Raw genomic sequence first — 70,778 nt, 5'->3', positions numbered from 1 at the left:
GGTAGCTGCTGGCACGTCCATGTGGAGGGACAGTGCCCAGCAGTGAAAATGAATGAAGAATGATTGCATAAAAAAACCAGAATGGTCTATTTATATAAAGTTCAAAAGCCGTGCTCGGCTACACACTAGGTGGTTTCAGGCTATCGCTTTGTGATAAAACCGTGAAGAAACGAGGCAACGATACGCAGAACGTACAGGATGGCGGTTACCTTGTGCAGACCGGGAGGCGGAGGGTCTGGGCAGGAAGTGGGCAGAGGAAAATGCTGGGCGCTTGGTGTAGAGCCCGCAGATGTTTCCAGGCTCCGTAATCTGCACAGCCTCTACCTTACGTTCTTTTGTCCCTACCAACTCTTCCATCATTTGAAGACTAGAAACTTAAGGTGGGAAGGATTAAGACGGAGAAGTGAGGTGGAAATGATTCACCAGGTATGCTGTGGAATATTAATGAGGGAGAGCACTTCGCAGAGTGGACCGCGGGAGGTGACACCCCCGGACGGAGGAGCTGGCGCTGTGCTGACCCCAGGGAGCCAGGGGCAGGTGAGCAGCGTGGAGCGGCCAGCTCATTCACTCGTGCAGCAGATGCCTGTTGAGCCCCATGAGCTCCCAGGCTGTGCAAAGGCCCAGGGGCGGGGGGAACACAGGGTGGCTCAAACAGCCAGCCACAGGGAGAGGGTCTCTTCCCTGAGCCTTCTTTGAGTTTTCCCCATCACCCCTCTCCAACCTCAGAGGGACCTCCTCATGGTTCTTGGTGGGGCTGGTGTTGAAAGTGTCGCTGAATCTGGATCCTGTAACACGGCTCATCTTTTAGATGACAATCTCGCTTTGTCTCTATCTGTCTCTTTCTCTATCTCTCCGTCCCTGCCTCTGTCTCTGTCTCTTTCTGAAAGCCATCTCAATGACAGCTGGGGTTGCAGTCATCTGAGGGATCCAAGCCCTCTTTTAAGCGCGAATCTTTAACCATAAATGACTCAGCGATCCGCATGCTGATGCCCTGCTCTCTCCCTGTTGCCTCGTGCCCGGGATGCTGCTCTCTGATTCCGATGCATCAGCCCAGCTGCTGCCATCGACGGAGCCATTGCCAACTGGGCCTTGGAGCTACGGGCGAGGGGCCGGAATCTGGGCCCCGAGCCATCGGGCACGCACTGACAGACACCCTCAGGGTCACCAGGACCCGCTCTTGGGATGGGCAATGCCAGGTCAGCTGGGGTGCCCCCAGGAGAATCCCTCAGAGTACCTACAGGAATCACACGGGTGATATATCAGCGCCATTAACCGTCATGACGCTTTGATTCATTCGTTCCCTCAGGAGGTGGCTGTCCGCTGCACCGGGCTAGCCTCCCGAGACAGAAGCTATGGGGGAGAGATCCGTGGTCCTGGCCATCGTGAGGGAGATTGGTCCCTGGCCCATTTCACAGATTAGGAAGCTGAGGCTCAGGGCATCCCAGGGGGCTGTGGAGTCGCTCCTCCCTCCACACTGCCCCTCCCCCCCCCCCCCCCCGTCTGCTCCTCGAGGCTAATGCCAGCCTCCAGTGTGGCTGCGGCACGTCTGGTCCAGGTGCTCCCGAGGCGGGTTCCATCAGGTGGGCCACTGGGACTTCTTTGTCTGGTTGGTCCCGGTCCCCAGCCCGGGGCTGGCACATAGAGGGGGTCGGAAATCACTTCTCGGATGACTAAATGAGGAACTGGAATTGGGGAAGTTTGGGCTGGAGAAGAGGCGGCTGGGGTCCGTCTCTGTCCTCGCTGGTCTGCCGGGCGGCCGGAGCACTAGGAACGAGCAGCGTGGGGTGGGGTGGATTCTGCGGCTGAGGACAGATGAGAGAACGGGCGTCTTTACACGTAGGGGTGAACACTGCTTCTGTAGAGCTTCTCAGTGCTGGAACGAGCGAGCCACGGGCAAGCCTGAGCCTAAAACCCGAAGCCCGCGGTGCCACCTGTATGGGAGGAAGTCCCCTAGGAAATGAGTTGAAAGGAAACAGCACATCCGTGCTCTGTGGGCACCGCGGGGCCGCAGGGAGGAGCGCTCACCGCCTCGGGATCTGAAGGAGGCTGACGGGGAAGCTCGGCCTGGGAAGGTCAGGCCCTGTCTCCCCCTCCTGCCTCCTGTTCTCCGGCTCCCCCCCCCCACTCCTCCCTTCTTCCCTTCTTCCTTCCCTCTCAGCTACTTCCTTCCACCTTCCATGCTTCCTTCCTGTCACTCCAGGACAATTTTGTGTTCCTGTACACCTGCCAGAACCTGCCCTGGGGCCTGGAGCTTCTGCCAGTCGGGGACAGAGACAGGAATGGAGCAAATCAGACATTCAATGATTACGAGACGCTCTGGGGAAGCGTAGGCAGGGAGCAGGATAGGTAGAGTGACTGACTTAGACTCTCCCTGTCCCCAACCTTCAACCAGGGCCTATCGCCACTTTGCTGGGTCAACAATTTAATTCGACGACACTCAACGCTTCCAGTCACTCAGGCTGGAAACCCCTGGAGTGGTCCCGGACGCCTCTCTGTCCCACACCCACATCTCCTCTGCCCTGGAAATGCTGCTGTTTCCACCTGCAAAATACACCCTGAGGCCGGCCGCGTGGGCCACCTTGTCCGCTATCACTGCGCCCGCACCAACCTTGCCTGGGTGTCCCGGGGGCATCCTCGCTGGCGCCCCACGTCTCTGTCCTTCCCACGACTGTCTCTTCACAGCATGTGGCCTGACACCTCACAGCTTCCCGTCCGTCTGGAGAAACCCAAGATGCTTACAATGGCCCTGAGCCCTGTGCCACCTGCCCGTGATCAGCCCCGGTACTTCCCACACCTTGGCACTGCCTCCCTGGGCCACTCCAGCCAGCCAGAACCTCAGGGCCTTCGCGGCTGCTGTTCCCTCTCTGGGGATGCTTTTCCCCAGATCTCCACACAGCTGGGGTTGTACTCATCTGAAGGTCCGACCGGGCTGGAAGCCCAAGAAGGCTCTATCACACGGCTGGTGGTTGACGCCTGTTGTCAGCTGGGAGTTCAGCTGGGCGGGTGACAAGGGTGCCTACACATGGCCTCTCCATGTGGCTTGGATTCTCCCATCAGGGCAGCTGGCTTCTCCCAGTCTGATCGACTCAAGACTGAACTCAATAGACCTGGACAGAAATCCATGGTTCTTGTGATGCTGCTTCAGGAACCCTAGACGTCACTTCCACTGCCTCCTGCTGATTAAGCCAGATGCTCAGGCAGCCCAGGTTCCAGGAGAGGGGAGCAGTCTCCACCCTGGGACACGAGGAACCACGCTACATCCAGGGTGAGAAGCAGCTGACAGTGGCCACCATGGAGACTCTGCCACAGGCAGGAAAGAGCTGGAAGTCGAGGACAGGGTGGGGGCCGGGTTCCCGGCAGGCAGTGAATGGGGTGACAGTGGAGGCAGCGAGCCTGGGGGAAGGATGACGAGGCAGGATGGGTAAGACTGGAAGGCCAACGTGCCTGACACACAATCGGACCCGCACATTCACAGATCGTGTTGGCGTCTGTGGGGACTGGGTGCTGTGGAGGACAGGGATGGGAGCAGAGCTTAGGAGGCACTGATTTGTCAGACAAGAGATCCTGATGACAGGTGGGAGGAGTGAGGGGCTCCGAGCACGTTCTGGCGGCAGGACTGATGAACTTCGGGCCAGCCGGACGGGGCTGCAGAAAGGAGAGGAGCCAGATTTGCATTTTCCCAATGACAGCTGATGTCGAACATCTTGTGTTGTTGACCGTTTGTGGGTTTTCCTTGGAGGGATGTCTATTCAAGTCCTTTGTCCATTTTTAAATTGTGTTGTTTATCTTCTGTTCTTATCATGCACTTTTATACACGAGGAAAATGAGGATGGGAGGGGGTGCTTACCTCGGGCCACGCAGGGAGGAGAAATGCAGTGACAGAAGCCCAGTGGCCTGATGGTGGTCCTGTATGCTTCCTCTCTAATACAGGGGGCCAGCGAGGGCCCTGGCCTGGGGTTCCTTTCCCAGGAGGGACGCCAGCTGCCCAGGGGTGTACCTGTGACCTCTACAGCGGCTGAACCCCTGAGGACAGCCCGTGGGTACCAGGCATCTCTGGGGAAGGTAGCTGGGAGGTTTTTGGACCACATTCCCAGAAATACCAGTGTCAGTTTGCTGCAAAGATACAACTCTTGACCCAAGAACACATGGCCAAGTACACTCGGGGCTTGGGTACAGACGCACCTGGGCCCATCCTGCTAGGTTGCTTCGTGACCATGGCTGTCCCCTCGCTGGGCCTCAGTTTCCTCGTCTGTATAGGAACAGAATATCGCGTTGCTTAGAAAAGCCAGTAGGAATTGTCAAGAGACATTCCCTGTTTTCACGTCTCTGTCTCCTTCCGGGATGGAGATTTACAAGACAGCAGAGCTGGCTCAGCTGATGTTAGCCAAGAGGCACTGGGCCAGGGGCGCCTGGGGGGCTCAGTCGGCCAAGCATCTGACTTCAGCTCGGGTCATGATCTCACAGTCCATGGGTTCGAGCCCCGCGTCAGGTTCTACGCTGACAGCTCGAAGCCTGAAGCCTGCTTTGAATTCTGTGTCTCAATCTCTCTCTGCCCCTTCCAGGCTCATGCTCTGTATGTCTGTCTGTCTGTCTGTCTCTCTCTCTAAAAAATAAATAAACATTTAAAAATTTAGAAAAAATAATAAAGGACCAAAAGAAATCATTAAGTGGTCCAAAGTCCCTCTATTAAAAAGAAAGAAAGAGAGAGAGGCACTGGGCCACGTAGAGAAGAGTGGGGGGGGGAGGAGGAGGAGGTGATGAAACCCCAAGATGGCCAACCCATCAGTGACCACCCTATGGCATCAGAAGCAGGTGCACCCAGCGGCCACCTGGTCCCTCCATCCACCATGAGGTCATGGCTGAGAGCTCCCACCACTGGCCGCTGGGCCTACACTTGTGCAGAGCTCGATGTTCTGTCCACACCCATAAACCAGCTTGTGCACACCCAGTGCCCACCTCTACCCAGGAATTTAAGAGCAGGAGGGGCTCACAGGGGTGGGGGGACAGCGTGGGGACAGCATCCTGGAGGAGCTGGACCCAGATGCAATGGGAGGTATGAGGGCTTTGGAGTCTCAGACGTGGGTTCTCTTGCACCTGCTCTGAATGTCGGCCACAGGGTCTGTGTCAGCTGCCCCCTCCCCAGTTCAGTGTCTGGTCTCCAGAGTGAGGATCAGCAGGGATGGAGAGGGCTCCAACTGTGGCTGGGGCTGTGTTCACTATGGACAGCCATAGAAGGACTCTGACCTTCCTGGGCACTTCCGTTTTGGGTTTCTTCCCCAGACTGAGGGACCAGGTGGCCTTAGCACCGGGACCCAGTGGGAGGACCGTGGAGCAAGAGGGAGCTTTAAATGGGGCCGGGGAGTGACAGGCTGGAACCGAGCACTGTGGAGACACTGGGGAAGGCTCGGAAATAATATGTCTTTGTTCTCAGGGCTCACTAGCCCCGCTTGTCCTGAGTCCTCCACTGGTTGGCTCAGCGACCTCGTCGCCTTGTGGGGAGGGAGGGCAGAACCAGCGAGAGCAAAGCAGTCAGCCCTGTACGCGGTGACAGCTGGCTGGCTCTGGAGGCAGACGGACCTGGATGCATCCCGGCTCTTCTGTAACTGTGCCTCAGTTTCCTCATTCGTAATAGAGCGGTAGCAGTAATTCCTACGCAGAGGATAGCTGTCGGTGGATGGTGGTGCCCAGCAGGTGTTGGCTGTCGTGGGGTACAGGGCACGGCTGGAGAACAGAGCTCTGGCACAGGAGAAGGACCGATAATGGCAGGCACTGGTCCGTTTTCAGAGCTTCATGCCTGCTGAGTCATATCAACCCAGGCAGAAGGGTAGAGTCTCAGAGGGCCAAGAAGTGGTTGGGGTTCCAAAGGTAGAACCAAGGCAGCTCCCCTCACCTCCACAGGGCATACAGGGAGAGGAAGGGAAGCCTGATGGGCAGGCTCGTACATGGACCCCGGGACGGCCATCTTGCAGGGTGTCCCTTGTCGGGGCTTTGAGGGGGGCTCAACATACGGTACCAGCTTCTAACCCACCCAAGTGATCACACTAAAGAAAGGCAGATGGCTGTGTTCGTTCACTAGGGCCACCACAGGAAAACACCGCAGGTGGGGGCTTCAACAGCAGACATTTATTCTTTCACGTTCTGGAGGCTGGGAGTTCAAGACCCAGGCGTGGGCACGTGGCTTCTCCTGAGGCCTCTCTCCTTGGCCTGTAGACGGCCGTCTTCTCCCTGTGCCTTCACGTGGTCGTCCCTCTGTGTGTCTGTGTCCTAATCCCCTCTTATAAGAAAACCGGTCAGATTGGATCAGGACACACCCTACGAATCTCATTTTACCTTGATCACCTTTACAAAGGCCCCGTCTCTAAATACAGTCACATTCTGAGGTGCTGGGGTTAAGAGTTCCACATACGGGCTGAGGGAGGGCACCCTTCAGCCCATCACCGTGGGGAACTGAACAGCACCCCCTCAGTAATGTGACACCGGACAGCACGGCTTAGGTGCGTGGCCGCAATGGGACCAGCTGTCCCTGAGCCCCGGAATCACACCTACACCCTGGTCACGCACAGGGCCTCCGCTGAGGGCAAGGCAGGCCTCTGCCGTCTGTCTTGTGCCCAGAGGAGGGGAACTAAACACAGGCTTCCTCTGGGCCCACTGTTGCCCAGAGAGATGGTCAAGGGCAGAGGCTGTTTTTTAATGTCGTCCCTCCTGGGGAGGGGAGGCGGGGCAGGGAGAGGCCGGGACTTCACTAGGGAGCTCCCTTCGTGTGGACAGAAACCTCAGGAGTCAGGGATAAGCATGACTCCTCACCACATGGTCAGTAGGACCCAGAAGTTTCTATGCACCTCGACGCAGGGCATGCTGAGTGGGCCAGTGAGCCGCAAGAGACCTGGGGTTAGAAACCCGTGGGGGGGGACAGCAGCGCAGGGGACCACCGCAAGGTCGCCGGCCCGCAAGACGCCCTGAAAGATGAGGAAAGGTCTGGCACACAACAGACACCAGAGCAGGGCGTCTTGGGTTAAGCGACCTCGGAGGGGACAAGAATGACGCCACAGAAGGACCCCTTTCGGCGAAGACCTTCCTTCCTCAACCCACCAACCATGGCTTCGCCGTGAAGAGGTTTGTTCGTTCCAGCACCACGAGGCCCAGGGGTCATCCAGGGCTGGTGAGAAGGAAGCTCGGCCACGTCGCCAGGGACCCTCACTCTCGCCACTCGGCCTCGCTTAGCGGGCAGCCATTGTCCTCATAGTCGTTGCCTCACGTGACAGAATCGCTGCTGTACCTCTGTGCTCCCGTCTGTGTTACAGGCAGGAAAGAGGAAGACACAAAGGGCCTGAAGTTGGTCCATTTTAAAAAAACCCTTCTGGAAAACTCCTCCCCATCCCCCCAACAGTCTTCACCTTGGTCTCGTCCTAGCTGCAAAGGCTTCTGGGAAGTTTTTTTAGGTTCCCCAAACAAACCCGGGGCTCTTCGAGTAACGAAGAACGGGAGGAGGGACCTGGGTAAAAAATGAAATTGTGCCACAGGTTTTATGATGATGTTGCATGTGTTAAAGCAAGTGAAGGGGCCGCTACCGATCAGACCGCGTAGGCGACTCGGGGGTGGCTAACGGGAATGATAGTCTGCCGCCAGCTGAGCACAATCCACTGTGTGTGAGGCGACAGCTGATCAGTGTGTGAGAACCTACTGTGTGTGAGGTGACACAGACGTCAGACAGACCCCTCAGGAGCCGTGCAGCGAAGCCTCCTGTGCCGCGCGTGTTTGGAACGGGGTGTCCCGTCAGCATTAGAAGCACTTGGGCGCTAGGCGCTGAGTCAGGCCGACTTGGGGCCAACACAGCTCTACTACGGACGCTGTGTGGCCTGCAGCAAGTTACTTAACCTTTCTGAACTCTACTTTCTAAGCTGTGTGCATCGCAGCCTCCGCTCATTGAGGGAGCTGGATTTGCTCCTCATTTGAGTCTTGCCGCATCAGCACAAAGAGGTTTCTGAACCCCGGTGGTCCCCATGGTGATGAGAATAAAGACGTTCCCGGAGGACCGGTTAGGAGCCGGGTGCATCCTAAAACCTGTGTGTTTTCTCAGCCAGTCCTCACAAAAGTCCCCGCAAGGCAGGCGCTGTGATGACGCCTGTTTCACAGACGAGGAAACGGAAACCCAGGGAGAGCTGGTAACTCGGCTGGGTCCTCAGCCGGTATGTGGTAAAGGTGGGATTTTGACCACAGTCCACCATCTCCCGCTATCTTCTGCCTCCCATGAGACACGGCAATGGCATTTCGTATTTGAGTAAAGATTTCGGGCTTCCGAGTTGATCCTGTGGGCTCTGTCTCATTTAAACTGGTGCTTCTCCAAACAACCTTCTAACATGGGCTCCTTCTCCCCATTTCACAGATGAAGAAACTGAGTCTGGGTGAAACCAACACGGTGGCCAGACGAAGGCAACAGAGCGGCGTCCAGAGGGTGTCGAAGCGGGGTATACTCGGATTTCTCTTGCCAGCCATGGGTCATTAAGAAACGAACCTCGCCCCTCTCATGCCTCAGTTTCTCTGTGCGTGCGACGCGGCTAATACACCAGCCTTGAGGGTTGCTGGGAGGAATATGTGACCCAATGGCGGGGAGGCTCTGAACCTACCTGGGCACGTCACGGGTTTCCCCAAGCGGCGGTGGCACCCCCTAGTCTGCAGGCTCCGAGTCCAATGCCCTCTCCTGCCCCCACCCTGCTTCCTGCCGCGACCCCAAAGTGGGGGCGAGGGGCCCAGTGGCAGAGGAGGGTGTGTGCCGTCAGACCTGAATCTGAAGCTCAGCCAAGTGTCCGGCTGGAGTCTCACCGCCGAGTTTCACTCGTCAGGGGCTGTGCTCGGCACTCGGGATGGCCCTGTCGCCGTCTGTCCCGGGCACACCTCACCTGCACGCGACTGTGTTTCTCACCGTGACTCTACCGGCCTGGCTGCCGCCGACGTGAGACAGAAATCACTCTACTCAACACGGCGCCCGAGAGACCCCGTCCAGAGGCGGGCGGACGGCGAGACCCTCGAGGACGGAACTCGTCTTCCGCCGGGATGGAGAGGAGGCCAGCCCCCACGGTGATGTCGGCCATTGTCGTCAGGGGGCGCTGCCATGACCCCGTCAGTCCCCAGAACGGTCTGTGGGACCCACGGGGCACCGCTCTCTGAGGGCGTTGGTGCTGTGGCTGGGAACGTGGCTGCCTCCACCACTTGGGACGAGAGGGGCCGTAGCCGGTAGGATGGACTGGTAACGAGCCGTGAACCAGAACGTCCGCTCAGAGGTGTGGGGGAGGGGGAATGGGAATGAATCCCCACCAGTCAGCATGACTCCGGCGAGGACCCCGCCGTGACCACATCCTAGCCGGGTCCACTTGGCCGAGTCTTCGAGCCTCTCACCTCGGCGAGCTCCTCTGTAGAATGGGCACTCGTGCCTCCTCTGCAGATGGATGCTTGGCACCTGCCGAGTTTGCTGTCTTGCTTCCTGCGGCCGTGATAATGAAGCATCACCACCCGGGGGCCTGGAAACAGCCGAACTCCACGGTCTCACAGTTTGGGGGCCAGAAGCCCGAACACAGGTGTCCCCGGGGCTGGTTCCATCTGGGGCCGTGAGGGAGAATCTGCCCCACGCCTCTCGCCCCGCCTCTGCTGGCAACTCTTGTCCTCCCGGGCCTTGAACCAGCACCACCTTGACCTCTGCCTCTGTCTTCACATGGCGACCCTCCCCGACCTGAAACCCTCCTCTCCTTTCTCTCGTGACGACCTCACCCCAAGGCGTTTCACGCCATCACATCTCACAGACCCGTGTGCACACACGTCCCGCTCACCAGTTTCGGGGCTGACGGCACGGATGCGTCTTTTCAGAGGCGCATCGGTCAGTCTGCTGCAGGCTCTGACCGGTGCCGCCAGCCTTACGATCTGGTCTAGAGTCATGCAGGCGTCCTGCGCCTCAGAGGCTTGGGAGACCAGGCTCTTGGGCACCCCATTTCCTTCCACGGCCCCCTGAGCCCCAGGGCTGCGAGGAGTGTCCACCGAGGTATCTGTGCCCAGCTAAAGCCACAGGTGTGGCGGGACACCCGGAGGTTGGGCCGGGCCGGGGACAGTTAGACGCGACCGGGCCAGCCCTCAGGGGCTAGGGCTGACTGGAGGCCTGAGCAGTGGGGAGGGAGGGGGGCCGAGGTTTGGGGAGGGACGATTCGTTGCTCTGGACAGTGTAAGTCCAGGTTCCTGCCTGACGCTTGCTGGATACAGGGTTGTCTAGCTGGGTGTGGAGTACAAGGAGGCCAGTACGTAACCTCTCCACCCAGATCTGGAGCCGATTAACGGACAGACGAGAGGAAGAAGGGACATCAAAATATCAGTCTTGTTACTGAGCAAGATGATGGTGAAAAATGTGGCCGACATCTGAGGACGAGGGGCCCCCCGAGCTGAGCCCCAGAATCTGCCAGACCCGCCCCGAGCCTAGGCAGCTCTGATCACCATCGGCCTCCCTGTGGGCGGGGACGAGAGGGGGCTCAGGCACCCCGGAAGTGTGGGAGCTGGGGGCAAACCCGACCCGCCTGGCTTCCAAACCCACATAGTTCCCCCTCCCTGCCCCAGGTCCAGTCTGGGCCCCAGTGCAGCACAACGGACACTCGGGGGGCAGATGTGGGAGGACTCCCCGAGAAGCTGGAGAGGTACTTTTTTCTTTCTACTACTTCCTAGTGATGACCAGCCACAGAGCCTCTCAGAACCTCCATCTCCTCATTTGCAGCATGGGGCTGCTGTGCACTCAGAGATCGATCCCAACCGCGCCTACCATAGAGGGAGCGCCTTCTTATCATCCTGGGAAGGCGTCACTCCCATTGTGGCCATTTCACAGAGGAGAGAGCGAGGTTCGGGGCAGCGGAGGGGGTTTCCTGGGCTCCCCTAGCTACCAAGTTACCCAGCCTGGCTTTGCACCCGCGGGCTGACTCTAGGGCCTCCGTGTTGGGCTGAGTTCAGATGAGCGTGTGTCCAGCATAGTGCCCGTCACATAGGGCAGGTACCCGGCAGTGGCCCCTGAGGGTAGGCGTCACCAGAACAGGTCGGTCTTGCCCTTGACCCAGGTGAGCCACCTGCAAATAAGGCTGGTGCTGCTTGCCCCTGCACGGAGCCGAGGCTAGCACCCCAATGACAGGTAGCATTTGCTGAATGCACAAGAAGTCCTTGTCACGGTCCTCTTTGCAAACTGCACAGCCAGATGGTCCCGGAAAGCCCGGAGCACCCTGGGGCAGGGCTCTGGGGGTGCACTAGGGACGGTGGGCAGCCAGGGGCACAGTGAAGCGGGTCCTGAGCACACCTGCCAGGAAAAGAAGTCACCGATGGTGATATGGGTGGCCCCGCCCAGTCCTACCCCCTCGTACCCCGAGCATGACCTCGATTTGAATAGAGTCACTGCAGGCTCAGCCAGTTGTGCTGAAGTCATACTGGAGGAGGGTGAACCCCAACCCAGCGTGACCGGTGTCCTGACGAGAAGGCACAAGCACACGGAGAGAACCTTATGGGACGACAGCGTTGCAGATGCAAGCCGGCGAAGCGGGATCGCCGGCAACACCCGCAGCTCGGGCAGGCGAGGGAGGACTCCCCTGCAGGCTTCAGAGGGAGCCTGGCTCTGCCCACACCCTGATTTCAGACTCCCAGCCTCCAGAGCTCTGTTACAGTCCTTGGTCAGGGAGCCCCCAGGAAAATGAAAGCCACGCCCATCACAGCTCCGGCATACAGGAGGCATCTGATAAATGCTTGCTGAGTGAATGATGTGCATTGAGTGCTTGCCGTATAGCAGGCACCGGGCTGCAGGACGGGACGACGGTTAAAAGTCATTGAACGATTACACTATGCATCTAAGGGGTATTCGCTCGTTCGGTCCACAGGACGACCCTCTGGGGCGAGTGCCTCTACAGTCCTCGCTCTACACAGGAGAAAAAAACCAAGACGCAGAGTGACGAGCCCCTTGTCTGGGGTCACATAAGCAGCTGAGCTAAGATGCAAACCTAAGGCAGCAGCTCTAACCACAGAGCCCTTGTCGGGTGGCATCGCATTATTGCTTCCCAGCCGTCTGGCCAACCCACAGTGGGTGACCGATAAACCCCCTGCCGCCTCATATGAATTCATCGCTTTTCCCCACACGTGCTGACAAAGTCCTGGGATCCTGAGAGTCCTCAGTTTTCAAACAAGGAAGTGTTTCGCCTTCCCACGCCAGTCTGCCACAGCCTCTGGTTTACTGGTTAAGATTTACTGAGTAAGAGCTGGTTTGATTCTGCCTTTAAAATTGTCACTTCTTCCCAGAGGCCCTCCCTGATCAGCCCCCATCTGTATGAGCATCCCGTTGTGGATTGAATTGTTTCCCCCAAAGAGATACGTTGAGGTCTTAACCCACGGTATCTGTTGATATGACCTAATTTCGAACTAAGGTCTTTGCAGACGGAATCAAGTCAAGATGAGGTCATATTAGATTAGGGTGGGTCCTAATGCAAAATAACTGGTGTCCTTATAAGAAGAAACACAGAGACTCACCAGGAAAAATGCCATGGAAGGACGGAGACAGGTTATTGTGGTGCATTGATAAGCCAAGGAATGCTGGGAGAGAGTCCTGGAACAGATTGTCCCCAGGGCCTTCAGAGGGCGCATAGCACTGCCAACACCTTGCTTTCAGGCTTCCGGCCTCCGAAGTATTAGAGAATACATTTCTGCTTTTTGAGCCACCCCCGTCCCCCGCCCCCGCCCCGGTCTGTGGTGCTTTGCCATGGCAACCACGGCAAACAAATATGCACCAGGCTTTGCCACAAGCTGACTTGGGCTCATCCTGTTCTGACTTCATTCCACCTTCTACCAGCACATTCTAGAATCCTGGTATCTGAACTTCCCCAACTTAATAGTTTAGGTGACCTGAACAGTCTCCCTTCAGAGCAAGGTCGATACATTGCATTCCTGTGCATGCAGTTCAGGGAGGTGCAGTTCCGGAAAAATCAGGGCCTCCGGGGTCAGCTAGGAGTGGGTCCGGTGCTCAGCTCTGTCACTTACCAGTACTGAGACCTTGGGCTAAGCAGGTAATATTTTTGATCCCCAGGAAGTTCTTACAAAAGTGGTCATAACCATATTGCCTTGAGAGGTGTGACAGATGTGCACCCCTGTGGGACAGATGTGCAAACCCCAGGGCAGTACCTGATTCTACCTGGGCTCCAATAAATTCTTCTTGAACTGAACAGAATATCAGATCCCCCAGCTGAGTGGTTCATTCAATAAATGAAATTGAATTTCTGTTAGTATCGTAGGTTCACAACATTGAACAGATTAATTACACAATATTTTCACCTGCTGTTTAGATACAGAAGAAAAGGGAGCGCCTGGGTGGCTCAGTCAGTTAAGCGTCTGACTTCAGCTCAGGTCATGATCTCACGGTTTGTGGGTTCGAGCCCCACATCAGGCTCTGTGCTGACAGCTCAGAGCCTGGAGCCTGAAGCCTGCTTTGGATTCTGTGTCTCCCTCTCTCTCTCTGCCCCCCCCCCACTCTCTCTCTCTTTCTCTCTCTCTCTCAAAAATAAATAAACATTTTAAAAATTTTAGATACATAGGAAAAAAATAACTCAATTATACCAGGTTTTGTACTTTCCGAACAGAAAAACAAAGTCAGAGGGAGGAGAGTTATTTTGTCCTTACATGAAATTAATTCGGTGCTCACTAGCACGGTTCTGTTTCTGTATTCTTCCGCTTCGTAAATATAAGAGGCCCGATTTATACATCCCATCTGTATTTGAACATTTTTAGAATGCCTCAAAATTAGTGTTGATTTCATTTATTTTCACCACAAATTTGCAAAATATTTTCCTAAGTTGCTCTGAACCAGAAGGCCGTTCATTAGGGGAGAGGACGGGTAGTGTCGGCAGAGCAAGTGTTCCCCGAGTAGCAAACTCAGTAAAGTAGGGAGGAGGTAGGGGCTTGCAGGGGCCCCTCCCTGGCTTCTCCAGTCCAGATATCCCCTTCCACCCCTTCCAAGGTGTCCTGTGCACAATCTTTCCCTGAGTCCAAGCTGCCCCCCTGGGCTGGGTTTGGAGGCCCTTTGCGAACTGGTCCAGGCCGGTCCATGCTCACACCTGAATCTGTCCCCTTCACACTCACCTGGCTCACACCGAGCCCCGACACAAATAGACACCCATCTGTACGGCCAGGCTGCTTACCATCGTCTCCCTCCAGGTCCCTGTGAAGAAGCCTTTCTTTCCCTCGCTCCTCACCCTCCTTCTCATCCAGGGAGGACCCTTCTCTCTCCGTGCCTGTAGAACAGCTCCTTGGAAAAAATCTGTGTCCCCACTCTTTGGAAAGACTCCATCTAACCCGGGGTCTGTTTGCTACACTGAATTGAAAAAGCCTCCAGTAAGACCTGAGCTCTGCAAAAATGAACATGTTTAGTGAGTAGATGCTTATTAAGTGAACTCGTGAGTGAGTGAGTGAGTGAGTGAGTGAGTAGATCATGTGTTCTTTGGAAATTTTTCTAGCGCTAAGATGTAATCAAATTATACTAACTGCAGTAAATCTTTTTAAAGCCCTCACACTTAGAACAGAATTAATTATTCTATTTACAAAATTCCCTAAGATGCAATAAAACACAACGAAGTCCTTTGTATAATCCTTATATGACCAGCTAACGCTGTTAAATCAGAATTTTAGAGTGTGGTTTTCTTGAATCTGGTTTCACTGGGTTTTATCATAAGAGGACACATTTGCTTTGAACTAAACTAAACTGAAATGGAACCTACAGTTATTAGGCATTTCCCATTTGTCCAGCACCACCTTAAGCCTTTTATATATGTTATATAATTGTACGGAACTAGGGACCCAGTGATGGATGCTTCATCCTCAATCATTTCCTCATCAGGAATCACCCTCACCACCACTGTCCCCCTCACCACCATAACCACCACCATGACCATCAACACCAGAAGAACGAACAGTTATTAGGCACTTCATTTCAGGCATTGCTCTAAGCATTTAATGTGTTTTTCTCACGTAACCCTCACATACCCCCCCATGAAACAATTTAAAACTGAGATTAAGATAAATTCAGGGACTTTCTCAAGTACGCAGCTAGTGAGGGTCAAAGCTGGAAATCAAGGCAGATTCCTGGTCTCATTCATTCATTTGACAGATATTTCAGAGACGGTCTCTTATGGGCCAAGTACCATTCCAGGGTTGGGCAACACAGAGCTAACCGGCCAGGAGCAGGAGGTTTGTATTTGAGAGTACGTGTGTGTGTGGATGTGCATATGTGCTTGTATGTACTCCTGCATGTTGAATCTGTGCTTGTGCATGCAAATGTGTGTGCATCTGTGTGTGTGTGTGTGTGTGTGTGTGTGTGTGTGCATGCCTGAAAGCAAGCACGTGTATGCCTGTGGGTGGAGCAGGGGCACAGACAATGAAGAAATAAACAAATAACAGAGACAATTTCAGAGAGATTTGGGGCTAAGATAAGATTAAAACGGAGTGTTGGGACACAAAGTGAGGGGCCGAGCTTCTTGAGACAGGATAGCCAGGGACTATATGACATCTGATATTTGAAATAGGTGACATTTGAACCAAGACTGGAAGGACAAGAAAAGGTGGTTTTAGGGGTGAAATTCTAGAGGGAGGGGACATCGAGTGCCAAAAACTCACACCAGTCATAACCCAGCCATGGCCGAGGAGTAGAAAGAGGCTGGTGAATGGGGGACAGAGTGGTGGGATGGAGTTCAGACATGGGGCAGAGCCAGGCTGTGTGGGTGTGGGTTGGACTTTGGGTTTATTCTATGTGTGAAGGGAAAAGCTTTAAGCAGATAGGTGACCTGATCTTTCTCACGTATTAAAAGGCCTGAAATTCAGGGGGTGCCCGGGGGGCTCAGTCGGTTAAACATCCGACTTCGGTTCAGGTCATGATCTCGCAGTCCGTAAGTTCGAGCCCCAGGTCAGGCTCTGTGCTGACAGCTCAGAGCCTGGAGCCTGCTTCGGATTCTGTGTCTTTCTCTCTCTGCCCCTCCCCCACTCACACTCTTTCTCTTCTCTCTCAAAAATAAACACTAAAAAAAATTTTTTTTTAATTTAGAAGGCCATTTGGGCTGCAGTGCAGGGAACAGATTGAAGGGAGCAGGGAAGAGCATGGAGACAAGAGTTTAAGGTGCCTGGGATCATCAAGGTGACAGATGGCCACTGTGCAGACCACAGTGGTGGCTGTGGAAAGGAGGAAGTTAGAAGCATTTGAGATCTGTTGTGCCAGTGGAGTCAACAAGAACAACTGGTCAGCTAGACATGAGGAGTACAGGAAAAGATGCTGAGGACCCTGATGAGAGTGAACACTCCCCCCTGCCAGGCACGACTCAAGCCCACTGTGGGGATAGATGGAAAGAGAGGGGCCCATGGAAACCGGAAGAGGGAACTAAGTCACAGAGAGCTAAGGTCATGCAGCTGGAAGGTGTGGGAGCCAGGTTCAAGAGAAGGTGGAAACGTTGGTCTAGGGTGGCATTGCTCACACCAGTGCAGGTGGACACGAGGGCAGGTGTGGGCTCCCAGCAAGAGTGCTTCATTGGATCAGAGGTAGACAGACCCCTTGAATGTGATTAAATAAGAGTGGATTCATCCGGTTGGGTTTCTGGTAGATTTACCCAACATAGCATTTCCTCTGGTGTGAAAGTTTATCATCCCTCTTACTCGGTTTTTTTTTCATTTTTTTTAATGTTTATTCATTTTTTGAGAGACAGAGACAGAGTGTGAATGGGGGAGGGGCAGAGAGAGAGAGAGAGAGAGACAGAATCCGAAGCAGGCTCCAGGCTCTGAACTCACAGTATAGAGCCCGATGTGGGGCTCGAACTCACGGACCGTGAGACCATGACCTGAGCTGGATGCTTAACCAACTGAGCCACCCAAGCACCCCTTACTCATTTTTTTTTTGCCAGAGTCTCAATTGATATTTTTAATTGCACTTGCTAATTTCTAAATGACATTTCAATTCTCCCTCCTGAATATCTCTTGTGCTTTAGCTCACGAATCTTTGACACATGACGCTGGCGCTGTGGATGATTATGGGGAGAACCAACACACAGGTGGGTTCACCATTTTTCAAGAAGGGCTCTGGATTGAAGCCTTTAGATTTTATCCTTTGTTTTCCAGTTAGAGTGTTTTTAACATTGCAATTGTCCTTTCCCAACCACAGGAAAACCAATTTCATATATAATTTCCTGGCTGAGAAGTTCAAGGTGTTTTAAACACTGCAATTAAAATAATAGTCAGATTATCCTTCTTAGGAATCGAACATCATATGTCATTGTCTTATGCCCTAAAGCTAATTCCAACTTGTTTCAGGTCTTTCAATGTTACAGAATCTTCAAAACTAAAAAGTACTTCAGGAGCGCCTGAGTGGCTCAGTCAGTTAAGCATCTGACTTCGGCTCAGGTCATGATCCCACAGTTTGAGAGTTTAAGCCCCACATCAGGCTCTCTGCTGTCAGCACAGAGCCCACTTTGGATCCTCTGTCCCCCCATCTGTCTGCACCTCCCCCACTCATGCACACTCTCTCTGTCAAAAATATAATAAAACATTTTTCAAAAGTACTTCAGTAATCATGTTTAACCATCCCATTTTAAAAAAATTTAAATGTTTATTTTTAGAGAGAGAAAGCATGTGAACAGGGGAGGGTCAGAGAGAGAGGGGGAGAGAGGATCTAAAGTGGGCTCCATGCTGACAGCAGAGGGCCTGATGTGGGGCTTGAACTTGTGAACCCTGAAATCATGATCTGAGCCGAAGTTGGATGCTTAACTGACTGAGCCACCCAGGTGCCCCAACCCTCCCTTTTGATAGACGAGGAGACTGGGTTCTAAGCAAGGAATGATGTGCCCAGAAAGCAAGAGCTGATCTCAAGGGGACAAGCTTAGTGGAGGATATGGAGAGTGGGTAGACAGACCTTACTTAGTATATCAGTTGGCTATTGCTGTGTAACAAACCATCCCCAAGTTCAGTGGTTTAAAGCAGCAGTCACGTATTTGCTCATGATTCTGCAATCTGGGCCAGGCTCAGCTGGGTGGTTCTGTTGGTTAACCTTGGGTTACTCAGGGATCTCCAGAAGTCACCAAGACGCTGGCTGGGCCTAGATGATCCAAGATGCATCAGCCAGATAGTTAGAACAGCTGGAGCCTGGCCGAGTCTCTCCCCTTCTACATGGAGAGACCAGCAAGGTAGCCAGCCTTGTCTGCGGGGTGGCTCAGAGCTGCAAAAGTACCAAATCGGAAGCTTTGAAACCTCTTAGGTTACCCTGCGTTACTTCTGCCTCTTTCTATTGGTCAAGATGAGTTATGCGCTGGCCCTGACTCTAATAGAGGGGAGGTAGATTCCACCTCTCATTGGAAGGAGTGGCAAAGCCACAGTCCAAATGGCCCCTGTGGGTTCCTGTCCCAGCTCTGAACTTGGACACCCTCTACTAGGCACACAACACGTGCGATGGAGCCAGGAGGCCAGGGAGCAGAGTAACCCTTTCTCCATCAAGCTCCCATGGAGAAGGACCATGTGCCAAGCACGGGTCCCAGAGCAGGTAACCGGAGCAAACATGGACACTCATCCCGTCAGGGCCCCGCCCACGTGCACCTGGCACGACTCTGGGGGAGCCCGAGTGCACCTGTGGGGGTACTGCCGGATCTCGGTCCTGAGCTCCCCCGCCACAATCTGCATTCTCACTGGTTTCCGGGGGCGCTTCGCGGTCTCATCGGGTGCAGACGCGTAGTTATTAGAAATGGGCTGCGGATCCATATCATTGTTGATGTGGTACTCCATGAACTCCCGGGTCACCTGCACTGTGCGGTTACTCTCTCTGCAGAGACGGGAAAAGGAAAACAGTATTATGTTTGTGCACACGTGTCCCGAGCACGGTCCTCGCCATCAGGGAGCAGGCTAACAAGCCCTCTCTGCAGACGCCAGCCTCGACCTGTGAACATAAGTGATCTCGGCAGAGTAAGTGACAGGCACGAGGCCGCTCGGTGAAGCTCGTGCACTTGGATCAGATAAAGCCTGTGAGACCCCCCCCCTCCCCGAGCCATAGTGGCCTCAGATTCCTCCCGTGTGCCAGAGGGGACCCAAAGCTGGAGGGCGACAGAGGCTACATAACAGGGCTCTGAGAGCATAAGCCCAGGGGTAGCTTCCCGCGGAGGTGGTGCCTGCTCTCCAGGCGGCCAGCTGGGCCCACCCTACTCCTTTCCGCAGGACCCCAACCGGCGCAAGCAGGGGCCTTTGTCCTGCTGACCCAGATGCCCAGGTGTCAAGAGCCAGCGCCTTCACTCACCTTACCTCATCAAGTTCTCCAGACGCCCGAGGGCAGAGAATATTAACCCATTTCACACTGAGTCACGTAAGGCTGGGTTTCCCGACATCACTGGCTTCAGACTACATGCACTGTAGACATGGTGTAGACACATATATGGTGTAGATGGGTATATGGTGTAGGCAGGTATATGGTATAGACAGGTATGTGGTGTAGATGCATATATGGTGTAGACCAGTATATGGTATAGGCAGGTATATGGTGTAGACAGGTATATGGTGTAGACACGTGTATGGTATAGACGGGTATATGGTGTAGAAGGGTATGTGGTGTAGATGTATATATGGTGTAGACCAGTATATGGTATAGGAAGGTATATGGTGTAGACAGGTATATGGTGTAGACATGTATATGGTGTAGACGGGTATGTGGTGTAGATGCATATATGGTGTAGACAGGTATATGATATTGACAGGTATATGGCGCAGACATGTATAGGGTGTAGGCATGTATATGGTGTAGATGGGTATGTGGTGTAGACACATATATGGTGAAGACACATATATAGTGTAGATGCATGCATGGTATAGACAGGTATATGGTGTAGACGGCTATATGGTACAGACATGTATATGGTATAGACACGTATATGGTGTAGGTATGTATATGGTGTAGACATATATATGGTGCAAATGTGTATATGGTGTTGATGCGTACATGGCGTAGACAGGTATGTGGTGTAGACACATATGGTGCAGATGCATATATGGTGTATATGCGTATATGGTGTAGATGGGTATATGTGTAGATGCGTATATAGTGTAGGCATGTATATAGTGTAGACACGTACATGGTGTAGACACATACTTGGTGTAGATGCATACATGGTGTAGACGTGTATATGGTGTAGACATGTACATAGTGAAGATAGGTATATGGTGTAAATGGGTATATGGGAGGGGAAAGTGGGTGATGGGCATTGAGGAGAGCACCTGTTGGGATAAGCACTGGGTGTTGTATGGAAACCAATTTGTCAATAAATTTCATATTAAACAATTTTTTGCAGGGCTGATTTAGTGGTCACAAACTCCTTCAGTTTTTGTTTGGAAAACTCTTCATCTCTCCTTCTATTCTGAATGACAGCCTTGCTGGATAAAGAATTCTTAGCTGCCTATTTTTCTGATTCAGCACATTGAATATATCCTGCCACTCCTTTCTGGCCTGCCACATTTCTGTGGATAGGTCTGCTGCAAACCTGACCTGTCTTCCCTTATAGGTTAAAGACTTTTTTCCCTTGCTGCTTTCATAATTCTTTCCTTGTCTGTGTATTTTGTGAATTTGACTATGATATGCCTTGGTGATGGTCAGTTTCTGTTGAATCTAATGGGAGTTCGCTGTGCTTCTTGGATTCTGATGTCTATGTGCTTCCCCAGGTTAGAACAGTTTTCCACTATAATCTGCTCGCATAAAACTTTTGTCCCTTTTTCTCTCTCTTCTCTTCTGGGACACCTATGATTCAGATGTTTTTCCTCTTTAATAAGTCACTGAGTTCTCTAACTCTTGTGTCATGATCATTTGCTTTTGTTTCCCTCTTTTTATCTGCTTCATTATTCTCCATAATTTTATCTTCTATATCACTGATTTGCTGTTCTGCTTCATCCATCCTTGCCATCATGGCATCTATTTGAGATTGCATCTTGATTATGGCATTTTAAATTTCATCCTGACTAGATTTTACTTCTTTTATCTCTGCAGAGAGGGATTTGATGTTTTTTTCAACACCAGCTAGTATTCTTATTTTCATAGTTCTAAGTTCTAGTTCATACATCTTACTTATATCTGTGTTAAGTCCGTGGCTGCCATTCCTTCCTCTTCTTTCTTTGGGGGTGAATTCCCTCATTTTGTCGTCTTGGAGGAAAAAAAAAATTAATAAAATAAAAAATAAAAATTAGGGGCCCCTGGCTGGCTTAGTCAGTTAAGCATCCAACTTCGGCTCACGTCATGATCTTGCAGTTCTTGGGGTTGAGCCCAGCATTGGGCTCTGTGGTGACAACTCAGAGCCCGGACCCTGCTTTGGATTCTGTGTGTCTCTCTCTCTCTGTCCCTCTCCTGCTCGTGCTCTGTCTGCCTCTCTCTCTCTCTCAATCTCACTCAAAAATAAATGAATATTAAAACATTTTTTAAAAATTGAAACATTAAAAATGAAACAAAAAATCTGATAAAGAAAGCTAGATCCTAAGAGTCTTTTGGTCTTCTTGTTGAAAGAAGCTTGATAGAATAGAGAAAAAAGGGAAAGGAAAGGGGAAAAAAGGTAAGAAAAAAACAAAAAATTATATATCAATATAGAATAAAATAAAATAAAGAAAATTAAATAGAATAAAAGATTTAAAAATATAGTAAAAATATTTTCCCTCTGTATCCAAGAAAGGGAAAGAAAAAAAAAAGGAAAAAGGAAACAATTTAAGCAAAAACAGAAGCAAAGAAAATGAACAAATAAACAAACCAGCAAACCGAATGAAACTTGAATGAAGTTATATCCAGTTTCCCCTAGAAGTGAAACTATGAAGCCCTCTATAGTCTGTACACTAAGCAGGTGGAGTGACTTGTGCAGGTCTTGTAGGGGATGTGCTTGGAGAGCGCAGTTGGACAGGGCTTGGTGTCATGGCTCTGTTCTCCACTTGGTGGCACTGCTTATCTTACTGGGGTGGATCAGTGGGTGCACATGCATGTGTGCAGGAGGGTGGAAATGGCTTCACCTAGCTCCCTACTCTGGCGCAGGAACTTCACGCTCTCACTGACCCGTGATCAAGCACCCCTCCTTTGTCTCAAGCCTCCATCCACTCCTAGCCTCTACCCTGTCCATGTCCAACCTGTCCACCTGCCAGTCGGCACCCCCTTCCAGAGTTTTATCTCAGATGGGGTTGTGTTTCAAAACCTCACTCTTCAGAGACCAGCTTGGACCCATGTTGACTCCCTGGGGGAGGGTCTCGCCGAGCAATCCCCGGGTGCCGCTTGCCCCAGAAAACGTTGGTGTGATTGCACAGTAGCAGAGTTTCATAGATTATGGCAAATCACAACACACAGCTGGCTCCAATAATCTATCTCCTGATCCTGGGAAGGGGTGGGTGAGCTGCAAACACCAATGTGGCATTGTGGAAACCAGCGTGACACTAGGCAGCAGGAGCTATGAAAACTTTCATCCTCCCTGACACAGCATTTACATATGGGGGAATTTACCCTATGTAAATTATAAAAGAAGGAAAAATAAGCTTGTATGCCTGAAGATACTCACTGCAGAATTATAATCTGGAGTCAACACAAACGCACAACCACAGGGACGTACTTTTCAGGTATGTGTTTCTTTGCTTCTGTTAGTTTGTGTAAACATGTTCTTATCATCACTTAGAAACCACAGGGGAAAGGATGTGGCTGGCCAGTGATGTTTATTGTCAGAGACAGACTCTCACTCACACTTCCTCCTTGTCTGCTTATGAGAGCACACGTGGGAACGTCTATTGCAAATAAATGCACATCTTTCAGGAAAATATTGGGCGGCAAGTAACAGAAAAATTGGCTAGATGGACTGCTGAGAGCTGGAGCCTAAGGAGAGAGGGTTGTAAAGTATCTTGAGCCCAAAATGTTAAAGTCTGCATCCAAAGGTGGTCATGTGACTCCATGGCATCATCACACACTGGGCTCCTGCTGTCTTCCGGGACTTCCATGCTTGGCCCTGGACCAGAACTCCACCACTGAAAGTGGTTCTTTGTCTCAGTAAACCAGTGGGGTGGTTGGGTGGGAGAAGCACCGGGCTTCCTTCTCCCCCTCCATGGGGGCTTATCTACATGGAGACATGGAGGTTTCCTTCCAAGCCAGATCTCCCCAGGTGTCTGTGCTAGGCAGGATGGTGGAGATGAAACTCTATAGGAGGTGAGCCTGTGGGGTGGCACATCCATGTGAAGAGAAATGTGCCCCAGTTGATGTTCCCTAAAACACCAATCAGTATTTTTAGGTGTGGCCTTCTTGTTCACAGCCATGTGGTGGCCAGGTGCACACATGTGAGATGAACCTTCTCCTTGCAAGTCTTTGCCCTTCACTTGAGGCTCTCTGTCACCTGTGCTCGTGTCCATGAGTCAAGCTGGGTCATCTGGGCTGCTTCCTAGGCCCCACAACACCCCATGTGGAGAGGCTGCTGTTTCCCAAGGTTTTGGTGGGCGGTTTCCTGCTCACTGCAGCTGACAGCCAGAGGGAAGGGGCTGCACCACCTTTCCAGCAGCCACAGAACAGTGAAGCTGGACACTTCCTCCAACATGGCAGCATTTATGGGGCCCCTGGGAGGGGCCTTGGGAGCCCAAGAGCGATTCTGTGGCATCTGTCCGTTGGGAAAGCCTGCATCCCTGCAGGAAGAATTAGGTCTTTGGGAAAGGATACGGTCCTCTGGTGCTGAGCTATAGGGGAAAGTTGGGAGCAGAGATGGGTCCTTCCTGTTTGGTTGAAAACAGGGTCTGAATTGTCCCCTGCAGTGTCAAAGTCCTTCTGAAGACCGTGCCTCCTTGAAGCCTCACACCCCTGGGAAGCAGGGGCAGGGGAGGTCACTGCAGACCCAGAAGTGACTTTCACATGGGCAGACATCTGGGTGATAGTATGGCCCTCCATTCCCCACTTTCCCCAGTAAGAAGCTTGACAGACCGCGTGAGCTCTGCCAAATCCTACTGCTTATTCCATTGGTTAAATATTTGCTAAGAAAGAAATATGCCCTTGTCTGTGTTGAGAATCCTGCAGTGTTCTTTTGTATTCAAGTCAAGCTCTTCAGTGAAGCCTCCGTGAGTTAGGTCCCATTCAGGATGGTGGGCAAACCCATCTCAGCAGACAAGCATAGGGAGTTTAACTACAAACATTTTCTAGAACAAGTGTTGCACTAAATGCCACCTCCTTTAACTGAGTCTAGCCTAGAGTTCAACAGTCCTTGGGATTATCACATAATTGTCTCCCCACAAAGGGAAGCTCTGTCTGGCAAACAGACCTGGAGAGAAAAGGATAACTTTATGCAAGATACAAAACAGAGTGTGGGTTTGACTTCAGCTGTGAGGCTCTAAGCTACATGAATACTCCCTAAGCTTTCCTGCAATGGTTTAGCTCAATGTCACAGCACCTCTTTCTCTCGTCTTTGCTGGCACCCTGAGCCACACCCCCACTAGCATCAGGGTCCATGGTGATGCCTTTTCCAGTCAAGGATGAAGGACAGGTGACAGGATGATGCTTTTGTGTTTCCTGGGCACAGATGTCATCCTTCCTTTATTCACTGTCTGGGACTGTTAGATCAGTCCTATACATGCATATAATATGTAACATATACAACAATACATAACATAAATATATCCATATCTCTCTATGCAAAATCCTTATGGACAGTATAGAAAAGTAATGAAATGATTTTCTGTGCAGTCGCCCACCCCCAGGTTAAGAGATAGAATACTCTAGGACATTACAAGCCCCCCAAGACCCTCCCCCTGAAGCAGGAGTTCATCAGTATTTCATCTGCCTCACCTCCTAAGGTAACCACTACACTGGATTCTATATCAGGTTCCATGACTGTCTTTATTGTCAGTGTTTCCAAGGAGTACATTGCTTTGCTTTGCCTGTTTTTGCAGTTTACATGAAATAGAGCAGGTCTTACTTTTGGCCACCTGACACGGTGTTTTTGAAAACTTTTCTGTGATGCTGTGTACCCCTGAAGGTCACTCATTTTCACTGTCCCATGGCATTGTGCCTTTTAACTATATCACACTTCCCTTATCTGTTTCACTGTTGATGAGTATTCAGGAGGCTCCCAATTTGGGGGAGGTTTGGACCTGTAGCCTGGTGCACATGCCGAGAACTTCATACGTTCGGGGACACACTCACTGGCCCATAGAGGATGAGAGAGTTAAGCTTCTCCAGGTAGCTTCAAACTGTTGCTCAAAGCTGGCACACCAGCTCCAGAAAGCAAGAAGCTGCAGTCATTCAAGCCAGGTTCCCAGAGGGGAGGACAGGGCAGAGAGGAGCTGTCCGTGGGGCCTGGGGCAGGTTGCCATGTGGTTGGTCTCTACTTCCTCCGGGAGGGCAGTGGGGCCTGATGGTGAGGACTCAGAGTTGTCCTCCTGGGAAGTTGTGGGACCTTGGGGGGATCTGAGCCCAAGGGGCTACTTGTCAATGGGGACCTACCATCACTACTGCAAGTCGTTGTGGTGAAGTGTGAACAAGCACAGAATGGCAAGTACAGCTCCTGGCCCATCAGATGCTGAAAAACCCCAGTTCTAGTTATTTTTCCCCCATGTATTCTTCATCACTCATCTCCTCTCCCTTTTCCCTCCCTCTCACTACCTCTATTTCTATGTGTGTATTGGGGCATATTTCCATACATGAAGTGTCCCAATTTCTCCCTGAAGAGCATGCCTATTAATAGCCATCCGGTTATAGCACCCTACACGCAGGCCATCATTTTTTAAAAGATTTTCTTTTTAGGTAATCTCTACACTCAACGTAGGGCTTGAACCTGCAACCCCAAGATCAAGAGGTTCATGTTCCAATGACTGAGGCACCCAGACACCCCCCAAGCCAACATGTATTAGTCCCACTTCCTATTGTTAGACATGTAGTCTGGTTCCAGTTGTTCTTAGTTATAAATAATGTGCAACAATTTCATATTTGAAATGTATTTGTGACACAAACAACATCTTTAAAGAATCTTAAAAATCTCCAGTCCTTCATTTGGACACCAATGTCAATCATGGACCATAGTCCCTGGTGGCCATCACTGGCCTTGAACCTTAGGCATTACTGACTTTATAGGTAACCCCCCCCCACCCCATTCCCCTAGTCCTTTTTTTCCCCCTATCATGCTCTCCTAGGCCATGGGAGTGTGTGTGTGTGTGTTTGTGTGTGTGTGTGTGTGTGTATATGTGTGTGTGTGATTTCTTCATGTACATCCAAGGATGCCTCTGAATTCTAGAGCATCACCTTTCAAGCACAGGTGAGGTCATTCCAAAATTCACTTTTGTAAGCCTGTCTGTATTCTGTGTTGTTAACTCATGATCAGGAAATGTCTCCTCATTCTCCCACTGGAGGTGGATATTACCCCACCTTTGTGGGCTGGGCTGAAGCTCTGAGGAGTATGGCTGTTTCACATGCTATGTAAACTGTGAAGCATGGTATGTGGGGAGGCAGTGTGGAGGGCAGCGGGAAGCCAGTGGGTATGACAGCCAGTCAGGATGTGGTACCACCCAGAGGGCCACTGTACCTGACCCAATTAAGGCCCCCACGTGCACTTCCTTGCTGGTTCCTGTAGGAATCCCAGCTGCCCCTGCCTGCTCTCCTCAGTCCACACCAGATTAAGAGGTACGCTCGTATGCCACACAGTGGCAGCTGCTGCATGAGCCTCAGTGTTCACATACTGGCTTCCTGCACAGCAGACAGATGCTGGAGGTGGATTCAGGCAGCCACACCATTTTCTCTCTCCACTTCCCCCTGGACACTGCCCAGCTGGTGTCTGGGCTGTGCTCCCAGGCTTGTGCTTCACCTTCCAGCTAAGGGCCTGCAGCTGCATTGGCTCATTTCGTAATCTGTAAAATGGGACTCATTCCTGCTTCCCAGGATTGCTTCAAGGATTCCATGAGGCCAGGGAATGACAAACACCATCTAATGTCATTTCACAAAGTCTGCTTGCAGCCCCATGGCACCAGCCCTACCTCTTCTGAGGCATCTTGCTTCTATGCCTCCTATAAGCACAAGAGATAGTTGCCACTTTTGGGGATTCCCAGCATCTCAACCCTCTTTGTCTGGGAATCCTCTCCCTTACGAATCTGAGCTCACCTCCCACTATAGGAATGGACTGAAGATGCTAGAGACTGGTTTCCCAGTCCCCCTTGCAGCGAGGGTGCAGGCATGTGACTCGGGCTCTACCTATCCCTTGCACCTGCCTTGGACTTTGGGAAACCAGTGAGGTGACAAACCAGGGACAGGGGTGGATGTACAATATGGGGGACAGGGGAGGGTCCCCAGCAGTGGAGGCAATCATGGCAAACACGGTGGGTTTAGTGGTCCCTTCCCTCAGAGATGCATCCCTCAGAGACGCAAAGGTCTTGGACCACAGTTCCAGAAAGTAAGCGTATCTTCAAAGGAACAGCACAGGTGGCAGCAGCCTCTCATGGACCCATAATGCGCTTAGTCTGTGGGTCCGAATTTCAGCACCAGGGACAGCGACTCTCTTAGACCATGGCGCCCTCTGGTGGCCCTCACGAGAAGGAGCAGGACAAGGCAAGAGCTCTTCTAGCTAATCAGCCCCGGCCTAGAAAAGGGAGGGGGGCCAAGTAGGAAAGGAGAAAGGAAGGCGTCAGAAGGAGAGATAGGAGGACATGAGTGGCAAAGGTCCCAACCACAGACAGGGACGGCCACCCCAAATGTTTCCAACGGCTCACTTCACCTGAGGACATGGGTGGGGGATGAAAGGGCCCAGATTTTGGTTTATGAAAACATTTACATCCAACCATGGCATCACTCAGATCCTACAATTGTCAACATTCTGCTGCATTGGCCCCGTCCCTCCCTTTTCCATCGGGATCATTTTCCTTTCCTGGAGAATTTAAATGACAACCGCCTCCCTTCACTTCAGCATGCTTATTTCTTGTACCAGCACAGAGCCATCATGTGCCTGCCAACATGAGGGTAATTCCTCGGAATCACCCAGCAGAGTCCCTGATCTAATTTCCCTGGCACTCTGCAGCCCTCCCCCCCGCCCCCACCAACCCCCGTCTTATCTCCCAGTGGTCAGGGATGAATGTACGGATCTATGAAGCTCCTCCCAGTGGTCACACGGTCTGGAGCCCTCCTAGTGGTCTCCTGCTTTGCCCCTTGACCCCCAAAGGCCACCCTCCACAGAGCAGGGAGATGGACCTTGCACCACTTCCATCCCCCCCTCCAGCCTCACCCCTGCCCCTGCTGCTCCGTCTCTGCTCCAGCCACACTGGCCTCCTCACTGCTCCAGACCACACCAAGGGCATCTCCTTCCCAGGCTTCACACCTGCTGTGCCCTCTGCCTGGGGGTCCCTTCCTTGCATCTTTCTTATTATCGATGTCCCATCTCCTCCAAGAGGACTTCGATGACCACTCTCCATCTGGAGCTGCCTGTCTCTGGATCCTACTCCTCATTTTATGCTCTTCATCATACGTACCACCATTGGAAACCATCTAATAGGTCGACTTGCTTATCACCTCTCTCAAGAGCAGGTGCCTTGTCTGTCTCGCTCACTGCAACGTCCCCAGGGCTGCGACAGTGCCCTCTTAAGTGAACTCGTGAACACACGGATGGATGAGTAGGTGCAGGAGAACCACAGCTCCTTACTAATTGCTGTCCTTCCTGCATTGACCCAAGCCTGCTTCCCACCAGTGTCGTCATTAGGATGCACACGTGACACCCGAGACACATCTCGGTGAGCGCACAGGTGGTGAAGAGGAGCTCTGGTTCCGGGTTGACGTGAATGATGCCCTGATTTTCACAGCTATGCGCTGTTGAGCCAGTGCTGAACCTCTCTGCAAAATGGGGTAGTCATGGCACCTGCCTCAGAGGATTAGGGAGTGGATGAAGGATTAAGGAGCCCTGGATGGACCAGGGCTGTAGCAAGTATGCATGACTGCACCTCGTGTGCGTATCTCAAATGGATGTGCTGGTCACCACCGCACCCAGGAGGCCAGGGCCCCATCCTCCCACTCACAAGCCCTGCCATCTGGGAAAACCCCTCGGCCGTTTCGTCTGCAAAATGAGACTGGTGATACCTGCATCCTTCCTGCCGTGGGGACAGACCGCCGGTGTTGGAGCCAAGGGCCGTGGGCTCAGGGGCTGGCTCGGCCACCTGCTGGCCACCTCACCTTTCTCTCTGGCCTCTGGCCTCACCTCTAACAGGAGGAGAGCAGAGGAGGCTCACTGCACCGTGACCTGTAATTGGCTAACGTATTAGCTTTAGGGATGACCTACTTTCCCAGCACCCAATCGGCCGCACCGCAGGTGCTTGCTGAGTGGAAGCCATGACTAAGCCCACCCTCACAGTCCTTGTATCACTGCAGCTGTAACACGCCTATTTCACCGGACACAGTTCCCGGGGGGCTGTCCCAGGGAAGGGCCCAATCTGTCACTGATGAGGGGTCGGGTCTTTGAAGGTCTTCTCTAGGCAGGGTGGCTGCCATCTCCAATGACCTTTTCATCACGTGCGGCAGTAGTAAGCGGCACCCCAGTGAGCCCCCTGGGTGCCAGTTTGTATGAAGCTGGCACCCAACTTCCCTTTGGTAATGGGGATCGGTCGCCCACCCCCCGGCGCCCCTTCTCGACCAGGCAGTCCGGCAGCTAGGACACAGACATGCGTACAGGGAGAACGCCATGAGGGCATCTACGAGCCGCAGCGCCCCGAAGACCACCAGCAGAACCCCAGAAGTGGGAGAGGCCCAGGACACATTCTGTTCACAGCCACCAGAGGAACCAAGCCCTCTGACACCTTGATCTTGGACTTCTGGCCCCAGAACAGTGAGACCATTCCCCGTTGTTTAAGCTGTCCAGTCCGCAGACCTTGGTCGAAGCGGCCCGGGAAGCCGCTACCACGACCGGATAGATGTCTTAGATCGCCCTGTGTGATTGCTAAATGTCACCCGTTTTCATCCCACAGAGCACCCCAGGGTGTCTGATGGGAACAGGACACCCCAGCCCCTAGGAACGGGAGGGGGCCCTTCTAACCCCACCCCAGTTCTCCAATCAGGGCACGTCGCTGGAGGTGACGGCACAGCACAGTCACCCCTGCCTTATGGCCCACGTTCTTGCTGTAGGACTGCACCTGCTTTCAGGGTGTGGCCTTGAACCCGGAGCAGCCTGAAAGGCCATCTGCCACTTACTTGTTGTTTGACCTCAGGCCGGTCACCTAACCTCTCAGTGCCTCAGTAAAATGCAGCAGTAACAGCACCTGTCCCGTAGCATGTCGTGGGGGTGGGAGCAGCTAACACGGGGAAAGCCTTCGGAAAGGCCCCGCCCTTCCCCACACTCCCCAGGGTGTCAGACGCTTCCTGCCCCATCACCAGCAAGTTCGCGCTGGAAGGGAAATGGGGGTAGGGCACCGGCAGCTTCGAGCGTGTGTGGCCTGTGTGGTTACACGGGGCCCCGTGCTCAGAAGGAGCCCGTGCTTGGGGTTTCCTGCTCTGTGGTCACAGGCAGAAAACCCCTCATCATTTCACCATTGACTGTGTTTTGTAAGTGAATCCAAAGGAGCAGCTGAGCACGTGCCGGGGGCCCCGGCTCGTGTGTGGTCCCAGCGCAGGTCCTTCCTGCTCCCCTGACCCCGGCATGCAGGACCCCACCCTTCCTGCGCCTCTTTGTCCTTTGCCCCCGTGTCCCTGGCAGGGCCCAGAGTGTGGGGTGGCAGCTGGGGGAGGTGGGCTGGATGCGTGGGCCCACAGCGTCTCACGGTGGGGCTGGCTGAGGCCACCCGCCCTCAGCAGGCCGCACCCCTGCAGGCAGCTCAGCCGGGGGGTGCAGGCACCCACTCTCTCAGCTCAGAGGCTGCGGCAGCCTGCGTGGGGCCCGTCCACTGTGCGCTGGGCCGCTGGGCCGCTTGGGCCCCGGGGAAGGGGCGATGGCTGGCGACTTCCCCAGTCCGGCCCGGACACATCAGCCTGTGGCTGGCGGGAGGGGCACAGAGGCCTGGAGGAGCCCGTGACGGTCCACACTCAGCCGCCAGGATCCCTGTGGCCAACATGACACTAACTAGCAAATGGAAATAGCAGGACAGGGGCGCCTGGGTGGCTCAGTGGGTTCCGCATCCGACTCTTGATTTCAACTCAGGTCACGATCTCAGGGTTCGCGAGTTCAAGTCCCCTATCAGGCTCTGTGCTGGTGGTACTGAACCTGCTTGGGATTGTCTCTCTCCCTCTGTCTCTATCCCTCCCCCACTCACTCATTCTCTCTCTCAATCTCAAAACAAATAAATAACTTGCAAGGAGGGAAAGAAAGGAGGAAGGAAGGAGGGAGGGAGGGAGGGAGGGAAGGAAGGGGGGAAGAAAGAAAAAGAAATAGCAGGACAGGTTAAAGTGAGGCCACGGAAGAAAAGAAAAAGCTTTCTCTTGGCTGCTTTCAACCGCATTCTGCCTACTGTTTGAACACGGGCTCTGCGTTTTACACTGGGCGCCACGGACTATGGGGCTGGTCCTGCGTCGGAAGAAAGCAGAACGGGACCTGGATCTTCTGCTCCAACCTTTTCCCGTATTGCGCAGTGTCTTCCCGACATGGGCGTGTTCAGTATTTGTCACCCGCACAAGCACGTGACACACACACTTGGATTCGGAGCCTAGGGTCTAACTCCTGGGGCGATGGCCTCGCACAACTCCTGGCCGGCCGGGAGCAGGACGAGGGGGCTCAGAGCGAGGAGGACAAGGCTGTAACGCTAGTCGGCTGGCCCTTTTCGGGAAAGCCGCGACAGACCTTGTACCAGTCGTTCATTCGTTCACGCATTCGTCGTCCTGCCCTGGGCTATGGATGCGCCGTCCACAGTTCAGCCGCAAACACTTAGAATCGTCACCATCCCTCCTCCCCTCCCTCCTCTTCTTCCTCCTCCTCCACCTCCCTCCTTTTCTCCCCCCTCCCCCCTCCACTTCCTCTTCCCTCCCATCCCCTCCCTATCTCTCCCCTCCACTCTTCCTCCTCCTGCTACCCTTCGTCCCCCTCCTTCCCAGCCCATCACTCCTGTGGCATGGGGGGGGGGGGGCAGCAGCTCAGAGTCATGGCCTGGAGCCAGAACAAGGAGGGTGGGTTTCGGGTGCATGGTGCAGGCACGGGTGGGTGCACAGGGTGGGGAGTAGGGGATAGGGACCGGATGGCCAGCACGGGATGGCAGCTGAGAGGCCGAGACTGGAGACTCGGGCTCCCTCCCATGCTCCCCATGGCCCCTCCTCCACTCCACAGCTACCTGCTGCCTCGTCAGCCTTATTATGATGCTCATTTCACGGAGAAGACACAGAGGGTGGGGGACAGTAAGGGACTCAAAGAAAGCAGCCGAGGCAGGACTCAAGCTCTAACTTTTGGACTCTGGCCTGAGATCCTTCTGTGCCCTGTCTTTCCCAAACCCGGGCCCTACCTGGGGCAGGGATACTGCTCCCCTACTTACCAGGAGTCTGAACAAGATCAGGGATTGGGCCGGGCCAGAGAAGCCAGTTCCAAGAAGGCTGGACAAACAGTGACCCCAGCAGTGATCCTGAGGGACAAAGAGTACACTGACCCTCTCGGGGTCGCAGCCACCTCACCAGAAATGGGCACAAGAAATAACCCCGAAGATGTCAGTGTGTCTGGATTCAGGGATGTCCGCCCCTCAAACTGGCCCCAGGAAGGGAGGGGAGTGGGGACGGCCAGGAAGAGGGGCCACCCAGGGGTTGCAAGAGGGGGGAGCAGAGGAATGGAAAGGGCCCTGCAGACACCCCACCTTGCCCTGGCTCTCCTTCCACACCCCACCCAATTCTAGGTGGCCTACCAGCCATCTCCCCGGCGCCTGGTCCCTTGGCCACCCACCCCCAGCTCTGGAGATCACTCTGTTTCTTCCCCCTGTGGCTCATCGCCATCCCCCTACCCCCATCTTCCTTCCTGGACTTGGAGACCCAGCTCCCTCACCCCCTCCTCCGAGAAGGCCTCGGGGATCCTCCAGGAACCTCAAAGCACCAGAGCAGCGTCTCCTGTGGGCAGCACCCCACCCAGACCATTGCCTAGCTCCCACCCAAGGGCATCCTGAAGGAGCACATCTGTCCTCTGGCCTCCTGGCACAGAGCCAGCGCAAGTGGATGTTAATGCATGAAAATCGAAAATGACGTCCAAGGAGCAGCCAGCCTCACAACCTGGAGTGGGGGGACCTGCTGCTTGTTAGCTGAGTGCTCACGCTGGGTCAGACACGGGCGGTCACTTTACATTGCCAGATGACGTAATACTTACACCATCCCTAAGGATAGACCTAAAAATTCCCATTTTATAGGTCAGAAGGCTGAGGCTCTCCCTATCCCCGCCCCCTTCGCCATCACCATCCACATTTGTCCTGGAGACACTTCCTCACCACTCACCAAATGCTTTCAAGCAGAGCCTCCCCCTGTCCCGATGGCAGGCTGCTGGGGCTCCTGACTCTCTGTTTCTGTTTGCGGAGGACACGCTTCCCCGGCGGCTCCCCCCTCTGCCCTCTTTCCTGGGGTCCTTGTCGTACCTCTGGTTCTCACGCCTTATTTCTAGACTTCACTCAACACTAGACTTTGCGGCTTCCCTCCAGAAGGTGGTGTTGCCGACAGAACCCTCTCCTCTCAGACCCTCACATCTCTCTCTTGTTCACCATGACTTCCCCTGCCCTGTGCGGGGAGCTTGTCCTGTGGCCCTGGCCCGCGCTCACACCCTAGGAGGGGGGCCTGTTGCCATCGTGGCCACGGTGGCGGCGAGGCTTACAGAGTGAACCTTCCCCGAGAAGGGGGAGCCCGCGCGGCCAGCGTGGCACCTGGATCCCTGCCTCCGAGCCCCCCTCTTCCCTGTTCCCAGCAAGCTTTGAGCGGGCATTCCGCTTGTGACGCCACAGCAAGGTGAGCGGGAATGTGGCCGCCTCTGTGATCCCTTCATGAAAACCTCCCCGTCCCCTTACAGAGGCTTCAGCGCCTCCCCTCCTGGCCCTGCAAGGGTCTCCCCTCGTGTTCCCTGTCCTTTACCGGCTCCAAGGACAACACCTCCCGGGTTTGGGTTTGGGTCATGATGCTCTCAGCAAGAACAAAGAGCCAGCCCGGCCGGGCCCTGCTCTGTGTCTACTTGTACCCGCAGGATGGAGACAGACAGTGCGTTTGTAGGACTCTCCAGGGTGGGGCTTGGGGGAACATTGCAAAAGCCCCGACCCTGCTGTCCGCATCCCCTGGCTGTGACCTGTGTGCACATGGGGCCAGTGTTTCCGGAAGTAGCCGGGAGTGCTGGCCACCGCCCTGCACGGCTCCTGGTCCTCAACCACCCCCACCCGTTGCGGGTCCCCAGCTTCAAGTCAGGCCCAGACCAGAGGGAAGAAGCCAGGAGGCCAGGCGGGCCCAGATGAGTCCCGGGGAGGGGGGGACTCAGGACGGACAGAATAGAATCCTAGGGGCTGGGGCCTCTGGCCGCTGACCTCCACCCTGCTCTCTGACCTTCTCCTGGGCGTAGCTGCGTTCTGAGCCGTTTCTTCCGCAGGACAGACAGGGTTCCTCTGGCGGCAGGGGGATCCTGGGGGCGCCCAACCCGTCAGTGAGCAACCTGTGTTCACCCCTCTCTACCTCCCTCCTGCTCTGAACGCCGCCCATACTCACCTTACTCTGGGACCGGACATTTCTCTGCGGGGAGAGGCATCTGTCCTCAGCACCTCAGTGACCAGGAAAAGCTGAGTGTGGCCAGATGGCAGCCCTCCTCCCCTTCGCTGAGGGGCCAGCACCGCAGCCGGGACCCTCAGCGGAGGCCCAAGGAGAGGCAGGTGCCAGAGGGACAGCTCCGCCCCCACCCGGTCCCCAGTGAGAAAGAGCCCGGCTCCCGCCTCAGGCGCTGGGGCGCCACTGCCTGCCGTGGAGGGCAGCGGAAGGTCCGGTCCCGAACGAAGGACACACTGGGACTGTCAGGGGGGCACTCCTGTCCCGGGATAGTCCAGCCCCGGCTCTCGGCCCCTTCCCGCAGCCCCCTGCACCCTGGGGGTCTGTCAGCTGCATGCAGGGGACGCTGGGGGTTGGAGTCCACAATTCCTGCTCGTGTCTCATTGGGCAGGACGGTGTCATGTGACTTGAGAGAGCCTCAAGGGATGCTGGGAATTCAGTCCATTATTTAGCTCACAGCCCATTGGTCAGGCTGGAGGCACCTGCTGTGGGAGGCAGGATCTAGCTAGGAGTCCCTGCAACTCGCTGAGGCTAAGAGGGGGGTGTGCTCGTCTCACTAGAAGAACGAAGGGGACACTGTTCCTTGGGGGCAATTAGCAGTTCCGTTCACTAATCACCTCTTCACTTGCGGCTCAGGGATGATTTGTGCAGGAGGCTCAGAGAACCTGAGCAGGAGTGACTTGAGTCTTGAGGACATTTCTGTTCACTGCCCAAGCTGGGGTTGGTCTGGGGTCCGCTTGGGCAGCTCTTTGATGTTTCCTCGACTTCTGGGCACCTCCCCTCCAGGTCCCAAGTGGCTGCCACAGCTCCAGGCATCATGTTGCCATACATCCCCACTCAAGGCAAGAAAAGGGACAAAGGGGCATTTGTCCTGACTCTTTTTAGTGAAGGGGTGGGGGGAATCTTTCCCAGAGAGCCAAGCCGACTTAACCCACATGACTTCTTGGCTCCAACCATGGTCCAGGCCTAACTCTACCTTCCACACAAGTCTTCCAGCCCCTCTGTGGCTCCTTCCTGGTCTCCTCTGCTGCCCCCACACCCTCTGCCTCCTCCCCCACCATCCCTGAGGGCGAGGAGCCCACACCACATCCATCCCCCCTGGCTGGTCCTTATCCCCTCCTGCGTGCAGCAGACCCCGACTTCCTCAGCCACCCACACCTGCCAGCAGTCACCTCTCCTGGCCTGATCCAGCCTTGGGTCTGCTCATGGTTCTGTCCCAGAACCCCAGGGTCATGTGGGCCGCAGGCAGCATCCCCAAGTCACGGGGGTGGGTAGTTGCAGGCAGTGTGATCGAAGGCCATGGTCTCAGCTCTGGGACGGTTCCAAGACAACACTGGGGGGAGGCCTGGGAATCAGGAATCAATGACTGACGTGAGTCTGGGGCTGTCCTTCCCCTGCAGCATTCAACCTGTCATCGGGCTCACGCGGTGGCTCTCAAGTTATGAATGATAGATGAAGTGTCGGGGGATCCTGGCGTGACGCCCTCTGTGTTCGGATCTGTTGCAGCCAATGCCCGGATGGCACTCCGGCACCCTGGAAAGGCAGGGGGCCCTGGGCAAGCGGGCGTCACCAGCAAGGCCGTGCTCTCTTTGCAGAAGGACACGGGTTCCTGTATGAAACCTCCGGGGTCTGGCCGCGGTTCTCCTGGCAGGTCGCCTCCTTTGGTGCTTCCCCCACGACCCCCACCCGATTTGCCCTGGCGGGCGTCCACGCGCTCGTCGTCTCCTGGAGCGACCGTGACCTGAAGGACGCCATGCAAGAGTCCCAGGCGACTGCTGAGTCACACCCGCTGCCGCCCCTGGCCGCTGCCTGCTTCCCTCCGTGTTCAGGGCATGTGACAAAGCCCCCTGCTCTGTCGAGGACTCTGTCCGGGAGTATTCGGCTGATAGCGTGCGACACAAAGGCTAGCCGCGGCTGGTAGCCGTTACCCTCGGGTGGAACCAGGCTCTAGCTGAGCAAGAGAAATGACATCGTCCTGAGCCCCACTACGTGCCCTGCCACACGCGGAGCGCACATCCCGTGTCGCTGCCGGTTCACCCGCAGCGGACCCTGTGAGCTGGGTGCGCCCCCTCCCCGCCCCCGCACATCTCAGGTGCAGAAACCGAGTCACGGAAGATTCAGGAAACAGGTGCAGTGCGGGGACCACAGTCAGTGCTAACAACCAGGATTCCCCTGCTTGGTAACCCCGAACGCTTCCGCACCATCAGGACTGTTAAGAAACAGACCGCACGCTTAGTGGGAGATGAGTGGCTCCCCGTGCAGGGGCTCCTCGACCACAGCCACTAGGAACTTCTCCTGGGTCCTGAGCAGAGACAGTCCCCCGCTGAGGACGGGGTGGGTGAGGGAGCTGGCTCGCGCCTGCCAGAGGGCAGTTTCCACAACCGTACGTGGCCCTGGGGGGGTCAGAGGAGGTCTACCGAGGGGGCAGAGGGGATGGCGTCGTGAACCACTGACAGAGACCCAGGGGTGGCCAGGGAGGCAGATCCAAGGCCATCGCGTTGTCATGTCGGGCCTCACTCTGTCCCCTGGGTTTTCAGGGGCAGCAGTTCGTGTAGCGAGGGTCCCCATCCCCTTCGGCTCAGCAGGAAATCTGCACGCACATCTTGAACCAGTTTGGCTACTGCTCGTGAGCGGCACCTTCCTTGGGGGGGGCCCTCGTTCTAGGCGTTCTGCCTGCGTCGCCTCAGAAACACCCTCCCAGCCACCCCCTTGGGAGAAGCTCTCAGGACCCCGGCTACAGATAGAGAAACTGAGGCAGGGCCACTCAGCCAGAGTCCTGTGGTCAGCTTGGCAGAGTCAGTGACAGTTGCGTTGGCCAATTCCATCGTGGGAGCCGTCAGCCTCTGGGTTCCTTGGGGTGGGAGTCCCTGGGTCCCACCCAGTCTGGCCCTTTGTACCTGGGAGGCTGTGGGGGAGCTGGCTCCCCACTCCTTGAACAGGAGAGACTGGTGGGCCAGGAGATGGGCAGCTGGTGAGTAGATGCCAGATGTGGGATTCACGACCAGTCACCCCCACTTGTCTAGCCCTGCTCTGTGTCAGCGCTGGTTTCCAGCTGGTTTCCAGTGATGTCGTTCATCTATCTTATCAACCAACCCCGGTCAGGATGTTTTACGGATGAAGAGACTGAGGTCCAGAGAGGATCCAAGCGGCCACTCCTGGAAGCTGGCCTGCGATCCCCCCATGGCACCCCCTGCTGCCCAGAGTGAGGCAGGGAGGACCCTAACTAGGGGCATCCAGTCCCCGAGTGTCTAGTTGGGGGCTATGCCACGCACAGGGTGTGGGCTCCACGAGACGGCTGAGGCAGTGTGGGCCCAGGGAACATGATGTGTTCAGGTGCCACAGCTGGCGAACTGTAACCCGGGGATTTGAGCCCCGTCTTGTCTGCCACCACCGACCTGCCCATCACACAGGTCGGGGAGGAGGCCCGAGTGACAGTCCGAAGTCCCTGAGCTGCACCTGCAGCCTGCCTGTGCAGGATCCTGGACGCCAAGCTGCCTTGCCTTCTTGGGGCGGGGCTCCCCTAACCCTTCCCTCTCCTGCAGAGAGGGCTTTTCCTGGGATGGCTCAGCTGTCTTCCCAGAACCACCCGTCATTAGGATATATCCCGGCACGATTCGTCCCGTCACTCAGCACATCAGATACTACGCCATGGCCCTACTGAACAACGTGAAGGAGCGGGCCGCCTGGTTCCAAACACCGCACGTCCTCTGGCCCTGGGTACTGCGGGGTCCCGGCCCCGGGGTCCACAGCACAGCCCTGGACACCTGTCAGGAGTCAAAATATCATAAGCATTTCAATCAAAATACTATAACTACACTGGGGTCTTGAACCAGAGCGGAAGTCGTAACTGGACGATAAAGAAACAAGAACTTGAAATATTTACTTTCCCAACAGTTCAAATGCAGAATGTGCTGTTGGCAAGGAGAACAGAAAGGCCCGCCTAACATGACTTGTGTCCGGATCACACAACCCTGTCAGGATTGCTCTGTGACCTCCCTCTTCAGAGGCACCATGAGGCCTTTCAGAGAGGTGTCGTGTGGCTGCATGAGTTTAGGCCGTCCTGACACATGTCGCATTCCCGTGCTCCTTCTGTGGAGGTTGCTGTCAGCACACGGGGGGGCCGATCATGACCTTGCCCCCACTCTGCCTCAGGACCCTAGACCCAGCAGCAGGCATTTGTGGGGCCACTGCAGCCCTGTGCCCAGGGGTCTGTGCAAGTCCGACAGCGAAGGGAAGTTGCCCATCAGGCTGTCTATCCCCATCACTTTGTGTCATGAGCTCACACCAAAATCGCCGGGCGGGATGATGAGGAATCCTTGTCCTTGGGCAGCGCGAGAGCTAACGCATCTGCGGCCTCATCGCGCGGGCAGCTTGTGGGGCTGATTCGGCCTGGGCTCCCCCGTCAGACCTCGTGAGAACTTTCCTCGTTCCCCTCTTGTCTCGTCGGTGCTCGGCGGGCCCCTCCTCGGTGAACCAGCAACTGCAGGTGTTCGGATGTTCCGGCAGAATCTGCAGAGCGCTGCTGGGGTGTGGCCATCACACGGGCCGCACGTCCGAAGCAACTGAACAACTTCATCCACGTCCGAAGCAACTGAACGACTTCATCCAGGCTCACGCTTCTCCGTCTGTCCCAACTACAGGCTTCGCCTCCCCTGGGCCGGACTCCATCTCTCACGTGCAGTCTCAGAAGACGTCATTTCATATCTTCCGCCCCATGGCAAAATCTCAACAAGGCTCATTTAGGATTACCGCGACTATTTCTGGGGGGACCTTCTTTTTAATGACACAGTTCTCTCCTTTGACTGAGATGTAATTGGCAGATCACATTATGCTCGTTTCAGCCTGCAACACACCATTCCATATTTGGCTGTATTGCAAAATGACAGGCCCAATAAGTCTACTTGCCGTCCATCACTGATGGATGCTTGGGTTCTCTCCATGTTTTGGCTATTGTAAATAATGAGCGTAAATGAACGTTGAGTTGCCTGTATGTGAATATGGGGTGCATACCCGTTTCCAAATTAGTGTTTACGTTTTCTTTGGGTAAATACTCAGCGTGGCGTTGCTAGACCACATGGTGGTTCTACTTTTCATTTTTTGAGGGTCTGCCATACTGTTTTCCATCACAGTTCCAACAATGCACAGTCCCACCCACCGTGCACAGCATCCTCTTTTCTCCACGTCCTCGCCAACACTTGTTATTTCTAGTGGTTTTCACGATAGCCATTCTGACGAGTGTGCGGCGAAATCCCATTGTGGTTTTGAAGCGTATTTCCCTGATGAGGAGTGATGTGGAGCACCTTTTCACGTATGTACCTGTTGCCCAGGTACATACCAGAAATAATTTAGACAAATGCCAACACTATATAATCTCAATTATATGTGGAGTTGAGGAAAACTATACTTATGGAAATAGAGATTAGATCTATGGATGCCAGAGGTGTGGGGGTGGGGAAGTGGGGGGAACTGGATGATGGTGTTCAAAAGGTCCAAAGCCCAGTTATAAGATTAACAAATACTTGAGATGTAAAACATAATATAAGAAAGAAAAAAGGAAGGAGAAGAGAAAGAAAAGGATAAGAAAGAGGAAAAACAAGACAAAAGAAAAGAAAAAAGAAGAGAAGAAAAAAAGACAAGACAAGACAAAAAGAAAGGGTCAACAGTCGCAGTCAGGGAGCTGGTTGGGGTTCTGAGGCTTCCAGGGAGAGTGGGAGGGCCCTTCATGCCAGTTGATGAGGGGAGGGCTCTGCCTGGGCCTGGCTTCCAGGGAGAGTGGGAGGGCCCTTCATGAGGGGCGGGCTCTGCCTGGGCCGGGCTCTCCCCGGAATTACAAGGCTTTGTGCCATGCCCCCTCCCGCAGGGCTGTGACAAGCAGTTCTTCAACGCCTCGCTCCAGTTCACCAACATGGACCTTCTGATGGAATTCATCAACTCTAACTCTCCGCCTCCAAGCTTGGCATCTTTGTGGAGCACGCCACGCTGGCCGACTACTTCCGTGCCGTGCACACTCACAATGTCGCCTGGAACATCCACGACCACGGGACTTCCTGCCCTATTCCTCAGGTATGAGCGTCTGCAGGTTGGGGTGGAGATCTGGTGCCAGGGAGGGCGCCCGCCTGAGTGTCGCCTCTGCCCTGCTGATGGAGTTTGTGAGGGTCACTGGGGCCGAGACGGGTCCTGTCCCGCCTAGCTGTCCCACCTACACATCTTAGTATAGACAAGATACTCACATAATGGCTCCATAGCACCCATTTTCCCATCTCTCCATTTCCTTCCCTTCCAGAGAGATGTCAGGTTCCAGCCCCATGCGGGGCTGGAACTGGGCTGAGCCCTGTGCTGACACGGCCATGAGACGGGTTGGTCTAGTCTCTTGTCGCCTTGGTCTCTTGTCTGGATGGTGAGAATGTGGGGCAAATTGTTCTGAGGACGCTACCATTCAGAGCGTGTATGGTTGGAGAGCTGGCTGGATGTAGAGATGAGAGGAGATTCATGGCTGTGGGCGTGGTCACAGTTTAGGTGGGAGGGGCCACTGCATTGTGGGAGGGCTTACGGCCCAGAAGAAAGAGGACATATTGAAGTGCGCGGGGTTACAGTTGAGTGGAAAGGGATACATTGACCTGGGAGGTTAATTCACTGTGGGAGGGGATACATTCAAGTGGACGTGGTTACAGTAACGGCGGGTGTGGCCTCACGGAAGTGGGCTGGGAGATAGTGAGATGGAAGGGTCACATCCGTGAGGCCTGGGCTCCATTCAGCTGGGAGGGCTTCCTGGGTGTGTGCTTGGTTACAGTAGAGGTGGAAGGGGTTAAATTTGATATGGGCGTGGTCATAGTTGAAGTTCAGGACTACATCCCTGTGGGCGGGGTTACAATCCAGGTAGGAGGGGCTACAGGGAGGGGGGTGGGCTTGTGCTGCCGTGGACGGGGCTGCATCTAGGAGGCGGAGATATGGCACAGTCCTGCAGGTGTACTCAATGGGCTTGGCTCCCTCCCTGAAGGCCCCCGGGCAGAGACAATTTTATGTGGACACTGGACAGGTGAGGTGAGCCCTGGGCCCTGCTCTAAGTCACTGGGGCCTTGGGAAGGCAATAGGCCTGCCTGGTGCCTAAAGTAGAGCTCAGGCTGTGGGGTGCCCCTGCCCGACCAGGACCCTCAGCCTGCCGGAGGAGCTGTGGGCAACATGGTCTAGCGGTCCCCACAGCCTGCGGCCTTTCCCCGGAGAGCATGGCTACCCTTCCCAATGTGGCTCAGGTCCCGTGGGTCAAGGTCAGGGAATGCAGGCACAGCCCAGCCAGGGAGGAGGCGGGAGGCAAGAACAGTAGGAACTGTCACCCACCTTGTGAGACCCAGCCGCCCCCGGAGGCACCCAGCCCCACCCTGCTCCCACCCAAGCCTTGGTCAGGCCTCATCCTCTGTGCAGGTCAGGACGGCAGCTACCGGATCCCTCAGGTCCCCCCCACGCCATCCCACCTCCCTGGTCTGCCAGAGGGACCCGCTGATTGCAGGCTTGTCCCGGGACCCCCCATTGCCCTCGAGTCCCACGCAAAGGCCTCTGCCTGCACTCAGGGTGCGTCTCAGGCGGGGGCAGCCCACTTGGCCCCCATCGCACTCTCCTCTCCCCCCAAGTCTCCAGACCCTTTGCTCACATGCTGTTCCAGGCTTCCGAGGTCTACCGTCGGCTCTCAGGTCCCCCCACCCAGTCTTTCAACACCCAGGCCTGGCCCAGCCCAGCCTGATGCTCCCACTTTCCCCAGCCCCTCCCAGGGATCCTGGGCCACTCCCGGCCTGGCCAGAGCAGGGGTCTGTGGCTGCCTCCGTAGGTGACCCAGGCAGACCGGCCTCCCAGCCCCAAGCTTCCCCAGCTTTTCTGGGGCTTTGGTTCAGCAAGACCCCAGGGCAGAGAGACTCTTGCCAACCGCCAGCCCTTCTATCCAGATCCATTTCAGGCCTGGACCGGCTTCTACGCATCCCACAGCAGGCTCAAGGGGCTGGCGAGGCGAGTCAGCACACTGCTGTATGCCGGGCAGTCCGTGTCCACTCGCTACGTGTGGCCGGCCCCCCAGCAGCACCTGGGCCTGGACCGGGCCCTGAAGCAGCTGCAGTGGCCCCCTGGGCGGTCTCCGAGGTGACGTCACACGTCTCGGTGACGGTACCAGGTTGCAAACCCCCTGTGCGGTGTGCTGTCCCAACCCCTGGTCACTAGACGTCCACTTTCCAGATGAGAACACTGAGGAGGCCTGTGGTCACAGGCAAGTGCATGTGGACATGGGCCAAGGCGAGGACAGTGACAGTGTTCAGCTGGGGGCTGCAGGAAGCTTTCGGGCCAACTTTACGCAGAGGGCAAAGGGCAAAGCGGAGCCGCTTTGGTGGCCATCAGTCCTGCGTGGATTGCGTCCAGCTCAGCCGTGTGGCCTCAGGCACCTTTGCCCTCGCTGAGCTCAAATTCTCCCAGTGCAGTTAGAGCACGTGGCCACCCCGGGGTGGGGGCAGTAGAATACGATGGCGGACACGATCTGCCCCGTACGGCGGCTGCCCCGAGGAAGTTGTCCCACCTTTCTATCTCCACCTGTCCCCCATGCACAGATGGGAAACCTGAGGCCCAAGAAATCCTGTAACTTGTCCTCACCCGCCAGAAAAGAGCCACGCTGGCCATGACATCTGCACACCCACCTAAAGGGAGTTGCTGGCAGAATGTGTGCTGGGGGTGAAGCGGGTAGAATTTAGAGGCTATCAGAGCAGGCAGGACAAGTGGCTTCGCCAGGTGGAGCCTCCGTGTCCCCTCAGGGAAGGTGAGCTGATCCCGTTCCCACCTTGGTACAGAGACGGGAGGGTGCCTGGAGCATTCCAGCAGCTTTTATAGGAAGACTGGGCGGCAGAGACGAACCTGGGACGGGACCCATCCAGATGTCTGTTTCTTGCCCAAGCCAGGGGACTCAGGCAGTGGGTGTCTGCAAGGTCACCAGCCCCTCTGAGACTCAGTTTCCTCTTGTGAAAAGTGGGAGGGACCCTCACCTTCTCTACAGGCACCTGGCGAGAGGGAAGGAGAGCCAGCACCTGGGAGGTGAGCGGGTGCTCTGGAGAGGCGGGTCCCGATCCCATGCTTCCCCTACTCTGGTCGGGCTACGGGTGCAGCACCACGACGCCATCCCTGGGACTGAGACGCCCAAGGTGAGGGACATGTACGTGGAGAATCTGAGCGCGGGGATGCACGGCGTGCGCAAGCTGATGGCCTGCATCGTCCAGGACAGGACCCCAGCCCACTCGGGTAAACGAGGCCCCCGCAGGATGCTTCTGCAGACCTGGGAGGAGGCTGTGACCGTCCTGACCAGAGAGCCCGCGGGGTCACGGAGCGGCACTGGAACACCTGAGTCTCAGTCTTGAACCACCTCCCTTGTGTGCCCCTGAACTTGGCACGTGCCTTGACTGCTCGGAGGCTCCTGTCCTGTCTGTGACGTGTGACCATTAGACTGATAAGCGGCAACTTGCTTTGGCATCTGCTAAGCACGCGTCATGCAGGGTTTAACGTAACGCCTGGAAAGTCCGGAAGCTGGGAACTTCCACTATCCTCCCCGTGTAGGGGCACCCACAGCAGAAACAGAGAGGTTGTGGACGGGCTCAGGGTCGCTCAGCCAGGAAGTGCGGAGCAGGGATTGAACCCGCGGCCCTGCGCTGCCCTGACTGCAGAGGATGCAGGGGTCCTCAGGGGCCTGAGCCCAGCCTGGATCCCCAGTGCCCTCTGAAGTTCAGTTTGGGCGCGGATCTCCAGCCTGTTTGAAGGGAGGCTTCTGTGGCCGTAGAGTAATTGGTGATGCCAGTTTGGGACTGAGGAGCTTTCTTGAACCAGGAAGTCCTGGGGGCACCGGCACACGTTGGTCTCCCTACACGTGCCTGACACGTCCCGTGCACAAGGCCTGCTGCCCCTCCCCCAGCTCCACACATCAGCCAGACCGGGTCACGGTGCGTCCTCACAACTGACCTCACCGCACACCTGGCCGCCCCTCCCCCCGTGTCTGTGTGTAGTGCCATCTGACCGTCAGACCGGGGAAGGGCCCCAGGGACCAGACCTGCGGCACACAGGGTCACAGCCCACAGATCACGGGGTTGGTGGGGGAGACAGTGGCAGCCGAGCTGGAGTCTGGGGTCTGAGTTCCCTGCCAGGTGGGGCCATCCGTTCCCATGTCCTCACCAGGGTGGCCTCCCCGAGAAATGAACTGGCAGAGGAGGTCAGGAAAGGTGTCCCAGCCACAGGGAAGAGCCTGGGCAGAGGCGGGGGCTGGGAGGTGTGTGATGTGTTCAGGGATCCGGGAATCATCAGACATGGCCAGAACTGCCCTCGCTGGGAGTAAGGATAGAACAGACATGGAATCCAGGCCGCATCACTGGGGCTCAAGTGCTGGGCTAGGTGATGAGACTGGCCCCGACAGCCTCCCGAGAATTCCAGCCTCCCGAGAATTCTCCAGTCCTTCCCGATACCAAGCACTCAAATTGGGAGCCAGACCTTAGTAGCAGGTCACGTTGGGCAGGTGACTGTATTTCTCTGGGCCTCAGTTTCCTCATCAGTCAAGTGGGGCTGTCAGGGAGTGATGTGAGAGGAGCACGGGGAATCTCAGCTCTCCGGAGGGACCCTGTGTGTTCCCTTCCAGCCTTCCCTGCCCGGGGACCAGGAACAGAGCCCTGAGCAGAGGATGGGGTGCCGAGTGTAGGAGCCGACTAGCCCACCGGTCCCGATACACAGGTCCCCTGGGAGCTCTCAGGGCTGTGTCTCACCTGCCTCCATTTCCATGTGACAAGGGCACCCAGGTGTGTAGGGTGAGTCAAAGGGAAGCAGGTAAAGCCAGGTCTCTGCATTTAGACCCAGAACGTGGGGGACACGTTGTCATGGTCTTCAACCCCTTGGCCTGGACGGTCACCACCATCATTACCCTGACTGTGGACTCCTCCTGGGTCAGCATCACCGATGCGTCAGGCCACCCGGTGCCTGCACAGGTATGAGAGTGACACCAGCTCATGGCGGGCACGTCCAGAAGTGGGAGCAGTTAAAGGAAACGTGTGCCGACGGGGTCCTCACTTCGAGGACATCCCCATGGGAACCCATATCCAGTGAGGGTCCTGGGATCCACCATGGGACAGACACTGGGCCTTGGGCATCTGAAGTGGCCCAAAGTGCCCCCCACTGTCCCCTCCTTGTAGGACCTCCTGGCTGGTCTGACCTGGTTGGGCGGCTTCTCCTCAGCCCCCTCCCTCGGGTGTGTTGATATTCTCATGTAAATTTCCACCTTTTCTGGGAAAGGCCCTCAGGAATCTTGAAAGGGGCGCCTCGAGGAGGTGCTGGTGTTCCAGGCTGGCCCAGCTGCCTGTGTCTGCACACCCAGACACCCGGTGCGCGAGGTCTGTTCTCATCCTTTCCACTGCCTAGAGCTGCAGGCTCCCAGGGTACCCTGCCTGTCCCCCAGGGCCACTGTTTTCCTGGGGATGTGCAGGAGGTGCTGACATCATTCAGCACACCCTCCGAATGCACATTCTGGTCCAGCTGGGCTGAGTGCTGAGCCCCTGGGCACGAATGTCATGCTCAGAGCAGGGAACAGCAGGGGTGCCTGGAAGGAAGGGCAGTTGCTGATGCTGGTGCCCGAGGAGTGAGAGAGGGCAGGCAGGGAGATGAGGCTGGGACCGGGTCCTGTCGAGCAGGGAGGTGCCTGGAGGGAAGTCAGCTCAGTCCATGACGGAAAGACCCTGCTGCCTCGTGGGTAGTGAGCACCCAGTCCAGGAGGTATGCAAGCCACAGGTTACGGAGGAGACTGAGGGGTTTTCGAGCCCTGAAACCCACATTGTGTCCTGTCCCACTGGCCTTGCAGGTCCAGAAATCAAGGGAGAAACAACCTACATACGACCTGCATGTGCTGACCACCTTCCAGGCCTCAGTTACCGGCACTACGGCATCAGGAGCACCGAGGGGACCCAGACGGGCATCCACGAACCAGTTGCCACCATAGTTAGTTCCACCCAGTTTGGGCGCAGGCCGTGGACGTGCACTGGTCCAGGGATCAGGCACCTGTTGCCGGTGAAGAATGACATTAAAACACCGTGTTCCTGGACTGTGACACCAACCTGATGCGCAGCATGTGGGAGAGGTGAGGTGCAGCCATTGCTGGTTCTGAGGCAGAGGCGTGTCCTGGCACCTGAGCTGTCACTCCCCACCTGTCTCTGTCCTCACCTGCTATGGGAACCACCAGAAGGTGGCGAAGGCCCTTCCTGCATTAGTGTCTTGACTTCTGTATTGTCAGATTAGATCAGTACAAGAAAGTCCTTCTTGAACCTTATCATTCCAGGGCTGTCGGTCGCTAACAAAAGTTGAGGACCCACTCCGGGGAAATATATAATATTCACGCCGTGCATTTTCTTAAATTTAAAGCAACATAAATCATCCCATCTGCCCACCAACTGCTAAATCACTCATCCATCCATCTCCTTACCTCCCGTTTACCTATCCATCCATCCATGCATACAACATACCTACATATTACATACATACCTACATACATACACTATCCCTCTTGTTCATGCATCCATCCAACCACCTACCCACCCATGCATCCACTAAGCCCCGTATCCATCCATGTATCCACACACAAACCACCCCTCCATCCGCCCATCTGCCCGCCCACCCACTCACCCTCCCACTCATCTATATGTTCACCCAACCACGTGTCCATCCATCCACGCATCCGCCCACTCACTCGTCCAGCCAGCCATCTATTTACATATCCACTCATTCAGCAACTAATTGTTGGCAGCAGAGAAGGCAGGTGACCTCCAGGAAAAGGGCCTCCCAGATGTTTAGAGCCAGCCCTGTCCATACTCAGGCCACCTCCAGATAGTTTTCATTCCACCCCACCTGCCTCTGCTAGAACAGCCACTTGCTTTTCTTGAAGTGACCTCCCAACAGCACTGGAAGTGCGGGAGAAGCAGGAGGTCTGGGGGGAGTATCTGGAAGAACGTCAGAGTGAAGGAGCGAGAAGGGAAGGGGAGCACGGCTGTGAGGTGAGTGGTACCTGGGGCTCAGCCCCAAGCCAGCTGTCCCCAGCTGTGCACCCACAGAGCAACCAAGCAGTCACTGCATGGCACCCCATCAGGAGCTCTGCCCTTCGGTCATTGCACAGACCCTTCTCGAGAGAGCACGGGGCAGGCAGGAGACGGGCCGACCGCAGCCAGTGTGGGTGGTCAGTGAAGAGCGGGGAGAGCAGTGGAGTTTCTGAAGGGATGTTGGGGGCACGCAGCCAAGGCCAGAAGGGAAAGGCCTTGGGGCCAGACTAATGACAAGGATTCTTTCTCTCCTCTTCAAGGGGCGAATGGGCCCCTTCTTGGATGCCTCCTCTTCCTCCCTGTCCATCCCCACCACAGTAGCACAGAAATTCTCGAAATCGGTTGGAAGTAACCACTTCTTCACATACTGCCTTGTGGCAGGGCCACCTCCTGGTCCCAGTCATGGTTGTGCCTTAGCACACACACAGATGTACAATCCATATACATGTCTACACCACATATGCATCTACACAATATACGTGTCTACACCGTATACCCATCTACACCACATACCTATCTACACTAGGTACGCATCTACACCATATACACGTCTACACCATATATGCATCTACAATATATACCAGTCCACACCATATATCCATCTACACCACATACTTGTCTACACCGCATACCCGTCTACACCATATATGTGTCTACACCATATATGCATCTATACCACATACCCGTCTACACCATATATGTGTCTACACCATACACCTGTCTACACCATATACCTGCCTATACCATATACTGGTCTACACTATATATGCATCTACACCACATACCCTTCTACACCATATACCCGTCTACACCATATATGTGTCTACACCATACACCTGTCTACACCATATACCTTCCTATACCATATACTGGTCTACACCATATATACATCTACACCACATACCCTTCTACACCATATACCCGTCTATACCATACACGTGTCTACACCATATACCTGTCTACACCATATACCTGCCTATACCATATACTGGTCTACACCATATATGCATCTACACCACATACCTGTCTATACCATATACCTGCCTACACCATATACCCATCTACACCATATATGTGTCTACACCATGTCTACAGTGCATGTAGTCTGAAGCCAGTGATGTCGGGAAACCCAGCCTTACGTGACTCAGTGTGAAATGGGTTAATATTCTCTGCCCTCGGGCGTCTGGAGAACTTGATGAGGTAAGGTGAGTGAAGGCGCTGGCTCTTGACACCTGGGCATCTGGGTCAGCAGGACAAAGGCCCCTGCTTGCGCCGGTTGGGGTCCTGCGGAAAGGAGTAGGGTGGGCCCAGCTGGCCGCCTGGAGAGCAGGCACCACCTCCGCGGGAAGCTACCCCTGGGCTTATGCTCTCAGAGCCCTGTTATGTAGCCTCTGTCGCCCTCCAGCTTTGGGTCCCCTCTGGCACACGGGAGGAATCTGAGGCCACTATGGCTCGGGGAGGAGGGGGCGTCTCACGGGCTTTATCTGATCCAAGTGCACGAGCTTCACCGAGCGGCCTCGTGCCTGTCACTTACTCTGCCGAGATCACTCGTGTTCACAGGTCGAGGCTGGCGTCTGCGGAGAGGTCTCGTTAGCCTGCTCCCCGATGGCGAGGACCGTGCTCGGGACACGTGTGCACAAACATAATACTGTTTTCCCTTTCCCGTCTCTGCAGAGAGAGTAACCGCACAGTGCAGGTGACCCGGGAGTTCATGGAGTCAACAATGCTATGGATCCGCAGCCCATTTCTAATAACTACACGTCTGCACCCAATGAGACCGCGAAGCGCCCCCGGAAACCAGTGGGGATGCAGATTGTGGCGGGGGAGCTCAGGACCGAGATCCGGCAGTACCCCTACAGGTGCACTCGGGCTCCCCCAGGGTCGTGCGAGGGTGGGCGGGGCCCTGACGGGATGAGTGCCCATGTTTGCTCCGGTTACCTGCTCTGGGACCCGTGCTTGGCACATGGTCGTTCTCCATGGGAGCTTGATGAAGAAAGGGTTACTCTGCTCCCTGGCCTCCTGGCTCCATCGCACGTGCTGCGTGCCTCGTAGAGGGTGTCCAAGTTCAGAGCTGGGACAGGAACCCACAGGGGCAGTGACTCACACAGGAGGGGAGTCTCGCGTTTTCATGACAGCACGGCGTTTTCATGACAGACCTAAGCCATCCAGGCAGAGCACCCCAGCTCCTGCTTATCAAGAACCTGGACCTGGCTCCTCCCATAATATGCCCAGGAGGGCTTCCTGCCCCCTGCCCTAGCTACAGACAGGAAGGAGGGAGGGAAGGTAGGATCAAAACCAGGAAGGAAGAAGGAAAGAAGGAAGGAAGGAAGGAGGAAGGAAGAAGGAAGAAAGAAAGAAGGGAGGGAGGAAGAAGGAAGGAAAGAGGAAGGAGGAAAGAAGAAGGAAGGAAGGAAGGAAGGAGGAAGGAAGGAAGAAGGAAGGAAGGAAGAAGGAAGGAAGGAAGGAAGGAGGAAGGAAGGAGGGAGGAAGGAAGGAAGGAAGGAGGAAGAAAGGAGGGAGGAAGGAAGGAAGGAAGGAAGGGGGAGCCACTGGTTCCCAAAGCGTGACCCACAGATTTGGCTTCTGCTCCAGGAGGGTGAGGGACAGGATCACACATAGGCCATCTACTCCCGACTCACCCACGTCCCACGAAGCCACAGCAGAGAGCTGCTCTGCCGTCGCATCGAGCAGGAGTGCCGTGGGGGGGGGGGGGGGGGGCGGCCTTGCAGCTGAACCGCGAGGCCATCCTGAGGACCAGCGCCAGTCTACACAACCGCCGGGTCCTCTCCTCGGACAACAGCGGCTGCCGGATGCAGCGGAGGCACTTCCGGAAATACACGAACAACATGAACAACATCACTCGGGTACGGCCTGCGATGCCCGGTGGACGCGGGGCCCACGGGGGGCGGGGGGGGGGGGTGGTCCCTGACGGCCCTCGCCCAGAGGCTGGAGCGGGGAGCCCGTTAAAGCAGCCCCTTGCAGTGGCAGAGGCCCCTGGGGGATGTCTGGCAGAGCCCCCTTGCCCAGCCGTGCAGTTAGGGGTGGAGGCCCCGACCCGGGTCACACCTGGCGTCTGGCGCCCCCACATGCAGAGGAATGTCCCCGTCCCCACCCGTGCCTCAGTTTCCTCTCGTGTAAGATGAGCGCCTCATCGGGGGTGGGTCTGAGGATTCCGAGATGATGCCAGTCAAGGTGGAGCGGGGCCTGACCCCGTCAGCTGATCCTCGGAGATCTCTGCCTGGTGGAAGCCGGACATCAGCTCCCACCACCTTGGCCTCCAGCCCCGTGACCTGGGGCAGGTGACCAGGAGACCCTCTATGGCTGTGCCGACAGCTCAGAGCCTGGAGCCTGCTTCTGATTGTGTATCTCCCTCTCTCCCTCCCTCTCTCTCTCTGCCCCTCCCCTGCTTACGCTGTGTCTCACTCTCTCTCAAAATAAACATTAAAATAAACATTAAAAAAAAATTTTTTTTTCATATATGGGCAAACTGTGGTGCAGAGAGGTTCGGGTTCACTCAAGCTCACGTAGCTGGTGTGAGTGGATCTGAGACTCACTTCAATTCGATCCTCTACCTTTGCCCTGAGTGCTTCATTTTCTGCTCTAATGTCTCCTTTTCTGTCTCAATATGACATATTTGGCCTGACGCCCTCAGCCCTAGAGGATCAACATTAAAAGACTTGTTCTATCCGATTTCTGGGTATGCTGTCACCAGGTGAGGGTGGTTCTAGTCCCTGGTCTGGTCAGCAAAGCTCATGCATTGCCTCCACTCAGAGCTCTGTAGATGTACAGAAGTCCCGTGCGTCTCCTGAAATAACTGAACACGAGAAACAGTAAGTAAGGACTGTGATTAAAGACGGGACTTTGGAGCAGCCCTTACACAATGAAACACCCACATGCAACTTGGTGTGTTTCTCACTCCACCTTGTACTGGGGCTGCTTCTCCTCACTTGCGGAGGTTTTGATGAGATGGGGTTACAATTTCTCCTTTCTTCAGTTTTAGAGCCGGGACCCTCCCAGGGCTTTAGAAGCACGTAGGCTCTTTCTTGGTCACGCAAGAAGCACTTACTGAGTGCTTGCTGGGTGCTGCACAGCATGGATGTGTAAGGGCCAGGGCTCTCCTGAAGGACCTCCTGAGCTGTCCACTGGGGCGCCTGCTCATTCAGACCTAGGGTTAGGGAGCACGGGGAGCGGTGCTGAGGAGAGAGCCTGGGGCTTTGTGCTCTGGGGACGCAAAGCCTGGGAGAGATCAGGGTCCAGTTTGAGGGGTGTCAGTTGAAGTTCTCTTGTCTGTAAGTAAAAGAAAGGGAAGAGGCAGCTGGTTTTGCAGAACACGCAAGCTCCTGGACCAGAGGAGCTGGACAAGAGGCTTGGGCAGGCGGGGTGGGGGCAGGGCAGCTGGGAGTCTGTGGGGAGCAGGTGTTCACAGCCATCCCCCCAGGACTGCCATGAGCTGCCTCTAAGGCTCTGGGTCTAAGGCTCCAGATCCCAGACCAGGAATCTGATTGGCCAGCAGATGGGGGGCTGCCCCAGGATCAGTCCGTGGTTCCTTCCAGAAGACTGGGAGCCCTTCTCGCAGAGGGGGATGTCACTGTGTCCAGGAGGACTCATGGCTGTGGTCAGCATCTCCCAGTGGCCCCAGTCTGGTCTCTCTTGGGTGCAGGTGACTCTCAACATGAACTGGCTGAACCACTAGGAGACTCAATTCCAAGGATCAGGCACAGGACAGAGGGAAGGGAGGACTGTGGTTGGTGCTCAGGGGCTGGAACCTTGATGAGGCCGCCCCTCTCCCTCCCTCGCTCAGCTGTGCTCCTCCCTGCCTGTAGACGCTCTGTCTGCTCCTTACTGGGAAGCGGCCGTGAACTCCTCTGCGGTGCATGTCGCCCCCCCTCCCCCCACCAAGAACCAGACTCAGAATTTCCAGACGCAGGTGCAGAGTCCCAGGGAAAGTTCCTGATTGGGGCTGATAGGAGCTGGTGGCCTGATCCCAGACCCATCACTGTGGCCGAGGGACTGGGAAGAGGTGGGGGCCCCAGCTGCAGCCCAGGGTTCAAAGGGCATGTCCTAAAAGGAGGAAGGGGACGCTGAGGTGCCTTCTGAGCAGGGGGATCCTGGATGACAAGAGGGGAGATGCTGACATCCTAGACCTTAAAGAGAAATCATGACCCTGCCCTGTGATCTTGAACAAACCACGTCCCCTCTCTGGGCGTTAGGCTCCCCATCTGCGCTCTGAAATGGCTGGACCAGAGATTCAGGGTCCTTCCAGCTCTTGGACTGTGTGATCTGAGTCCAAGACTCCCTCGTCCCTCCCCATGTCCACCAGGCTCCCCTCGGTGAGGTCACCTGTTCCTCTTCTCTGCCTCACGGGGAGACTGAGGCCCAGAGGGAGGCAGTGAGGAACCAGAGTCACTCAGCAAGCAGGGCACACGATGGGCATGGACCCCAGTCCAGGATTTGTCCACACCCATTCTCATGGACCCCTGGTAACCCCACCCCCACCCCCCGGCCATCGTCCACCTTCTGCCAGAGCTTCAGGCTGCATACCCGTCCTGCTTCCTCCAGGGACTCCTCCTGGAGCCCTGAACAGCTGAGTTCCCACTTGGCCTCTGGACTCAGGATCCTGACTGCCGGAGTTTCCGTTCATTCAGTGAACAAATGTCTCTTGTGCTGGGCACTGGGCTAGGAGCAGTGACCTAGGTAGGCAAGGACCCTGGACTCACAGAGCTCTCAGACTAGAAGGGGAAGCCGCCAAGCCACCGGACAATGATGCTGATGTTCATTCATGTTAATCCCCCAGCAGGCATCATGGAGGACTTCCTGGGGGAGGTGACCCCTGCCATGAACCAACTCATCCTACTGTCAAAGTCTAGCTGGACCCTCTCCTCCCCTTTCCCCTGTCAGAGCTCAAAGGCAGGGCTGACTGCCCCTCAGCCACCCTCTTGTCCCCGGAGCCCCACCCGGGCCCTGGCCGCACCAAAGAGACCTCAGGAGTCCACAGATTAAGGAGGAAAAAGAAGTGACTACAGGCCAGATAACACCTTCGTCTCTGATCAAGTGGATCTCGGGGACCGCAGCTCATTTCTGCAGCCAAGTGGCTTCCTAACACTGAACCCCATTATCGAGAACCCCCACCGGTCACAGAAGACGCTGGGCAGGCAGCCTCCCCCACACAGCAGAGCGTCCCCTTCCCACTTGCGTGCGGAGCCACCGAGAGTCAACGGGTCTCCTGTGGACGGCTGGCTCCCAAAGGAGAAGGGGCTGGACTGGGGGTGCCCCAGGCCCACTGAATGGAGGTCCCTCCTCCCTGGAGAGCAGCGAGCGAGGGGCAGAGGGAACAGAGCCTCGGGGATGGAGTGAGATCCTCCCGCTTTCCCCAAGCTCACGGCCGCCTCGTGAAGCATGTGTCTTGTCATCGCCACCATCGTAACCCCCACCGTCATCAGGAGACGGGGACTTGCCTGACTCAGGACTCAAATCCATAACCACCGCCCCGGGACGCATAGAAGAGAGTTTACAAGCCTCTTGTGCTGCAGTTGCAAGAAGGCCCAACCCCCCCGTCCTGACACAGCCATGTTCATTTCTCCCCCAGGACACGTGGCTGGTGGGCTCAGCAGAAGGCCCTTGTCACTGTGGCCACCAGGGCCCCTGACAGAGGGAGGTCATAGTCCAGCAGGTGCTTCCTCCTTCACGGAGGCAAGACAAGCTTCTGTGCAAGGGACACATCCCTTCTGCTCCCTGTGCATCGGCCTCGGGGCCTCCGGGCCACACCACAGCACCCAGGGCAGGGAAGGGGTCCGGCAGAGCACTGGGACGCTTGGGGACAGGCCCAGGGACGACCACACATCAGACCAGAGGGGAGACTTGCAGGCACCCTTGGCATCGCCCCTGTGGGTGCGGCAGGAGGCCTTGGAGGCTGCCGGACCTAGAATCTTCCCTCTGGTGCCCACCTGCTGTGTGGCTTTGGGCAAGTGACTGCACCTCTCTGAGCCTTGGTTTCCTTGGCCATCAAGTGGAGGCCGTGTCAGCTGCCTCGCGGGGCGGGTGAGGGTGAGGAGCGGAGAGCAGGTGCAAAGTGCCGGGTCCAGACTGGAGGACTGGGGCTCAGAGGGGTCCTCACTGCCGCCCTCCTTCTGTCCCTGAAGGCCATGGAGGAAAGGCCAAGGCAGACCTCCGCTGCGTCCTGCTGTGGCTCCACCACCTGTGTGAGGTCGGGGGGGACCCGGTTCTGTCTCAGCCTGTGATGGTGAATCTGAAGGTAACCGACCCACCCCCGGCCCGCCCTCACACCCCTGTGAGAGTCCTCCCTGGCTGCGGGCTGAGGCTCCCGCAGGGAGGCCGTGCCACGTGTGAAACCCCCTCTGGCAAAGACCTTGGCAGAGAGATTGTTGAGGGTGTTCTCACTAAAGCCTGGAGGGGGCGCTGGTGGGGGTGAGAGGCACCCCTTCCCTCCTGCCTAGCCTTCTAGGTGTTTGTCTTTTCTCTGGTCCCTTCCTGGGTCACTTTGTCCTGCAGCCGGTCTTTGTCAGCATGCTGGCTGTTTTTCTTCTGCTGGTCCCCCCTGGTCACAAGCAGGCACAGGCCCCACCAGCAGATGTGAAGGCAGAAGGGGGGCGGGCAGCAGCGCAAAGGGCCTTGTCCCCAGTGCTTTCTCCTGTCAGGGCAGGGAAGCTTCCCCAGAACTGCCTCCTGCCTCCACCTCCGGGTAGCAGACGGTCCCTTCCTTTTTAGTGGCCAGAATCGGCCACTGGCCTCCCCCCACCGCCCCCCACAGGAGGCTGGGTCCATGCCCATTTGGTACAGGGATGGTCAGCTATGCCTGGCCTCCTTCCTGGGCCCCCCTGAGCAAATACAGGGAGAGCGGGGACTGGATGTCGGAGGCACTCAGAGCCTCCTCCACCTCCTGGGGATGCTCATCCAGCACAGCACTTGGGGAAGCATGCTTGTCCCGGCCTCAGTGTCCTCATCTGTAAAATGGGGCCGCAGTCCTGTCTGGACTTTGCTGTGAGAATTAATGAGGAGCTGTGTTGTGGCCCTGCCCCTGCTTTGCCTCTGCTCAGCTCTGGGGCCTCGGGGTAGCTCACCCTCCTGGTTCTCCTGTCCCTGCAGGTCGTGCTGGGAGGGCTGGGTCCCATGGTGGCCGTGGAGGAGCGCTCACTCATGGGGACCTTGGACGTGAGCACCCTGTACCGCTGGAGCTGGAGGACACAGGAGCGTTCCCACCACAGAGGTTGGGGACCCCCCGGCTCAGGCCGTGCCCGGGAACCCCAGCTGCTCCAGCCTGGCTCAGGAGCTGGGCAGCCCTGGGTCAGATCCCAGCTCTGCCCCTTACAACCTGTGTGACCCTGAACAGGCTACTTTCCGTGTCTGAATCTGTACCCTCCTGAATCTACCACAGTAGGTTAAGAAAGGCTTTGGGTCCATTTCCACCTGCCTGGGACCCACACAGGTCAATGTGGGGGGACTGCATCTGCAGACAACCCCTTGCCTCTATCCTCAGTGAGGCCTGAACTGGCAAGCATATCCCGGGGGGTTCTGACACCTGCCATGCTGTGGTCACACCGCACACAGCATCATCAGCTCCTAGGAACCACAGGCAGACAGCTTCATGCTTCTCAGTCTTTCCCATCTTGTTCCCTGTGCCTGGATCTCCTTTGTCCCCTTCACTCTGGCCAGCTCCTACTTGAGCTTCTGCCAAGTCCATGGCTCGGTCAGGTGCTCCTCTGCTCTCCTGGTCCCACTCTTTCCTTTGTCTCATGTAGCTCCTCTGTCCACTGCACACAACATAGAGTCAGCTACATAGCTGGACACTTAGTCATTTGGGGATGGAAAGATGGATGATGGATGGATGGATGGATGGATGGAGGTTGGGTAGATAAATAATGGATGGATAGGTGGACAGGTGGACAGATGTGTGTATGGATGGGTGGGTGGATGGGTGAATGGATGGATGGATGATGGATGGATGAATGGATGAATAGGTGAATTTATAGATGGGTGGATGGGTGGATCGATGGGTGGATGGATGGATGGATGGATGAATGGGTGAATGGATTGGTGGATAGATGGGTGGATGTGTGTTGATCTATGGGTAAATGGGTAGATCGATAGGTGGATGGGTACATGGATGGATGATGATGGATGGATGGATGATGGATGTATAGATGGATAGATGAATAATGGATGGATGGGTGGATGGGTGGATGGGTGGATGGATGGATGATGGATGATGGATGGATGGATAATGGACGGATAGATGGATGATGGATGGATGGATGGATAATGGATGGATAGATGGATGATGGATGGATGAGGGATGGTTGGTTGGTGGATGGAGGGATAGATGGATGGATGGACAGATGGGTGGATATATGGATGGATGGATGGATGGATGGATGTGTGGGTGGATAGGTGAAGAGGATTCCCTCCAAAGGTCAAGTTTAGTGGAACCCAGTAATAGAAAAAGAGCAGGCCCAGCAGATGGCCTCTGTGAGAAAGCTCTAGGCACTGAGTGCTGCAGCCCATTGGGAATGAGGCCATGCATGGCCAGGACCACCTATAAATTACCCTCAAGGGAGGGCTGAAATGCAAGGGGCCCATGGTAGAGTAAGTTCTGGCAGGAGGGGGCAGCCAAGGGCCTGCATCACGGGGTCACAACAGAGTGAGTCAGGTGGGGCGTTGTGGGGGAATGCTGGATGGAAGCATCCTAGGGAAGCAGGGGGCTCAAAGGACAGACCACCTCTGCTCCCCCCGGTGGCTCCAGCTCTCACTCGACACCCCTGCAAGGCACCAAGGTCACAATCCACCCAGAGGAAATTCGGACATTCTTCATCCACTTTCAAGAGCAGTGAGGCCTTGGCAGAGTCTGTGGCTCCAGGGACATTCCCTCGGCCACTAGAGCCGGCCCCGCCTACCCTCCCACCTGGGGGGTGTCCTCACACACAGATACCCCTGCATCCTCATGCACAAGTCAGTCAGAAAGCCCCACTAAAGGCAGAGGGAAACACCCACCATGACACCTAAGGCACCTGCCCTGCAGGCCCCGCCCCCTCTCTTAACCTGTGTTAAGTACAGCCTACTGTGTTCCTAACGATGGGATGTGGAGGCAGCATGTGAGGGCAGGGGCCTCCGGAGCCCATGGGTTGCATGGGGGCCTGGTTTCCATTCTGGAAGGCTGCAGGAAGGTCACCCCCAGGCCAGGGCAGGGACTGTGGGAAGCTCAGACACCCCCGAGGCCTGAGCCCCGACAGGCTGGGGTGCTGAGAGCAGACGGCAGAATGTGCTCTATGTGTCTTTCTGCTGTCACTTCGGGGCACCTGGGGGACCCTCCGTGGGCTGTGTCTGAAACGGCCCAGGTACAGGGTCTTGTGTCCCGCTGTATCCACTGTAGGCTTCTCGAGGAGTCGCTTGTCTTGAAGTTGAAGTGTGGCCGAGAAGAGAGGCCGCTGGACACTGTCCTCTGGGAAATGTTGCTGACACCAGTTCCAGGACCGTGAAGGGTGGGGGAGAGGATGGCAAGGAGCACGTGTGAGTCTGGCTGAGTCCAAGGGGCACCTCTGACCCTCACCTGCCCCGGCTAGAAATAGGGCACAGAAGTGGGTTGCCCAAGCCGAGGATTCTGGAGTCACACCAAAGAAAAAGCCACAAACTCCTGGCAGGGCTGCAGGTGGAGGGAGTGGCACCCGGGGCATGGGAGATTTCAGGAGTGTGGGAGGCTCTCAGCACATACCTGACCAGGTCACTTCTAACAGGTCACCTCATCTGGACCCTGGAAGGACCAGTCAGAGATGACCCACCTCACACCCTGACACTCTCAGGATCTGTTTGTAATAGAGATCCTTCCACAGAGCCCGGGGCCAGACAGGTGCTCCAGAACTCAGAATTCCTTAGATTTTCGGGATAAACAGCACATGTCCTGTGTCAAGGAACACCTAGCATTGGATCTGGGGCAACACCTGTGATTAAACGTTGCTATGGGCTCAATTGTGTCCACCCCAATATGTGTGTTCAAGTCCTAACCGCCCAGGACCTTAGAATATGGCTGTATTTGGAGATGGGATATTTAAAAAGTTTATTAAAGTAAAATGAGGTCATGTGGGTGGGCTCTAATCCAACCCTTATTTTATTATTTTTTTAATTTTTTAAGTTCATTTATTTATTTCAAGAGAGAGAGAGCAAGCAGGAGAGGGGGAGAGAGAGAGAGAGAGAGAGAGAGAGAGAGAGAGAATATCCCAAGCAGGCTTCACAACTGTCAGTGCAGATCCCAATGCAGGGCTCGATCCCATGAACCATGAGATCATGACCTCAGCCGAAACCAAGAGTCGGACCAAGAGCTGTAACCAACTGAGCCACCCAGATGCCCCTAATTTTACCGGGATATTATAGTTAGACAGTATGGTTTATGTCTCTGTGTGGTAGATACGTGTAGAGATTTTTAGGCACCAAAAAGTTTGGGGAGATCCTAGCAAAATTTGTCAAAAATACCCAAGATCTGTGTTTTCAGGAGCAGATGGGACTAACAGATTATGGCCATTTATTCTTGAGCAGGTTGTGGCAGTGTTCATTGTTCACGACAGCTATGAATTGTAAGCAACCCAGAGATCCATCCACAGCAGCGTGGAAAAATAGAGAGTGCAGTGGGTCTCCAAGTGTGGCCCCAGGACCAGTAATACCAGCATCACTTGGGAAGCTGTTAGAAACACAAATTATCAGGTCCTACCTCGGACCAAACAAATCAGAAACTCTAGAGTAGGCCCAGCAATATGGGTTTTAACAAATTTTCAAGGTTATTGTGATGCATGCTCAAATTTGAGAACCACTGCCAAAGGGCAATCAAAATGAGTGGACTATATTTGCAGATGACATGATACTATACATAGGAAACCCTAAGGATTCTCCCAAAAAACTACTAGAACAGATCACTGAATTCAGTAAAGTTGCAGGACACAAAAATCAATGTTCAGAAATCTTGTTGCATTTCTATGAGCTAAAAACGAAGCAGCAGGAAGAGAACTGAAGAAAACAATCCCACTTACAATTATACCAAAAATAATAAAACACCCAGGAATAAGCTTAACCAAAGAAGTGAAAGACCTGTATTCTGAAAACTGCAAAACAATAATGAAAGAAATTGAAGACGACACAAAGAAATGGAAAGATGTTCCATGTTCATGGATTGGAAGAACAAATATTCTTAAAATGTCTATACTACCCAGAGCAATCTACACATTCCATGTAATCCCTATCAAAATGCCAACAGCATTTTTCAATGGACTAGAATGAACAATCCTAAAATTTGTATGGGGACCACAAAAGACCCCAAATAGCCAAAGCAATCTTGAAAAAGAAAAACTAAACTGGAGGCGGCACAATTCCAGACCTCAGTTTATACCGCAAAGCTGTAGTGATCAAATCAGAATGATCCTGGCACAAAAATAAACATATAGATCAATACAACAGAATAGAAATCCCAGAAATAAACCCAAAATTATACAGTCAATTGGTATTTAACAAAGGAGGAAAGACTATATCATGGGAAAAAGACAGTCTCTTCAACAAATAGTGTTGGGAAAACCAGACAGTCACATGCAAAAGAATGAAACTGGACCACTTTCTTATGCCATAGACAAAAATAAACTCAAAATGGATTAAGGACCCAAATATGAGACCTGAAACGATAAAAATCCTAGAGGAGAGCAGTGATTTCTCTGACATCGGCTGTAGCAACATTTTTCTAGGTATGTCTTCTGAGGCAAGGGAAATAAAAGCAAAAATAAACTGTTGAGACTGCACCAAAATAAAAAGCTTCTGCACAGCAAAGGAAACAATCAACAAACCAAAAGATAACCTACTGAATGGGAGAAGATATTTGCAAATGACATACCTGATAAGGATTAGTATCCAAAAATATATAAGAATTTATAAAATTGAACACCCAAGAAACAAATAATCCAGTTTAAAAATGGGCAAAAGACATGAACAGACATTTCTCTAAGACCTACAGATGGCCAACGGACACATGAAAAGATGCTCAACATTACTTATCATCAGGGAAATGCAAATCAAAACTATGATGAGATATCACCTCACACCTGTCAGAACGGCTAAAATCAACAACACAAGAAACAACAGCAAGGATGCAGAGAAAGGGAAACCCTCTCGCACCGTTGGTGGGAATGCACACTGGTGCAGCCATTCAGGAGAACATTGTAGAAATTCCTCACAAAGTTAAAAATAGAACTCTATGACCCAGCAATCACACTACTGGGTATTTATCTACAAACTACAAAATCACTAATTCAAAGGGATATATGCACCCCGATGTTTATTGCAGCATTATTCATTATTTACAATAGCCAAATGACAGAAGCAGCCTAAGTGTCCATCAATAGATGAGTGGATAAAGAAGATGTGACACACACACACACACACACACACACACACACAGAGAGTGGAATAGTACTTAGCCATAAAAAAAAGAATGAAATCTTGCCAGTTACAATGACATGAATGGAGCTAGAGAGTATTATGCTAAGCAAAATTAGGCAGGCAGAGAAAGATAAGTACCATATGATTTCACTCATATGTGGAATTTAAGAAAACTAACAAAGGAAAAAGAGAGAGAGAGAGAAACCAAGAAACAGACTCTGGTTACCAGAGGGGAGGTGGGTGAGGCGACGGGTGAAATAGGTGATGCGAATCAAGAATGAGCACTTGATGATGTATAGAACTGTTGACTCACGATCCTGTGCCCTTGAAACCAATATCACACTGAATGTTAACTATACTGGAATTAAAATTTTAAACTTAATCGGGGCGCCTGGGTGGCTCAGTCGGTTGAGCGTCCAACTTCGGCTCAGGTCATGATCTCGAGGTCCGTGGGTTCAAGCCCCACGTCGGGCTCTGTGCTGACAGCTCGGAGTCTGGAGCCTGGTTCTGATTCTGTATCTCCCTCTCTCTCTCCCCTCCCCTACTCGTGTTCTGTCTCTCCCTCTCTCAAGAAGAAATAAGCATTAAAAAAAGAAGAAAATTTTAAAACTTAATTAAAAACTGAGTGAACTATACCTACTTGCATCAGCACAGATGAGCCTCACATATATAAAATATTGAGTTAAAAAATCAAGAGACAGGGGCGCCTGGGTGGCTCAGTCAGTTAAGCTTCCGACTTCAGCTCAGGTCATGATCTCACGATTCGTGGATTCGAGCCCCGCATCGGGCGCTGTGCTGACAGCTCAGAGCCTGGAGCCCTCTTCGGATTCGGTGTCTCTCTCGCTCTGCCCCTCCCCCACTTGTGCTCTGTCTCTCTCTCTCCCTCTCTCTTGCTCAAAAATAAATAAAATGTAAAAAAAAAATTTTTTTTTAAATCAAGAGACAAAGGGATAATTATGATTCCATTTATACAAAGTTCAAAAATGGGGGGGGGGGACCACTGTATTATTTATGATTGCTTTCAGAGCCAATAAGACAATAAAGAAAAGCAAAGAGGGGTGTCTGGGTGGTTCAGTCAGTTAACCATCAGACTCTTGATTTTGGCTCAGGTCATGATCTCACTGTTGGTGAGTTCGAGCCCTGCATCTAGCTCAGTGCTGACAGCTTGGAGTTCTAGAAGGGAAAGAAAGAAAGAAAGAAAGAAAGAAAGAAAGAAAGAAAGAAAGAGGGAGGGAGGAAGGAAGGAAGGAAGGAGAAAGGAAGAAAGAAAGGAAGGAAGGGAGAGAGAGAGAGAGGGAAGGAGGGATGGAGGGAAGGAGGAATGAAAGAGGGAGGGAGGAAGGAAAAGAAGGAAGGAAGGAAAAGAAGGAAGGAAGGAAGGAAGGAAGGAAGGAGGAAGGAAGGAAGGAAGAAAGAAATTTTTTTTTTAATTTTTTTTTAACGTTTTTTATTTATTTTTGAGACAGAGAGAGACAGAGCACGAACGGGGGAGGGGCAGAGAGAGAGGGAGACACAGAATCGGAAGTAGTCTCCAGGCTCTGAGCCATCAGCCCAGAGCCCGACGCGGGGCTCGAACCCACGGACCGCGAGATCGTGACCTGAGCTGAAGTCGGCCGCTTAACCGACTGAGCCACCCAGGCGCCCCGAAGAAAGAAATTTTAAGAAAAGCAAAGAAATAGCTAACCAAAAGTCACACAAAGGATGACCTTTGGGGAGGTGGGTAGTAGGAGGACTGAAATGAGAGACGCACCAGAAGTTCTGGAAGTGTTGGTCTGGTTTTACTGCCTCGCCTGGATGTGTATATGTGCATTTCTTTTAAAATTATACATTATGGGGGGCGCCTGGGTGGCTCAGTCGGTTAAGCGTCCGACTTCAGCTCAGGTTATGATCTTGTGGTTCACGGGTTCGAGCCCTGCATCAGCTGTGCTGACAGCTCAGAGCCTGGAGCCCGCTTCGGATTCTGTGTCTCCCTCTCTCTCTGCCCCTCCCCTGCTTGTGCTCTGTCTCTCTCTCTCTCTTTCTCTCTCTCTCTCTCTCTCTCTCTCCCTCTTAAAATAAACATAATAAAAATAAAAATTTAAAAATAATAATAAATAAAATAAAACTATACATTATGGTAATTATATATATTATACATAATAATATACACATAATATGTTATATGTATTTCTTATATAAATATATAGTACGTATATGCATATACTGTTATGTTTACAGACACTATTCAAACGTTAACAAGAGAAAATACAAAAACGTGAAAAATAGAAATGTAAAAATGAAAACAAAAATCCAAATTCACACTTTACCTGTAACAGCTCCCCTTACACAACCCAGATCGCACAGCCCTAAGTCCGGGCGGCATGCACAACATGGGGAGGTTGTGGGCTGCGGCAGAGATGGTCCGCTCCACGGGAGCCCGTTCTCCCCATCCGGGCCGTGAACTAGGGTCAGCTGGGAAGTGGTCCACGAGCAGAGACCACGCTTCCCAGCTTCTGTCACATCCCAAGGCAGCATAGGAATCCGCGGCAAGGTAACGAGAGAAATACCATTCGAAACACGCCAGCGGGGCGTGTGAGCAAGAGCCCCCTGGGCCTTCCGGCCCGTCCCAGCCGGCCACACCGTGCAGCCGAGAGCGTGACTCCAGCCACCCTGCATGAAATGGTAGAAGCGACCGGACAGCCCTGCCCAAAGGTCCGAACCACTGTGACGGGTGAATGTGAGGGTCCTTAAAGCCATTACGTTTGGGGTTGTTTCGAACACAGCCACAGAGAACGGAAAGATATCACTTCTTTGTAAGTCACACTTTTAGGGGCAGCTGGGTGGCCGAGTCGGTTAAGCGTCCGACTCTTGGCTTCAGCTCAGGTCATGATCTCACAGTTCGTGAGTTCGAGCCCCGCGACGGGCTCTGCGTGGACGGTGAGGAGCCTGCTTGGGATTCTCTGTCTCCCCAATTCTCTGCCCCTCCCCCACTCTCTCTCTCTCTCTCTCTCTCTCTCTCTCAAAAACAAATAAATATTTAAAAAATCATACTCCTATCATTACATAACATTCCTTTTTTTCTTTCTGTTTCATGCCTTTGACCTTAAATTCTGCTTTATTCCTTCATTTGTATAGTTTCATTGTGACTTCATCCTGGTTGCAAATAGCACATACCTGGATTTTAGATTTCACCTCCAACCGCCAATTTCTCTTTCATAAACAGTTAGGGTTGTCAAAAGAGAGACGACGACGACGACGGGCCCAGGGCGGAGTCACTTGTGCTAAGCCCACATCGCCAAATGGAGAAACTTAATTAGTTTCGGCTTCTCCCAGCTGTGGAATCTCAATCCAGTCAATCTGGAATCTCCTGGTCCGCACCAGCGAGGCCATCTGCCTGATAGGTCCCTGCCGTCCCCTAAAGGAAGGTGACCTTGACCCCAAACAGCCCACTCTGCTAGTAACTTCCTTGTCTGGCCCCCTTCTGCCTCCAAAAATCCTTCATTTTGCATGACTCTTCAGAGCTCCTTGCTGCCTGTTGGGATGCTGCCTGACTTATGAATCATCCAATAAAGCCTGTAAGAGCTTCAACATGTACTCAGCTGGATTTCATTTTTAACGGATTGCTTGTGGGCTAGATTAATCATGAATAAATCCATATTTCTTTCTTGGAATATCAAAATAACCGTTATACTTCGCCATCACCCAGAGGGCTTTGTCACCTGTGCTCCGTCCTCTTTCTCTCAAACAAGATAAAGCCTGTGAACCATGTTAACATCCCCCCTCTCCCCATCCGTTTCTGACAACCTCAGGCTTCAGTTCAGGTCTCGGAGAAGAAGGCGGTCTGTGCTCCTGTGGGCCAGCAGGGCGTGAGGGACAAAGAGGGAGGAGCGCTGTCAGTCTCAATGTCCTTAGAGGCAGACACCAGCCAGGGTCACCATCTCCCTTAATGCCCCAGGAGGGGTGCAGCTCCAGTGTCCTGAGAGTCCTGCTGTCCTTCTGACTTCTCAGCCAAGCATGAGATGGGATGCGAGAGCAGGAAAGGTAGGTTGCAGGGAGGCCTTCTGCTTCTGGAGTTTTGGTGGATAAGACATTCTAAAATGCTCTTCTGCTGCACCCAGAGGCTGCACAGATTAGAACAAACTTGCCTTTCAAGGCATTGCTGAGCTTGCAAGAATGTACGAGAAATCCCCAAAGGTGGCCAGAAGAGGGGTGAATAATAAAACCAAATGCATGAGCAAAGAGCAAACCCAGACCTACCAAGAGCAGAAATATGGGGGATGAGAAACTATGTCCGGGAGGGGTTGAACCAACCATGCCATTGAAAATCTTCCAACTCGTGCAAAGCTACCAGTTTGTGTATCCTGATTATAGGTGGAAACAGTTAATAAAAATATAAATACAAATTTGGAGAAAGAATTCTGCGAATTTGCAATTATGGGATTGCTCTCAACTATCTGGAGGCTTGTGCCCAACAGACACAACCACAAATCCCTGCTGGAGTAGCTTTCTCAACCCAACCTGTTAGGATTCTCCCAAATTAAGTTCAGTCAGGGGCATCTGAGTGGCTCAGTCGGTTGGGTGTCCGACTTTGCCTCAGGCCATGATCTCACGGTTCCTGAGTTCGAGCCCTGCATCAGGCTCACTGCTGTCAGCACAGAGCCTGCCTTAGATCCTCTGTTCCCCGACCTCAAAAATAAATAAATCTTAAAAAAATGTATGTTATACACATACATGAAAACAAAACACCATGAATGAGTCACAGAAACAAAAAGCAACTCATATTGGAATTATCAAATGAAAAATATAAAATGACTTTTTGTGAAATATTTCAAGAAAGGGAAGGTGACTGAAGAAACAAAAGACTATCAAAATTAGCCAGGCAATGTTAACAACATCCCTGGACTCTACCCACTATACGCCAGCTGTGACAGTGACAGCCAAAAATGTCTCCAGGCGATGCCAATTTGTCCCTGGGGGACAAATCACCTGCACTTGAGAACAGCCTGTTCTGGAACAAGGTACAGGATCAGATACTACAGAAAACAGATCACTGACCAAGCGGCAAAAAACAACATTAACATTTTGAACTAATATGGGATTTTGTCAAATCTAAAAAGCCATCAATTTTAAGATTTAGCCTTCTTTCAGGTAATGCTAAGAATGAGAATACCCTACAATTAAAGTGTGAATCATTTTTTTAAATCACAGAAAATTAAAGATGCAGCACAATTTCAGAGAGTTTAAATGTGAAAACAGGTTGCAGGGACAATCTGTGAAAAATACTACTTTAATAAAACAAAAGAGGAAGAAAAACTTGGCCAGGCAGACTTGGGGCGGGCCGGGGGGGGGGGGGGGAACCTTTCTGAAACTTCAATTGCTACGAATAATATGAGTCTAACCTCTGTGCACCGAATAAAATATCTGCATATGTATGTTACGTGTGCAAAAAAGTGACAGAATTACAAGAAGTGAATAAATCCATCAATATAATGAGATAATTGGTAGGTGAAGCAGACAAGTTAATGAGGTTATATAGGAAATTGAAAAATGCTATTAATGTCTCTTTTCATTCGTTTAGCAAATGATCAAAGACCTTAAGGAGAGAGCGGAAGCTCATGCTGATACCCGAAAGAGCCCTGTTAACCTTGAAAATAAAAACGGCCAGTTATTTTACCAGCAAAAGACGGGTTTTTTCGGGACTAGCAGAGAATTGCAACCAGCACAACCAACCAGTGGCAAAAGCACAGGTGAGTGTGCACAACAACGAGAGGAACCCTCTTTTAGAGAAAAGGGGAATTTAAGAGGGCTGTTGTAAACACAAAGTCCATTGGAGTAAACTGGGAGTTTGAAGTGTAGCGGCTTCTCATTGGCTGGACTGTTGCTAGGGCGAAGTAAGCCCCTCTTCCTCCTGCTAAGGATCATAAAGCAGCGGCTAAAGTAGAATCCACCTGCAAGGTGCCTTGTGTCTCTTCCCGTCGTTGGATTTGCTATTAACAAAGAGGGCGTGGGGCGCCTGGGTAGCTCAGCCTGTTAAGCAGCTGACTTTGGCTCAGGTCTTGATCTCACGGTCTGTGAGTTCGAGCCCCGCCTGGGGCTCTGTGCTGACCGCTCTGAGCCAGGAGCCTGCTTCTGTTTCTGTGTCTCCCTCTCTCTCTCTCTGCCCGTCCCCCATTCGCTCTCTCTGCCTTTCAAAATAAATGAATAAATGTTTAAAAAACAAACATCTGTGTGCAAGTTTTTGTGTGGATGCCAGTTTTCCAGTCATTTGGATAAATACCAAGGAGCACAACTGCTGGACTGTATGGGAAGAATATGCTTAGTTTTGTAAGAAACGGCCAAACGGTCTTTCACCGCAACCGTGCACCATTTTGCATTCGCCCAGGCGATGAATGAGAGCTCCCGCCGTTCCACATCCTCACTAGCATTTGGGGTTGTCAGTTTTCTGGATTTGGGCCTTTTTAACAAGGCCGTAGTGGCATCTCATTGTAGTCTGAGCCATTTATTTTTATTCATACAAAAAACTTACGAGCTAGCTGCCCCGGGTATATTAAGGAAGCCCAAAAGTTGGATTTTTAGTAGAGCAACGGTAACCGCTTTTTTAAAAAAAACCCAGATTTTTTGTTTTGACAGAGCTGAAGAATGGAACCGGCCAACAAGGCGAGGGGCAGCGTAGACATCAAGTTTGTTAGGGAGAGAATGAAACAAAAGAAAAAGCCTCCTGTTACCGGGACGGGCTCCTTAAGGAGGAGGACACTAAGGCCTCAGAGAAGGAGGCTTATATCAGTTAGTGGCCGGTCCTTTTGAGGCGGAGGAACCCTGCAGTTGCTGTACCAGGATACGGTTCCGGTTGCAGGCGGTTCGGTCCAGGGAGTGGGTATTTCAGAAGGTCCAGTACTTTCTGCTTCCTTGTGTTAACAACTTGTTGTTATCCCTATCTACCCAAGGTCAACCGGTCTCCTGTCTCACAACCAAAATATAAACAACCTGAGAAAAGTCTAAAATGTAAGGACTTTACATGTGTATACGCTTGGTATTTACAAGACATTTTTATGACTGCTTTATCTTTTCATTCTTAACTCTGCCACATTCAAAACTAGGATTTGTGTCCATTTAACGGACAGGAAAACAGAAGCCCAAAGCGAGGCACTTGTGCAAGCTGGATTCCTGACGTTTTTACTGCTGTTCTGTGACTGGGTCAACGGGCTAGGAAATTAACTTATCTTTGCTGAAAATTCTGTTTAAAGTTTGCTAATGTGTGCCGAGCTCTGCCCAGGGCTTCAGGGACACAGAGCTGAACAAGAAGACATCCCCCACCCTATGACCCCACACACACACACACACACACACACACACACACACACACACACACACGGGGCCTTCAACTGATAAGGTGTTCGGGCTCAACAAAACCTTCTTCACATCCACCGAGCTTTGGGTCCCCTGGGACCTCAGGATGAACCACACTAGGCCTTGGACTCTAGAGTTGGGGGCTTGGGGGGTGGGGGGCTCGGCTTGGTGAAAAGACACCCAGGCATTTCTGACTGCAATCCCGGAAGAACGGAAAACTACACTTAAAGACAGCTGCCAGGGGTCCGACTGCCCTACTAAAGAGGAGGGGGCTACCACAGTCTGGGGATGTTCGTTTAGTGTAGGAAGATCGCGTTTATAACTTAAAAATACCCAAATCAGCGCTCACGGAGGCCGCCAACAAGAGAGCGCCCCGGGAAGGGCCCACCCCAAAACGAGGGGTGCGGAGGCGCGCAGCACAAAGGCGGAAGGGGGAAGGGGCGATGAGGCGGGGCGCGAGTACGTGCGTGCGCGCTCGCAGCCGCGGTGGGGCCGTTGCCCCGCCCCCCGCCGACGTGCGCGCGGCCGCACCTAGGTCGACGGGAGGCGTGGCCGTAAAGAGGCACGGCCGTGTCGCGAAAGGGGCCGCAACGCTCAGGGCGCTGGTTGACGGCTGGAACTCCATTTTGTTCGCGGCTTCTCTGCTCGTAAGTCGCTTGTTTCCGTGGCTCGTGCGAGGCGAAAAGTTTTAAAAGGGTAAAAGTTGTAAAGAATATTCTGGAACTCTGTTGGTAAGCCTAGCGAGTCTCCATTTTCTCTCCGCAGCAGACGTCGATACCGCGGTTCCGGAGAGGCGGGGAGGATGCGGCCCTTGGACGTCGTCGAGCTGGCAGAGCCGGAGGAGGTGGAGGTGCTGGAGCCCGAGGAGGATTTCGAGCAGTTCCTGCTGCCCGTCATCAACGAGATGCGGGAGGACATCGCGGCGCTGACCCGGGAGCACGGCCGGGCGTACATGCGGAACCGGAGCAAGCTGTGGGAGATGGACAATATGCTCATCCAAATCAAAACGCAGGTGGAGGCCTCGGAGGAGAGCGCCCTGAACCATCTTCAGAATCCCGACGATGGAGTCGAGGGCAGAGGGACCAAACGGTGCGAGAAGGCGGAGGAGAAGGCCAAGGAGATCGCGAAGATGGCAGAGATGTTGGTGGAGCTGGTCCGGCGGATAGAGAGAAGCGAATCGTCGTGAAGGCGGGCGGGCGGTAAGGCCGGGGGCCGGCGGGGCCCGATGCGGGTCCTGGTGGTTGCCAGACCCTTGGTTAATCTCCGACGAGACGTGTTTAATAAGGGTCCACGTGGGGTGGAAGTTGGAGGCAGGAGAAATACGGGCGTGCTCGATTTTTACCCCGGGTGTGCGTAGCAATCTGTTAAAAATCCTCTACGCTGCTGATTTGGGAAAGCCAGGTTTGGGAGTGTTGGGTTGAAACCCACAGGCCCGGTCAGTAGGGTGATTGCAGAACCGTGATCGCACAGGCCTTTAAGGAGACAAAGTCACAACAGGGGCCGTTGAGCAAGGGGGAATAGAAAGCGGATTGTCCGAGGGAAGGGCTCTTACTGGACGAGTTCAGGTTTTGCTAGAAGACTGGAATGGGTCAGGGGGCCTGGAGAAGAGCTGGCGTCCTGCACGGTTAACGGTGTGCCGGGCTTTGGTTTGTTTTTCCTTCAGGATGAACTTCTTAATGATGACTTTCTCCCGATTGCGCTTTAGGTTAACAGCCAATGGATTTTGGTCAACTGATGGAGATTGGCTGACATCGTTGAGAAGCTGAAACCAGAGAGCCTTTTGTTTTCTCTCTCTCTCTTTTTTTTCCCACCCCCCTCTGTCTACACTCTGTCCTCACTTACACTACGTTTCCGCAGTGGTCTGTGGTTGATGACCTCAATATAAGTTTTGACTGTTCGATGTTTTTGTTTGGGAAGGTAACTTTTATTTGGAAAATGCTCTCACACGAGAATTAGGGCCTAGATTGTAAGCTTTTGCAGCAGTCACGTTTGTTCCTGGGCTTTGGTTATTTCTAAATTTTGAGGCGCTTTGCTCTTTCTTGTGTGACTTGAAAGCTCCCTGGAACTTTGAGTCTGTGTCACATGAGACGCAAGAGTTGGAGTTTTCCAGCTCTGGAGGTGCCCAAGGCGCTGGGTTACTTCTAGAAGAGTACTTCCTGCGGTAACTGCTAAAGAAGCTGAAGAAGGGACCAGACTTGGACTTGGAATGTGAATGGGGCTGATCTGGCTAGGACTTGATGAATCAGAAGAAGGGGTGGAGGAGG

General features: G+C 53.9%; 2 protein-coding genes across 4 annotated transcripts in view; both read left to right on the top strand.

Annotated features, from left to right (window-relative positions):
* Positions 1 to 34,718: 34,718 nt before the first annotated feature.
* On the top strand, positions 34,719 to 56,103 carry MAN2B2 (mannosidase alpha class 2B member 2). The gene is given in 20 exon segments (XM_049632623.1): positions 34,719 to 34,794; positions 36,283 to 36,455; positions 37,225 to 37,344; positions 38,234 to 38,404; positions 40,548 to 40,628; positions 40,631 to 40,724; positions 40,727 to 40,750; positions 42,622 to 42,811; positions 43,710 to 43,951; positions 45,539 to 45,672; positions 46,539 to 46,590; positions 46,593 to 46,759; positions 46,762 to 46,814; positions 49,441 to 49,481; positions 49,484 to 49,635; positions 50,368 to 50,484; positions 50,487 to 50,630; positions 53,087 to 53,096; positions 54,819 to 55,018; positions 55,870 to 56,103. Coding segments are annotated over 20 exon segments (2,475 nt in total).
* Positions 56,104 to 69,061: 12,958 nt separating this feature from the next.
* LOC125922605 (MORF4 family-associated protein 1) overlaps positions 69,062 to 70,778 on the top strand; it is a 2,191-nt gene continuing 474 nt past the window's right edge. Inside the window, exons 1-3 of one of the 3 annotated variants that reach the window (XM_049630273.1) lie at positions 69,062 to 69,161; positions 69,280 to 69,713; positions 70,220 to 70,778. The exon at positions 70,220 to 70,778 is cut by the window's right edge and continues 474 nt beyond it. In XM_049630273.1, coding sequence (XP_049486230.1) covers positions 69,317 to 69,700 — 384 coding nt within the window. In that variant the 5' untranslated portion in view covers positions 69,062 to 69,161; positions 69,280 to 69,316 and the 3' untranslated portion in view covers positions 69,701 to 69,713; positions 70,220 to 70,778. Of the gene's footprint in view, positions 69,714 to 70,219 lie in introns of all 3 variants that reach the window. The other 2 variants (XM_049630274.1, XM_049630272.1) reach the window with 2 other exon arrangements.

Source organism: Panthera uncia, chromosome B1 (genome assembly GCF_023721935.1).
Source record: "Panthera uncia isolate 11264 chromosome B1, Puncia_PCG_1.0, whole genome shotgun sequence".
Classification (NCBI taxonomy): Eukaryota; Metazoa; Chordata; class Mammalia; order Carnivora; family Felidae; genus Panthera; species Panthera uncia.
Note: the sequence above shows the minus strand (reverse complement) of the source record. Positions and strands in the feature narration are given on the sequence as shown.